Genomic DNA, 72089 nt, shown 5'->3' on the forward strand with positions numbered 1-72089 from the left:
GTATTTGATGAATATGGTATTTCATCTCATCTACGTATGTGGGTTATAAGTCCACACTAGAAACGTAATTTACAAGACCGTTTAGAATAATCAAGTGTTGTCATCTTACTTTGGGAGATGACCAAACATCTAAGCTATCAATTGCGCGCTATAGCGGTGCTATAGCGTTTTGCGGAGATCAAGAACCACTATTTTCTGTTTAGCGGTTTCATTTCGCGGTACCGCTATTAGCGGCGCTATTCACCGCTATTTCAATAACCGCTATAACGGCGCTACGGGCGCTATTCCATTTTTGTTCACATTTTTGGCCAATTGGTTACTTTTTTCAATGAAAAACTAGTCTTAATGATCTCACTACACTTTCATTTTAAAAAGCCCAAACAAATAACATAATTAAAAGCATTCAAAGCAACTATTTCTACCGACAACTCTTTTTCTCATCTCTTTTTGAACTCACGCCAACTTGAGTTGCCATGGTCACACTCCATTAATGCATTTTGTAAATCGACCCACGCCTATGAGGCCACGACTTGGGACTTAACTCCTTAAATCAACCACGACCTACTAATACGATATTGAACCCATGCAATCCAATTAAACTCTATTTGATACTTTTACACTACCTAGTTTCCATATTAATATAATAGAATATTAAGTTATGTTTTTATTTGACTTTTTAGGTTTGATGATATTAATTCTATATAGACTTATAGTATTAATACTCAAATATATAAATTCTATATAAATATAATATAAAATTATAAATTATACGTAATATTAAAAAACCGCTATATCACCACGATAACCGCGATCTCAAATAGCGGCATGTGACCGCTATTGAAATTTTGACCACGATAACTGCATAGCCAGACATATCATTTCAGTTGCTTGATCGGAACCACCATATATGGTTTTCCAAAGAAATACTATATCGTACTCCGGTATGTAATCCGTACATCGACACCTGATAATGTCACATAACAAAGTTCTACTCTCCGTGCCTATCACACACACCCTTAATATGATATTACATAATATCCAAACTTAACTGAACTAAGCATCCTCTATTGGTCTTAGTTTATAACTAAACAAGATTAAAACACTCGTAATCAACTTCCAATTCAATTTCCTACTTATGTAATATCTTTACAATACATGGTATAAATAAATATTCTTTTAATTTAATTTTAACTAAATATCCTTGATAAACCTTAGTTTGTAACTAGACCAATTCAATATTTATAATTAATAAATTATTCATGATATTATCATGATATAGAGTATAACTATACTATTATCTAACTTAATTGTATCTAAACATCATTTATACATATCGTTTTAAAAACTTAGATACGATTACAATCCTTGTAATCAGCTTCCAATACTAAACATGTTTAGACAACACTACTATAATTTGGTGTATATATTTAACGTAGAGAATCTGGTTTTTAATATACTTAATTTAAGTAATAATACTTTTATGAAGATTCTCTTGTAACATATCGTATAAACACTTAACACATATATAACCATATATGGTTCACACGATATATGCTATCAAATATACATTTAATAAATATTCCAGATAATAAGCATTTAATTCACATATAAACGTTTAATAAATGTTTAATACTTTTAAATAAATACTTTATATTAAAATAATATTCATGAAAGTAACTACACACTCACCTGATTTAGGTGGAAGACTCGCGGAAAAGTCAGCTCTTTGACTGACACTTCAAATTTCCCTTTAAAATTACCTAAATACAAATATTACGAAGCCTCAGTATTTCGTTTGTATTTATAAAGGTTATTCGTAATAATGCTATTCTCAAATTTATCAATAATCCCAAATGAATATTGACATGGATGCTTCCAATTGTTGAAGAACTAACAACTATTATTAAACCAAGAACAAAAATGTTGAGAAATAAGGAAACTAAATTTATGTTGGTTTAATGGAAACACTCTTATGGACCAAAACGTAATTGGAAGAAAAGCAATACATGATGAAGCGTTACCTTGATTTGTGGATTATGATACATTTCGAATTCAAAAATTCATAACTCTTAAGGTAATTGACACCAAAAAAATCATTTCTATCCGGCTCGCATAATTACCGTGTCAATGTTTTTTTAAAGATAGTATTGTTGGATTAGGTGTCTAAGTCCATAACTATTTTGGTATGTACGTACTTGACCCGATTATGAGCATGGTCATTTTGGGTTGCCTTCACCTTAGCAACTGATAGGATGAATTATGAAAAAAAAAGGATTAATTATGATTTATTAATTTATTATGTGAATAATATATTAAAAGAGAAATCAAATGGTTTAATTAATATTGATCAAGAATTAATTTAGAACTAATTTTATGGTCAAAAGATGATTAATTATGATTTATTAATATATTATGTGAACACAGTATTGTTCACGAAGTGAATACAGTCTGACAACAGAATTTCGAATTTTTGCTGAAAATTAGAATGGGATTATTACCATAAGTTGTTTCACTTATCAAAATTCGATTTTATGACATGGTAATTGAGATCCTAATCTAATTAAAAGATAATGGTTAAATTTTAAGATAATTATAAGATTCTAAGATAAAATAATTATTTGTAAAATTTGAATTGTGTTTATCTTACTATATAAAGAAGATCAGGTCAAATTTTTGATAGAGATAAAATTATATGATTATTTTATTTTAAATTTGATCTAAAAGTTTTGAAAAGTTTCAAAATTGCCCTCAAGTTTTTGAATTTAAAATTTAATTAAAAGTTTTAATTTTGAAATATTAAATTCTAAAACCCAAGTATTTTAAATAGTTCAAATTACACCCTTATGGTTTTATTAAACTAATTAAGTGTGTAATTAAAAGAAAATTAATAAATCCATAATGTAATGGTTTATATTCAATAAAATTAAAAGTATAATTTATTAAAATTAGACTGTCTAGTATTTTAAAGTGTAAAATACACCCTTATACTATATAAAATTAAAAGTTTAATATATTATATATGTATAAGTAAAAGGTTAGTCTTACCGTTAGTAGGCCTCATTCACGAAACTGGTCTATAAGGGGTGTTTAAGGAAATTGCCTATAAAATGGTGATTGAATGAGTATCCACTCTTACCCACCGCACTCTTGACTAGTGGAGGGTCGTTAGCCGAACGGGTAGGATATGACACAACCTTCCATTATAAGTATACTGAAATATGAAGTAACTGAACACTTTTATAAATTCATAATCTTAGTTACTTTAGGAAAAGTGTGAATTTGGTGCTAACCCATGAAATTGCACATTGCACCTTATTAGTAGTTAGCGAAGCATGTGTGGTTAACCGACACATTAATCTAGGACTAATGAAGGATGGCAATGGGTAGCTCGTTAAATATCATAGATCGATGTAGTGTGTGTGGCTAACCGACACATTGATTAGGTGGTAAATATCGAGAGTACCAAACTAATTTGCATGGTTATTCACACCTTGTTTGTGATCCTCGGTATCCAAGTCACAAACTTGAAGGGCATAATCGAGATTAAACATGCCATTGAAAAGTTCAATAAATCTTAAAAGATTTAAGAGTTTCAATTCATTTAAAACTTAAGCTTCTTTTTCGTTTTCATGGTGGAAATTGGTAAATCGTCATTTACCTACCTTCAAATATTCTGCAACTAGATTATGGCATCCCTCTTCCGAGTTGTAGAATATTGTGTTGGGTCCTAGCATTGATATTTCATTTGGGTGTTATATCAATGTCTCTTATCAACTAACTTGAATTTATCCCGTTTTGTAAATGTCAAATTCTAACAACTATGGTCTTCCTGAATCCTTTGGAAAAAGTTTTCCACATGAAGATGATGTTCCATGATTGGATTGTAGAAATGGAAATCATGCTTCACTTCCTCCACATCCTCCAATAATTCTCCCCGACCCACGTGTTCATCGACTTGAAAAGTTCAAGGTCACTCAAGCCCTATTGGCAAGCAAACACGAAGATGGAAAGTCTATATGTGCTCACGTCTTGGAGATGAAGTTACATATCGACAAGTTGGGAATATTGGGTGGCGATGTCTTAAGGAAGTTGGCTGTTAACTTGGTTCTTCAATCACTTCCTGACTAATATAGTGAGTTCATTAATGATTACTATATGATGGACCACGATGTGACCCTCGTTGATCTTACCTATTTGCTTATTGCTACTGAATCAACAATGATTTGGCGCACTAGTAAAGTAAATTTGACTAGTAGATCAACCTCTCAGACCTCCATGGACATTGGAAATAGCAACATTAGAAGTTCGGAGAAGTCTTCTCTTCCCAATGGAAAGGGATCAGCCATGGTCAAACCGTTTGACCGGATGGTAAAGAGAAAGGCTGAATATGAGATTGTCCCATGTGTTGTTCCAAAAAGTCCATTTGTTTCTATTGCCAAGAGAAGAGGCATTGGATGCGGAGCTGCCACATTTACCTGAAAGATCGCAAAGACGGGAGAGTCAAGATGTATGACTCTGCTTCGCGTAAAATCCATTATCTAACTCTATTAAGTTCCTATTTGTAGATTCTTAATACATGATGTGATAAGATTGCATTTTGATGTTTTGTAGGATCGAAGAAAAGAAAGGAAGCTTAAAGAAAGAGTGAGCTGAGTCAGATCGCGAAGAAATGGATTTTGATCGCATGGTTCGATGATCAGATTTTTGAGTTTCTACTTAGAGAGTTATGATAGATTGCTTAGGAATATGTAATATCATAGTTTTCATTTGAATTGCGTTGTAAAGACAAATATATCCGCTTTTTATAAATAAAATAAAATTTGATTTTGTCTTATATATATATATATATATATATATATATATATATATATATCCTTGCAATGTCATGTGTGAAAAATTGATGTTTGTATATTCCTATTGTTAGCAATATTGTGAATGGTTTTGATTCTTTCGTTTGTGGCAGTGTCTAAAATTTACCAAATAAGGAATGATTCTCATCACCCAAGTCTCAATTGGACAGAAACTTTGAAGCATGTAACTTGCATTGTATGATGAAAGAGAACTTTCATCTTTGGAAAAATTAAGACTAATTCCTTGTTCACATAAGTATGTGAGTCAAGTGAAGGACTAAAGGATCTAGTACACATTGTTGTGCACTGGTCAGGTCCACCACAAAGAACGTTAATACTATTCGTCATAATTTACTAAAAGTTTAGTAAACGTGGTTATGCTTACAAGATTAAGTATAATTCTGAATCATTGGAAAAGTTTCAATGAATAGCAGAACGAATAAAAAGAATCAATTGGGCATAAAGATAAAAGTTTCTTTGATCTGAAAAGAAGGGAGAGTACTTTTGTATCATGTTTTATGATCGTCTTAATGATTATGAAACCTTATCACGATTGATCATCTAAGGACACCTTAGTGCATTAGTATGGTTAAGAAGAGGAATCGAAAATTGTTGAAATAGTTAAATCAAAAGGTGAATCATACTTCGTTCCAAAAACGAGTCTTAGAGTCATACTCTAAGATTGTGACTTGAGTGACAACAACTTAAGAAGGTTTATAACACACTCATCAAATGTAGAGTAGAAAATGTCTTCTTATTCCTGCACATTTGAAGTTGGTAAATTGTGATGTCTTGGATAAGATAAAGACCAACTATGACCAATTGTGTGAAGTGTTTGTCTTGATAAGAATCCGCACTAACTCTTGAATATTTGTTTGTCAAGGAATGTTTCTTGACAAGAGAATCTTATATTTAAAGAGGTCAATGGGAGTCTAAATGATCTTGAAAAGTTTCAATAACTAATCAAGAATAAAACCTATTGTTTCACACTAGCACACGGCTTGAGGTTTGTAACCTATCATGTTGACACATTCTTGTTTATGTTCCATTCCATTTAAAATTGAATATGCATGTGAGTCCTATGAGTTCTCATTTGATTGCACAAGGCAAAGCACCTTGATTAATGAAAGTGCATTGACTGGAATAGGTGAGTTGCTAAACAACTTGGAAGACATGGTAGGCCCTTGTGCTGCTAGATGGCAAGAAATAAAGATTGAACAAGTTCAGTCCATATGAGTTTGGAGTTGTCACAAACATTGTCTTGTGATAATCGTTATGACAAATTCACATGGATAGGAACACATACACCATAAAATCTAAGTGGTAAGGTTTCTCTCCAGTTCATGAATATGATTGTGAGGAAATGCTTTCACTAGGAAGATTTTAAGGAGATAGCGATTGTGATAATTGCATTCTCAAATTTGATTATGATTACGACATCCTTCTTCATAGTTCGAATTGTGAGATTTAGCAATTAGTTTGACATTTAAGACTTATTGTTGTAAGTTCTAAAATGTTAGACACACATATGAACTTTCTAAAAGGTGTATGAGCCTAGATAAAAGCTTATCGAAGCATCACGTATCAGAAATATGAACTTTGGTAAGAAAGTCGATAAGAATTGATTTCTAGAAGTCCAACTATTTTCTGAGTACATGTTAAAGTTAGTGGGAGCATAAGTGTTATCCTGATAAGGATATAATCATCATGTTAGTGGGAGCATGATTATTATGTGTTGCAGGTTAACAATATTAATTATAGAAAACAAAAGTTTCAATTTGCAAAGTTGTAGAGGTTGAAAAGTTGTTTTTGCTATAATTAAGGGAGAGGAACTTATACTTCATTTCAAATCTAAAAGCTTAGATCGAGAAATTTTAATCAAATTTATTCAAAGGACATATATGAATGTTATGTTGAAAAGATTCAACATAAGGAAATTCTATATATGGAAATATTATAGTGAAAGACTGGTAAAATATCATGTCTTTATGTAAGACATTATGTGTCGTATCCCATACGCTTCGGGTATAGGATCGTTTGCATATGCTGTAACATTCAACCGTTCTGTCTATTCCAAATGTATAGAGCGTTAAGAGGAAAAGGGAAAAGAATCGGATATGACTAAAGCAAGTTAAACAACTGTCAAGTACAATCTAAGGTTCGCTAAGGATTGGCCACTTGTGGGAAGTTGGAAGTATAATAATGGATGGACCATATCGACATTATTATGAATGGATAGGATTCTATTTAGAATGTGTTTTAATATGGAAAATATGGAAATGTTTCCATAATGGGAGTTGGATATTAAGAATCTATGTAGATTAGAAACTTTTATGCAGGAAGGATGTTCAAAGGAATGTACTTTGAATGTGAGACTTATTTGTAATATCATTGGCTAAGTCTTTGTGACTTTGGTGTTATGACATTACAAAAGGATCATTGCGTAAAATGTTAGAATCTAACACATTCTAATAGTGGCAAGAATTTTATATTCTTACACTTGTGATAAGGATTGGGAATTGTGAAATTGGCATCATTGGAAATGTGTTCATTTGATCTATTTCACAAAGTAAGGACCATAGGTAAACATAGTGTGCATGCTTGGAGCATAGGAAAACTATTGCTTTTCAATTCAAGTATTAAGATGATTATCTGAAACATTATACAATGAATAATATGTAATCGATATGGTGATTAAATAAAAGGTGTTTTATTTATACTCAAAGTGTTGAGGTCATATTGGATTTGATTATTCTTGTGTTTCACTTCGCATGTTTTAACTTCTCGAATAATAAGATTATTCAAACCATCCACAGTCGATCATATTTTAGAAGTAGGTATTGAGTCAAGACTGTCATGAATCTGACTGTAGATTGTCTAAAGCATTTTAGACATAGCAAAAGTCTGCTGCAGTGTTCGTGAGTGCTCCTGAATAAGATTTGAGTATTGGATTAAACCCACGCTCACTTAAACCACTTCATGGATTTTATCACGAGTGATTAGTGAGACGATAATATCTTATATTCTTGAAATCAAAACGTGTGAGTTGTAGTTTGCAATTCGGTTGCACATTGACATATGTAAACGCACCAGTAACTTGGTGTTATAAAACATATTGTTGTGTGTGATTTGATGAGTAAGTACAAGCGAGCATTTGAGTCGAAGTTTATCCGTTCCTTTTACCTTAAGAGGGATAAAGGCAATATTTGTGGGCCCCTCGATGACTTAGTGATGACACCCCAAAGCGCTTGGCCAAGCCAGGACTGATTTGATTGTTTAATTAGTCAGTCGTCTTAAATCGGAAATCAGAAAACAACACATAGACAGAGAGAGTGATTAAAATCCATGTCTCATGTCTATACGATATCTAGAATCAAGGAATATATGATCCCTTATCTAAAGGATGCGTTACTGATAAGATTAGAGTTGACAGCGGCTTTTGAAAGCTACGATTGCTAATCAGATTTTGAATTCGTACTTGCAAAATAGTTATTAGACTTATCCAAGTGGAAGACTGTTGGATTAGGTGTCTAAGACCATAACTATTTTGGTATGTACTTGACCCGATTATGAGCATGGTCCTTTTGGGTTGCCTTCACCTTAGCAATTGATAGGATGAATTATGGAGAAAGAGGATTAATTATGATTTATTAATATATTATGTGAATAATATATTAAAAGAGAAATCATATGGTTTAATTGATATTGATCAAGAATTAATTTAGAATTAATTTTGTGGTCAAAATAGATTAATTAAATAAAGGGGACTGATACTGTAATTATAATATAGTTACAAAGTTGGGCTTAGGATCCATAAGGAAGCAGTGGACGAATTCTATATGAGAGTCCATATAGAAATCGTCCAAGAGGCCTTTTGGAAGGATCTTTGGGCTGCTTAAGGACTAAGCAACTGGATTAGGGTTTCCAAGTTGATAACCCTAGAAGCCTAATTATAAAAGGAACCCTTTAGGCCACCAAAATCATGGCTAACCTTTTGAGATTACCTTGGACGTCTTTTGGTGCCTTCTCATCTTTCTCTTGTTTATCCTTATTGCTAGTAGTGTTTGTGACTCCATTAGAGGTGCAACACTTGAGGCACTAGGCTTTCAGAAGTCAAGATCAAGAAGGTTTGTGATTGTTAGTGCTACATAGCAATCAAGGTAATATTCCTAACCCCATTATTATGTTAATTTCGAATTATAGACATGTTAGATTAGGGTTTATGCTTTGGAAGATTGTTTGCATGTTTAACTTGAGAAAAACCTAGATCCAAAGCCCATCAAGTATGTTAACGGACCTTGCCAATTCTAGTGCAATTAGACCTCATCATTAATGATGGTTAATTTGATTAGAGCTGTTAATATTCCTTCAAACTCTCGGACAATATATTGAGAAAGATTCTATTCATGTTTTCAGAATAGTCAAAACATTTAGTTCTTAACAACAAGCACGACAGGGCATAATAAATCAATTGTAAAAAGTTTAGTCAATATTTACTCAATGTTGTTCGAAGATTTATGTTTTAGAAGTGAGAATTACTAAAAATACATGTCATAAAGTTTATACATTGATGGTCAATTAGACACCCATCGACAATGATGATTAGTTTGGTCAACACTTCTTTGGTGGTCATAAATAGAGCAATGCTTTAAGCGTGAATTACAACATCCTACTTTATTTTTATGAAGTCCACATTCTTACTCTCAACCTTTTTATTTATAACAACATGCTTTATTATTTTCATATTTTTTTATAGCAATGTACTTTTTTTCATTTTTTATACCAATGTACTTTCGCTTTTTAAATAAAATTTGAACATTATGGTTAACAAATATTAACGGATCAAAACGATCAACCATAACCATTACTAACTATATCTAATGGCTACCAAATGCATTACACCCCTAGGCATGATGTAATTATATAAGTACATGATCAAAACCGTGATGGTCTTGGGTCGTGTGTATGAGCTAATAATATTAGTACGGGATATGACTCGTGACGTAACAAAACGTCTTAGGGAGGACGGAGTTGATGTTGGGTTCGCCGACGGTTTAGGGCGGTACCGCCGAGTCATGGCCCCTTTAATGGTGGGTTCCAACAGTTTAGGGATGTGAGAGCTCTTGTGCGGGTTGTTGAACCCACTTCAAACTTTACTCCTCATGCATCGACGACTTGAAAATGAGATAAGACGTATGTCACAAGCTTTACCTTCATGAATTTTCCCCATCGTTGATTGCTCCGACCTTATGAAAGAGTTCTCCAAATCTCTTTTGAATTTCCGATTGAAAATGACAAAAAAATTAAGATAGCTTTCATCCAAAGTCTTGGATCTTTTGTTTTTTCTAGGCCATTATCTTTAATAGTCTTTTTGTGAAAATAAAGTTATGAGCCCAAATGTTAGGTGCTGTTTGTTTTTTTTAAACAAAAATCCATAAAGTCTGCGAACCACCTCTGCAACCATCTACAGTAGAAGAGGTGAACCAAATGGCTGCAAACTGTAATAAGAAGCGTGTTTGTTTTTTTTAACATCTGCTTGCTGCAGATATTAAAAAATTAAAATAAACTGATTTTATAATCCAAAAATAGTTTTTTAATACCAAAAATTTAATAATGTATGACAGCAAAAATTTATGATATTTCAGCAAAAAATAATGATATTTAACAAAAAAACTAAAGATATTTTAGCATAAAATAATGATATTTTATCAACAAATTATTATTATTCAATATAAAAAAAAATTTCAACAAGAATAAACAAAAAAGAAAACAAAAAAAATATGAAATAAGATTTCAGCAATATATAATCAATATTTTAGCAAGAAAAAAAAGGTTGGAAGAGGCAAAACAAGTGCTGCGCCAGGAAGAACACACACAAAAGTTTTTTAATCCGAAGACTTTTGAAAAACAAACTGCGTGATAAAAAGTGCTGCGTCATGCAACAATAAAAGGTCTGAAGAGGTTTTTTTTTTTTTTTTTTTTTTTTTCTAAAAAACAAACATCACCTTAGTATGCATCGAATAGTTGCAAAATAGTTTTTTGTTTTGTTTTTTGAAATTTCATGAATCACAGAAAAGGTTTTTTGATGTTTAAAATTATTAATTTAAAATAGTTGTTTTTTTTTTTTTTTTTTTTTTTATATAAGTGTTCATAAATTTTTCTGGTATTAACATGCATTTTATGAGAACGTATTTGAATTACAATATTAAAAACATAATAAATTATTTTGTATGTTTTTAATTATTAAAACTAGTGATATGACAGTGGGTTAAATATATTTAAGAGATAAGTACGAGACATAAGCATGGGTTAAATATATTTCACATCTTGTGAGAAAGAAAGTATGAGACATAAGCATGGGTTGAATGGGTGGGTTGGGCTCCTTTTACGACAATTATAAAAATGTCACTCATACTAAATTCAGATTACATTGACAATGATGTTAGAATGTTATAGCGTAGACACACACCCAAAATATGAGTAAAACTATTGTTTCAATTTTGAGGTCATGGCAATGCCACATTATTAGTAATAATCATATAAACAAGTTACAATTACCCAAATTACCTTGATATTACGTAAAACATAAATTAACTTACGTGCAACAAATATAAAACTTTTAAATATTATATTTTAACAAAATAAGAGACATTTTACTAAAAATCGGATTATGCTTTAAGTAACTTAATCCTTTATTTGATTAAAAATTTAAAACATAGATCGTCAAACATGAAACATCGAATATACAGTATATGTTTATTACAAGAAATATTAACCGTATTACTTTCCACGAAAATGGTATTACATTCGCTGCGATATGTACAATACTTAATGCGAAAGGTACAACATGTTATGCACAAGATATGTATCGAATAATTTATTAATAGCAAGCAAATTACTAACAAAGAAAACTTGGACGGAGATCCCATTTTTCTAACCGGGCTGTCAGCGTATTAAAGAACCCCCACGAAATTCAGATCCAGAAGTTGCACAAGTTAGGGCTTAGCCGTACAAAAATCAAACAACTTTCCTGCCAAATTCCATACAAATTCACATTCAAGTCGATCGGCGACCGGTGTCTTCTCCGTCGTGATCTCCGATTAGGTCGGTTTCCTGCATCTCTTTACATCATTACACATCTGTCTCATACGTATTGATGTATACAATATTCGCAATCGTGTACAGCTATATATTTTTGAATTTACATATTGCCAAAACCCTAGCGTATACTCTACTTCAGTAAATGTTGCTAATATGTGTTGGATCATGAGATCGAATCCAAGTTATGGTGACTGGTAAAGCTGTTTTGAAGTATAATTACTCAAATAGCTCGTCATTTTTGAGGACGATAAACTGAATTAGAATTCACATTATGAATTTTGTTATATTAAGTTGGTACCAATAATGCACGGTTCTTAGTAGATCTCTTTGTATGATATGGATATAATTAAGGTGTGATTAAGAATTCGGTTGAAATTTGGAACAAATGGATCTGATCTATGCTGATAATACTACCCAAAATTTCATTAAACTGTTGCTGAAGAAAAATATGTGGAATGTTTGAATTATGTGATCTCAATTTAGTTACTAATCATGAAAGGTTCCTAGGAAATCTCTTTGTATGATCTAACATATAATATGAATGTGTTCACGACAATTCCATTGCTTGCATTTGGATTTGAAATTTGAACCAAATAACACAATTCCAGTTTCAAACCCTAGATCTGTGCTTGATGTACTGCCTAATGAACCTCCATGAAAGCTGAAATAATAACTTGGTTGTTTTAGCTTGCTGATATTTGATAAGACAATCCTAGCTGTAAATGATCAGTATATTTTATTGATTTAAGTTAACATTCCATCTATATGTTTAGAGAGCTATACTGAAGACAATTTACCATTTACATTTCAGATAAATTCTTGGTGAGGCAATGAATTTTTTGGGGCTGCGGTCCCAACAGACTGCAGCTCAAGTGTCACAACCTCTACCACCACAGCCTCTACCACCACAAGCTCAAGTAGAAACAAGCAATAAAAAGCCAACTACAACATTAGAGGATCTTGTGGCTGAAGATCCATTCCCATTTGTATCTTTGTCTGATAAGTTTGATGGAAGAAGTGAAGGAAGTGAAAGTGAAAATGGTGCATTTGGGGGATTAAATACAAAGAATGGAGCACCTGTTGTGGATAAACACATAGATGTTTGTGAAAAAGAAGGATGGATCACCATTCCACGCAGTACTTCCTCACCATTCTCTTACTACATTTTATTTTACATGATGACATAGTTTTTCTTATATGCATGCACATGTATGCATCTTTTAAATGCACCATATACTGATTTATAATTGATTAATCGGTACTCATCACTTTTGCAGAGGAACTTCCTGATAGTTGGAATGAAGAACCAGATATGCTATCTTTTAAAGCTTTTGATCGCCCCTTTGTTTTCCCAGGTACCCATTCTTTATTAAATCTCTTCTTTGATTTAGTTTTAGTCATAGAGCCATATAGTTCAATCTTTTTATCTGTAAAGGGAATTTTTTTCCCTGTAATTTGTCATTTCGATCAATGAGAATTACATTCCCCTGAAAATAACTGCTCTAACTTTCTTATCCATATAAAATACTACATTTTTTTCTTATTTACAGGAGAACAGGTTCATATACTAGCATGCTTATCTGCGTATAAACAAGACACAGAAATCATTACACCCTTCAAGGTTGCTGAAGTAATGAGTAAAAATGGCATAGGCCCAAATGCCAAAAAGCAAAATGGTGAGGTCAATGGGTCCCCTGTTTCTGCAGCTACAAGTCCTGATGCACATGGTACACCTCAAAATGCTAATGACATTTTGGATGAAAAGACTGACCCAAAAAAGGATCTTTCCACTGGTGAATCTCTTCTCAGAATGCAAGATCACAGAAGACAAACCGAAATGATTCTACAGAGGTTTAGGAATTCCCATTTTTTTGCTCGAACTGCTGAGTCAGATGAGCCACTTTGGTCAAAAAGAAAAACACAGGAAACGTTTAGAGAATCAACAGAAATGATTGGAGGGAAGTTTACTACATATGATGTGGATTCCAACAAGGGTTCTGAAAAGAAGGCCCTTTTGAATACTTCAGTTGATAGAGGAAGTCTTGATGGAAGTACTTCTGGTGGAGTTGCAAGAAATGGATTTAAATGTAGCTCGTTGGCTAATGGAGATATAGTGGTATGTTTCTGAAATGAGGTGCATGACTTTTTTATTATAATTATCTCATGGTTTTGTGTTTGGTATGATGGAATCGGAGAAGGAATGGAATGTTTCATTCCATTCCTTTCCTTTTGCTATTCCATTCCATTCATCCAAACAAAGGATGCAATCAGCCAATCATTACTGATTTGCATTCCATTTTCTTGTTTGGAAGGATGCAGGTGCTTTTACAGGTAAACATTGGTGTAGACTGTTTAAAAGATCCAGTTTTAGAAATCATTCAATTTGAAAAATATCAAGAGAGCACTCTAAATCACTCAACTACAGAATCCATAATTCCCTCAAGTCAAGATCCATGTGGAGATTTATTAAAATGGTTACTCCCTTTAGAAAATTCCATCCCCTCTCCATCTCCTTCATTAACTCCCCCTCAAATGAACTCTTCAAGTATTCGTACCTCATCAACAAAAGTCAACCCTTCCGCCACATCAGCATCCCCTATTTTCTCATTTGGACACTTCAGAAGCTATTCCATGTCAGCAATTCCTCCTAGTGCTGTTCCTGTCTCACCCTCTAGCTCTATGTCAAGCATTGACTTAGAAGACCAGGATCAGTTCTCAAGTAGAAAGTCAAAGGATGAGAAAGGTGAAGGTGAAGGACTTTTATCTTTCCGGGGTGTACCCCTGGAGCCTGAAAGGTTTTCTGTTCGTTGTGGATTAGAAGGGATTTATATTCCAGGGAGAAGGTGGAGGAGAAAAGTGGAAATTATACAACCTGTTGAAATCTCTTCTTTTTCTGCTGATTGTAATACAGAAGACCTTCTTTGTGTTCAGATAAAGGTTCAACCTTTCTTCCCTAGTTCTATTGGGCCCCATTTTTTGTAATACTAATGTCTTCATTTTTTTTCTTTTTAGAATGTTTGTCCTGCACATGTGCCAGATATTGTGATATATTTGGATACAATAACAATTATACACGAAGAGGCTTCCAAAGGTGGACCTCCTTTATCTTTACCAATTGCATGTATTGAAGCAGGAAATGATCACAGCTTGCCAGATTTAGCCCTCAGGTCATTAACATAGTTTTAAAAGATATCAAAGTTAGTTTTGCATTCTAAAATACTTGTTTTTCATAACAGGAGAGGAGAAGAACATTCCTTCATTCTAAAACCTGCAACTTCATTATGGAGGAACAGTAAAAGTCAAAGTGATAGGAATCTTCGGTCAACACAATCACATTTTGGACATGCAACATCAAGTGGTCATGTAGAACGTGGTGATAAGTATGCAGTTTTAGTATCATGCCGCTGCAATTATACTGGTATTCATGCTTTATGCCACTATTTCTTGTGTTTTTATATTATTAAAAGAAAAAATTTCATAATTGGTCCCTATGTTTTGCAAAATATCGCACTTTGAGGACCTATATGAAAAACGTCACGCCTATTGTTTCAAAAATTGCATGAATGGTCCTTCTGGTGTTAACTTTAACTTTTGAGTAGTTAGTTTTTTTTTTTCTAAATGGCCAAAATGCCCTTGGACCAAATCTAATAATTGTGTATACATCACGGATCAATTATGAAAATTATATATATATATATATATATATATATATATATATATATATATATAAAATATCAAATTTTCATAATTGATCCTTGAGGTATACACAATTATTAGATTTGGTCCAAGGGCATTTTGGCCATTTAGAAAAAAAAAAACTAACTACTCAAAAGTTAAAGTTAACACCAGAAGGACCATTCATGCAAATTTTGAAACAACAGGGACCAGCGGTGTGACGTTTTTCATATAAGTCCTCAAAGTGCGATATTTTGCAAAACATAGGGACCAATTATGAAATTTTGGGTGTTATTAAAAATCAATAACTGACACGTAGTTTGGATGCAGAATCTAGGTTGTTCTTCAAACAACCAACAAGTTGGCGTCCACGTATGTCAAGGGATCTGTTGATCTCAGTTGCATCTCAAATGTCAAGGCCAAATCTTGGTTCAGATGAACGAGTTCTTCAATTACCTGTTCAGGTTTCAATCTAAAAAAAACATAAAACATAGTTGATGATTATTATATTAATTAATGGCTAATTGTTGTTATATACTACGAAAAGTGATTTATTTATGTTAAATGGTTTTACAGGTTTTGACACTGCAAGCTTCAAACCTGACATCTGAAGATCTGACACTAACAGTGCTTGCTCCAGCCTCATTTACTTCTCTCCCATCTGTTGTCTCGTTAACTTCAGCACCCGCAACACCATTAAGCCCAGAAGAAAAGTCAACAAAAGTCAACGTTGACAGACACAATATTGCCTTGAAGAGACTCAGTTCAGCTTTAATAGAAAATCAAAGACGCAATGATGAAATTGGGCGTCAAACTGGCACTGGAGCTTTCTCTTTCAATGAGCAACCAATTTCCATCACTGATGTGCTTCCCAGAAGTGATTTGGGATGCACACATCTGTGGTTACAAAGTCGAGTTCCATTAGGGTAATAATAATATTAATAATAAATAATACTTGTTTTTTTCCTCCTTGTGATTTTTAGTTTATTATTTATTTATTTATTTTGATTGAAGGTGTGTTCCTTCGAAGTCTACAGCTACTATTAAGCTTGAGCTACTTCCACTCACAGACGGGATTATTACACTAGATTCTTTACAAATTAGTGTTAAGGAGAAAGGTATGTATATATAATATTCCTGCTTATAATTAATCTAAAAGTGAGAAAGTTTGTTAATTTTGGAAAATAAAAATATAGGTGTAACGTATATCCCAGAGCACTCACTCAAGATAAATGCAACTTCCAGCATAAGTGCTGGAATCCTCTAAGTCTCGGACCATAATGCATATATGATGTTATACGCTCTATGAAGATCATTACATGCTACTCTCAATATATATGTATCTGTGATTGAAATGTAGTGTCTTTTTTTGTTTAAGGATGAGTCTATAAAAAGTTGTATGATTTGAGTTTTTTTTTTCTTTTATTTTTTAAAATGTATGTGGTGACCTAAACAGAAAAAAAACGCTCAATTGGTGTGTGAAATCCAAAGAAATACCTGTACATTTGTGTTTCGGAAATTGTTTGTTGGACCAATTTTTATATGATTTTCGTAGAACCAGTACTACTGTGATAAACTTAATAGGTGGGACATTAACTTGTTCTCACTCTTTTATTTTTTTAAAAGATGTTAATGGCCTCGTCTTTTCATGTGTTCATGTTGATAATACAAAAAGTAAACGAAAAATAGCCATATGTTGTCATTCGTCTGTTTTTGCAAGTTGTGATTGGAGATAAAAGGGTCCACACAACCGTTGTGCCATTTGACTTAGGGTGGGAAAGCAGTTTATATGTCAAAAAGTTGAAACTGGCGATGGGTTATCTTGAAGAAGACATCACTCGTTATGTCATACTGGCTTCTTTTTTTTTTTTTTTTTTTTTTTTTTTTTTTTTTATATAAATAAAGAATTAATGTATTGGGTATGATGATGATCATTTTTTAAAATAATAACCTAGTTTTATAATGAAATGATATTGATTATGGTAAGCATTCCAACTTAATTTATTAAATTTTCAACGAGTTTAACATGAAAAAATAGAAAATGCGTTGCCATAAATGGTGAAAATCAGAAATTATGTTGCTATAAAAAAGCAAAAAAAATGAAAGTTCGCTGTTGTTTGTTAAATATGTATCTTTTTTGTTGTGTGCAAGAGATCTGAGAATAAGACCCGATATGTTGCGAGTTTGTGTCCGTATCTTATATTCTCTTCAATTTCAATTCCGTATTTAATTAATGTAATTACCTATTACATATAAATATATAATATTTTTAAATATTTTATATATTCATTACATATAGTGGTTCAGTTTAATTATGTATATGGTGTTTTACAACAAAATCGAAACCTAACCATTGCACTGTGATTAATGGAAATAAATAACCACACTAACGTTTTTAATAATGGTTATCTCATAACAGATATGCTATATGAGTTAATTCGGTTACGGTTTCATTGGTACATTTAGCAAATAGGACCAAAGAAGATAATAGTTATGTTTAGAAAACCTTAGGGTGCGTTTAGTTGCGGAAAAATAGGTCGTTTTCCAGAAAAATTTTCCAAGAAAAATAAGAATTTTGAAAACGCGTTTAGTTCGTCTATTTTTCTAAAATTACAAAGAAGTTGGAAATTTTTGGAAAAATGATAATCATTGTTTTGCATATTTTTCTAATTCCAAATTTTTTCTAAAATATAAACACACAACGACTCCACCCCATCCACCTCTACCTACCCCCACCTTAACACCCCCCATACGCACCCACCCCCGCGCACACACACACACACACACACCAACCCTTAAACACACACACACACACACACACCAACCCATAAACACACACACACACACACCAACCCATAAACACACACACATACATACCCACCCACACACAAACACACACATACATACCCACCAACGCACCCACACACACAAACACACTCACACACATACATACCCACCCATACACAAACACACATACCCACCAACGCACCCACACACATACCTACCCACACCCCTACAAACACACACCCACACACACAAACCCACACTTACCCCCACCCCCACCCTCACAAACACACACACCCACACACACACAAACCTACACCTACACCCACATACACAAACACACACTCGCACCCCACCCACCCAACACCACCACGACAATCACCGACCTACCATCACCACCACCACCACCACTAACCCGTCACTAGCACCACCACTACCGCTGCCGCCACCATCACCACAACTGACACAATTGTCGCCACCACCACCATCGCCTGTCATCACCACCGCCGCCGACCCGCTACCGTCACCACCCCCACCCACACCCTACCACTGGTACCGTTTTTTAAAAATGAAAACCGATAGAAAAATACACATCTAAACAAGTTTTCTAATTTTCTAAAACTGAAAATGAAAAATGAATAAGTTTAACTAAACGCGTTTTCTAAATTTTTCAATGAAAAATGAAAACGGAACACGAAAATCGAAAAGGGAAAGCAAAAAACGAAAAATGAAAACTATTTTTCCGTAACTAAACACAACCTTAGTTTTTTCCCTAAATTTTGAAGAAAAAAAAACGTATGAGAGTTAGTTAGGTTTGTATTTTAAAAAACCCTATATTTTTTTCCCCTAAATCTCTAATTATAATGATCTAGGAGGTTAACCCTTATAATGGGGTTGACTAAAAAGACATCTTATTTTACCATATAGACATCCTAATTAATTTTTGAAATATTTTTATTGGTTAAAATTGCATTGTTTTCTGAAAATGTTAATACTTATAAATGACGTTGGCTAAAAAGACATCTTATTTTACCATAGGGTGTTTTATTAGCATCTCCCCTTATTAATGCTTATTATCGTTAAAAGACAATTATAATTCTCATTTTGGGGAGTGGATATTCATTTAGAATCAATGGAAATTCTAAATTGTCTAGCTTATTTATTTATCTAGGTGTCCTCAGGCAACTTTTATATAGTCAATCACAGCCCAATTTATAAAAAATCCAATCCATAAAATAAAGATTAGAATGCAAAAGCAACATATGATGAATTGGGATACTAGTAATGGTTGATTTCTTAAATAAAATAATGGACAATAATAGAGGTTGAGAATAATTATTTAATTTATATTAAACCAATGATAATATAGATATAAAGCAGGCCATTTTAATACTTATAAATGGGTTAGACTTATTAATTATTAAGTAGGTTTCACTATTTAATCCAAAGGTGTCAGTTCTAGCGTGTATTTGAAGACAACTTTTTTTATTTTTATTTTTATACATTAACACGTATAAAAATTAAGAATTTGACTATTTTTATAGATATTGTAATGCTTGTTTTAACATATAATTTGAAAACAGGGTCACATACATATGACAATACCATAACATGTTTTAGGTTTAACCTTTAAAGTAAATTATTGAAATCGTACTTGTGGTTTGGTTAAAATTGCTCGTTTGGTCCCTAACTTTTTTTTTTACACTTGGATCGTCCTTATGGTTTGATTTTGTTGCGTTTTTCGTCCACGTGGTTTGATTTTGTTGCATTTTCGTCCCTTACATACATAAAGTTAGCGACCAAACATGCAATTTTTACCAAACCATAGGGACAAAAAACACAACAAAATCAAACCACAGGGTCAATCCGAGTGCAAAAAAAAGTTAGGGACCAAACTACAAGGACAATTTCAGTAATTTACTCTAACCTTTACTTTGATTTTTGTCTACTTCATGACTGTTTACTTTCGTTTATGTTAGAACCATATTATTATAGAATTGATTTGTCCATGAAATTTCGACACACTATATAAACACAATAAAAAATTATTATTTGTTGATGATATTATACATTGCTGCTTTGCGCAAATGATATTTTTGTTAAATAGATGAAAATTAAAGTATGTTACTATTTCGTTTTAGATAAGTAAACCATATTATACAAACTGATCTAAAGTATGTTATTGGTTTTCTGAAAGCTGTTGGATAAAATGTAAAAAGTTTTCAACTTGCATCATTAGTACAAAACATGAAACGTTTGTTGCTTTGGTGCCCCACTTAACAACTGTTATATTGTCTTGCTAAGTTTCTCGCATACCCTCCATGTGAGGGCATTTTCATCTTTTCATGTCTTTGTCTCTTTTATCTTATTATTTATTTTTTCCATTTTTGCTTAAGGTCATCTGAATAAATAAGTTTAGCCTCATTTACGGTTAACATCCCTAAAAGGTAGTTGTTTGTTTGTATCCATCGTCACTAATAGAGCTCTCAGAGACACAGAAAATCCTCTTCCAAAACCACGTGTTCTTCTTCTTCTTTTCTACATGTAATTTATTAATAATAATGAAATATGGTCCACCATGCCATCACTCAACGCTTTGATGCAACGATGATATATGGTAAGAAGATATGGTTTTAATGAACTACATTTCATAACTAAAAATCCAACTATAAAATATTAAATTTGATATTTTCTTGTTTGAAGTTGGACATTCCATCATGTTCGGTATTGAACTCCATCCTGATGGTAAGCTCACAAAATTCCCCGAAATAGACTCAATAATGAAAGTATTAAGTTACATTTTACCCACAATCATTTAATACCATTTTTGTTTGTCCAATAGTGACTTGGATTTTGGACCTTGAGCTTGTAGGCAAAAATGATTATGTGTGTAATCTTGCACAATACTTGAAAGACACCAAAATAATATGGTAATACACAAAGCCCCCTGACCTTATTAGTCATGAGAAATCCATATCTCTTTGGATATTGAGATACTGTATCATATTTATGAATGCTTTGCGTTTGTTATGGAGGCTATGTAACTATTCGTAAGATCTCACAATGTTGTTTATCAATGCTTTTCATAAAGTGTTGCATTTTGTGGTTCTTGAATTTTAGCATCTGTTGCTCCTACTTGTTTCCTATAACAAGAGAATTTTCTGTAAAAATTCAGCCCTACGTACAACACTCTGTGCTTGACCGAGGTATAGAAGTAGTATCATATTGTTCCATTTGGGTACTTCAAAACACATATGTTAATCATGGATGCTTTTTTTTAGATGTTACGCGTTTCATGTAAGCTTCCCAACCCTAAACCTTCAAGTAAGATAATGTGGATCAGTGGCGGAAGCGAGAATTCCTACTCTAGTTGCACTTCACACTAGTAGTTGCACATACTTTTTTAGTGGGTGCACCTTAATAGAAAAAAATTACACTATGATGAAAAATCGAGTGGTGGTCCAGGACCCCCGGGAGACACCTAAATCCGCCACTGATGTGGATGCTCATATATGTCATAAATCGTATGGTGTCTTACTTACCTTCTTGGTTGGAAATATATTGAAAATGCATGAAAAAGTCTCTAAGCTATAACCCTGAAACGAATATACTCATAATAGATCAAACCATATCAAGTAAGGTTCAATTCCTCAGCTTATAAACACCATTATATTATGCTGTTGATGGAGTGAATTCTATACAATCTCACAAACTCATTAGATAATCTAGGAGATCTTGACTCCTGTATTTATCACCATGATCAGATTGAATGGTTTTAGTGTTCTTACTAATGGGTTTTGGGAAGCTAAAAACAATATTTTTTTAATAAAACAATTTTAGGCGGCAACGGAAGCAATAAGAAAAATAACTATTATATTTAGACCATTTTAACAAAACCACAAAAGATCCATTACATGATATAAGAAATATTTTGATAACCACAGGATGTTAAGAATACAACATTTGAAGACTTTGACCCCACTTGGTTTTGAGAAGTTGATGAAGATGACAAAAACTCAAGAAAGAGTTTCTCTATAATGTATCCACCAACAAGTATATGCCACTAAGAATGCTAGTTACCAGATTGTATGAAATACTTCTTAAGCCTCGAAGCACTTATCACAAATAAGTACTAAATGAGAAGCACTTCTAAGCACTAAATCTTCGATAGCTTCAAAAGATAAGAAGAAGAGGAGAGGGAGTAAGAATGTAACACCCCAAATTCCAGAAGTTCAATGAAGGGCCAAAAGTGTAAATTTAGGGAAGGGACTCGACGAGTAGGTCTGCTTGCCCGCCGAGTCGGAGCGGGATTCTGTCGCGGTTTAAGTGGCCAACTCGCCGAGTCGGCGGCTTGGACTCGACGAGTTGGTGCTGAAGAGAGAAAATCTTAATCCCGGGGGTTGTGCCCTATATAAAGCACATTATAACCCACCCTCAGCCTCTTTGCTACCCTTTTGAGATCCAGAAACCCTAAATCGTGAGTAAGAGCCCTTGGAAGCAACTTGGAGCCTAAATAAGTGATTTTTGGTGGAAAGGGCCTTGAAGATCAAGAGGCTTGCTGCAAAGGAGTGGTGTAGATCTGGGATCTACTTCAGTTGGAGCTTATATTGGAAGTAATAATATGTTGCTTGGGTTCTTTTGCATCTAGATCTATTATCATTTGAGATTTGGGGTATTTTTGGTATGATTGAGAGCTATTTCGAGGTAGAGGCTTAGATCTGAGGTTGCTACTTCAGATCTAGACTTGTGATGGTCCAAAATGTCATAAAGCTTTTGTATAAGAGTTGTTGGTGAAGCCCCTTTGTCATAAACCCTAGCCCTAGAGTGTTTTGGGCCTATATCTCCTTGGTTTCACGTATAGTTTGCAACGTTATGTAAGGTTTAGACTTAGAAGAGTGGAATCAACGAGTTGTATGAACATGAGCATGGACTCGACGAGTTGGAAGAACAACTCGCCGAGTCTGTTAAAGATTGCCTTGGACTCGGCGAGTCTGTTCTTAGACTTGGCGAGTCTGGTCGCGGAACCCTAACCTCTTCTGGTTAAAGCCTCGAGTCAGTGAGTCGAGGGGTGACTCTGTGAGTTGAGCAGGATGGGACTCGGAGATCGTTGGACTCGACGAATCTTGGGGTGACTCGGCGAGTTGAGTCGTGTACTAAGAGTTTTCAGAGTTTAAGGACTCGACGAGTCAACGAGTTGACTCGGCGAGTAGGGTCAGTCAGGAAGTTTGACTTTGGCCTGGACTTTGACTTTGACCTTCAAGGGTGTTATGGTGATTGGTTATTTATGTCAATGGTCCATTGATGGCAATAAGTGTTGGAGTTTGGAGCAGTGCTTCGGGTGTGTGCTTCCGTGGTTCGGTTCTTCATTTCAAGTGAGTTATCCTCACTATAATCAGGGGTCTAAGGCACCAAGGCCGGCCCATTGAATGTGTTATACTAGCAGTATTGGATGTTGAGTATGAGTCAATGTTGCATGTTAGTGGTTATTCCAGTTAGGTGGATTGGTAGGACTACCTATGATGTTATGTGATTATTGAATGCTCAATAGTTATGTTATATGATACATGTTATGTGGGATGGGTTGAGGTTGTACTGCTCCGTGCGGTAGCCAACAAACCCTAGAGTATTCCAGATATGAGCTGAGGGCCCGGTAGGCATTCCAGACTCATACTGAGGACTCGAGAGCATTCTAGATACGAGTTGAGGGCCCGGTAGGCATTCCAGACTCGTAATGAGGGGGCCTGGGGTATTCCATTCTGAGGGATGATTGGACCCATAGTAGTAGTAGTTACTGTATGTATAGGGAGTGGGGCATTCCAACCCGATGGTTGTGGGCCAGGAGTATTGCATCCCGGTAGGATGATTGGACTCATATTATGTTGACATTCCAACCCGATGGTTGAGGGGCCTGGGGTATTCCATCTTGTGAGATGATTGGACCCATAGTAGTTATTGTTGTACGTAAAGGTGTATGGGCATTCCAACCCGATGGTTGTGGGCCGAGAGTATTCCATCCCGGTAGGATGATTGGGCTTGTATTATGTAGGCATTCCAACCCGATGGTTAAGGGCCCGGGGTATTCCAACCGGAAGGTTGATTGGACCCGTAGTATGTTGTTCTTTGCTGTATGCGTATGTTTATGTGTGTATGGGTACTTTGGGGGAAACTCACTAAGCTTTCGGGCTTACAGTTGTGGGTTATTGTTTCAGGTGCTTCAGGAGATCGTGGCAAGGCGAAGGCGTGATCGTACCGCTCTTCATGTTTTATGATTTATGTGATGTGGTTCTGGGGGATACTCTGATGTTTAAACTATTTTGAAAACAAGATGTATGAACTTAATGGTTTTTTTTTGAATGAAATAAAATGTTTTAAATTGGTTGAAATTTTTGGTCGTTACAAAGAAGCTACAACTACATGCATAGACGAGAGAAAAGAGATGCAATGACTACTTTCATTGAAAGCCCAACTCTCTTTTTACACCAACTTATGAGATCTAGAGCCCATACCCTTACACAAGTCAAAGACATGGAGTAAGAAGTCATGGAGTGTGTAAGAGGGAGGTTGGCAAGCAATCTCTAATCCTTTATTCATGTCTAAGATTTTGAGGCTGGAAGGAAATGTGATGTTTCCAAGTATTATCTCTTTAAATATACAAGTTTATATACTTATAAATGAACTACTAAAAGTCCAAATACTTGTACACAATATATATATATATATATATATATATATATATATATATATATATATATATATGTCTAGTTTTTCACTCTATAAATATTATTTTTATAAAATAATAATTATTATCTAAAATTACACGAGTTGAATTTATTTATTAATAATCAAATTCTTAATAAATAATCAATATGTGACAACTTAATAAAGTGTGATCCTATAAGATCATATGTTATTGACAAACATCATTCTAAAATGATTCTCGAGCATATAGATACAACACCTACCAAGCCGATTCTCTACTTAATTGTGAATAGATTTGAATATTTCAAAAGCTTCATGTTTATGTCTAAACATGTAGACATAACCATATCTATTGAAGTCATTAGTAAATGCAATGAAGTAACTGTATCCATCTTTAACAATTCTAAAAGGTCCATAAATTTACGTATGTATGAACCCTACTAGATCTTTGGCCATTTCTCCGATACCAATAAACAAGGCCTTTGTTATCTTTCTAAATAAAGACAATCGACTTATGGCCTCTTGATTCCAAAATTCCTTCCTACTGGAGTTTGTAATGCGTTTCTTGTTTATATCTCAAAGACGGTAATTTAATAAATATTTTGATTTAAATCATACTTAAATTTTTTAGCATTCAGAGTATATACTAATTTGTTTTTATTTTTTTATTTTGGTTTGAGATATAATTATGCACATCTAGTTCTGTTATTACAAGAAATAACATTAAAATAAAACAAAAATATAAGATATATACTAAAACCACCCTCAAATTTATAAATATTTACATAGATGGAAGACTGTCACGTAAAACAATAATTTTTTTTTGTCATATTCTTATCATACGTGATTTATATTTTTTTACATGCACTAAATTTTAGTTTCTTCAATTTTATTGATTTAGGTTATGTTACATGACTAACTCATAAGTTAGCTTATTTTTCGAGTTTTTTTTAAGTTGTTATGTTTGGAAAATCAAAAAGTAATTCTTATTTTTTTTTTCTTTTTTTAATTTTTTTTTCAAATATATTCTTAATTAATTATAGAAGACATATTTTTCTAAATGATATTTTATATATTTCAGATAACTTATCAACTAGTTTTACCAAATATTATTTTTTTAGCTTTTGATATAACAACTAGTTTTTCAACAATCAATTAACTTTTCAGCTAACAATTAATTTTTCAGCTAGTATCCAGATAAATACATTGTTATTTTGATTACTAATAGCCCAAAATGAAAGAAATAATGATACTAATTTATGTACTTCGCCCTACATTTAACTTACAATTTTAGTTACACGTAGTAATTAAACTTTTAGTTACATCCAAATTATGTTCCATCTTCGGAAAGACCATGTGAAGTATATAGTAACATTTGTAAGGAATAAAGTTGTTTTTACTTTTTTATAATTGAGAATGATACCAAAAACGATTATAAAACGATAAATATGTGGTTATAAAACGATAAATATGTGGCTTTAAAATGGTAGGTTGGACATAAGCCTTGAACAGTTTTCCTAACTTACTTTAAATACTATTTTATTACATGAGTTTTTAAGATTTTGATGCCTAACAGTCTATCTATCTAGTATTAAATTATTAATCATTCGGTTATAAAAGAGCGGGTGAAAATATGATTCATCGAATTTCTGAAAGTAGACGATTATCTTGAAAGTGAACTAGGGAAGAGATTACTTTCTCGATTTCCATCTTTTCTTTATAATTATTTATTATTATCTTTTTCTTACTACTCATTCTTTTGATGTGATTTCAATACCTTTTGGGAATGCTAGGTGGTAGTGGTTGCTTTTAAACTCTAATCACATTTCATACAACTCGAATTCTCTGAGTTCTTCTTTTCAATCGTTTCTAAAGTGTTTCTATCTCTGATCTAAATCTTTTTCTTGACATTTGTATAACAAATTTCCCTTCTTTTTTCAAATTTCTGAATTGGGTCTCTTGAATTTTAACTAAAAAATCCAATCTTGGTGGGGTTTTCTTGAAAGAATCTTGTGTAGTTTTGTACACAAGTCAACATTCAGTCTCTTCTGGGGTTTGCTAATTTCATATTTTTCTTGGTTTTCAATCATACCAAGTTAGATGATTTTTAGGGTTTATTGTGATAAATGAGAAATGTATAAAGTTGGAATCTTTTCACATGGGGTTTGTTAATTTTATCCGTTTCTTGGCTTCCAATCACTAATTTCATCCAAAAGTTTGGCATTTTGGATACAAATTTGGGGGTTTTGATGATACCAAGTGTGAAAGATGAAATCTGTTGATGAAAAATGTATAAAATTGGAATCTGGGCATGTTGTAGAATCGAAGACGAACAACAACACTGGATGTTGGAATCGATGGAGACTAATTGGCAGCTGTGTTTCTTCAAGATCTAAAGTCGAAAACTCCATTAGTGGCATAACCACTCATTGTGGTAAACCAGTCTCCCAATTTTCCCACAAAATTTCACAAATTTCACAAATAATCTGCTTAAATTTATCTGTTTTTATGTAATACAACAGTGGAAAGCAAGCTGAAGATTGATGAACCAGTTGTTCCGATAGTTTCATCGACTACAAGTAATAACGAAAGCAATCCATCGACCCCAAAACCGGAAGACGAACTGAAACTTGATTCGAGGCTTCGGATATTTGGTTTCAATGATCTGAAATTGGCTACGAGGAACTTCCGACCAGAAAGTCTTCTCGGAGAGGGTGGTTTTGGGTGTGTTTTTAAGGGGTGGATTGAAGAAAATGGAACGGCGCCGGTGAAACCAGGCACCGGACTTACTGTCGCCGTGAAAACCCTAAATCACGATGGGCTTCAGGGTCATAAAGAATGGCTGGTTTGTTTACTTTGTTGTTGCTTTATCTTTTATCTTTTTCATTTTGTTTATTTTTTTTTTCTTATGATTTATATTTTATTGTTTGATAGGCGGAAGTAAATTATCTAAGTGACCTTATCCATCCAAATTTAGTTAAATTGATCGGTTATTGTATTGAAGATGATCAACGGCTGTTGGTTTATGAGTTCATGCCTCGAGGAAGCTTAGAGAATCACTTGTTTAGGAGTAAGTTACTATTTTTAATGATTTAGAGGGTATTTATGTCTTTAGCACAAGAGTAAGATCGAGCCTTCATTTTGGATGTAGGGATGAAGAGGGTATTTACGTCTTTTGCACAAATAAGAGATTGAGTCATGTTTCAACTTCTCGATTGAATTTCTCGTATTGACACCGCTCTTTTTCCGTGGACAAAAATTGCAATTTTTGTCTTATTGACGTCATCAGTTTCGGTCAAAGTCAAACACCGAACAACTTGTTTTGTTATACCAACATATATATATATATATATATATATATATATATATATATATATATATATATATATATATATATATATATATATATATATATATATATATATATAACCAATTTGGTATTTGTTGTTTCTAATATAAGTCTATCGTTATTGTAGGATCTTTGCCTCTTCCATGGTCCATTAGGATGAAAATTGCTCTTGGTGCTGCAAAGGGTCTTGCTTTTCTTCACGAGGAAGCGGAAAAACCGGTGATTTATCGCGATTTCAAGACCTCGAATATTTTATTAGATGCGGTATGTGATACAAATACTAATCAAACTATCTTGTTTTCTTGAAGTTTTTAATCTTGGGGTTTTGGTGTTCATAAAGATTTGTTTTGTAGGAATATAATGCCAAACTTTCGGATTTTGGTCTTGCAAAAGATGGCCCCGAGGGTGATAAAACTCATGTATCAACTCGAGTCATGGGAACTTATGGTTATGCAGCCCCCGAGTATGTAATGACAGGTTTGCACTTTAACCCTTTTGTTAGCCATTTTGCTCAAACAAGTAATATTTGACCTAATTATTTTGTGTTTTTGTATATTTCTTTTAGGGCATCTTACTTCAAGGAGTGATGTATATAGCTTTGGTGTTGTTTTGCTCGAAATTTTAACCGGTCGAAGGTCAATGGACAAAAACCGTCCAAACGGTGAACACAACCTCGTAGAATGGGCCCGCCCACATTTAGGAGAGAGAAGACGGTTTTATAAGTTAATAGACCCTCGGCTCGAAGGTCATTTCTCAATAAAAGGAGCCCAAAAAGCCGCACAACTAGCGGCCCGTTGCCTTAACCGTGACTCGAAAGCCCGACCTCTAATGAGTGAAGTTGTTGAATGCCTAAAGCCTCTGCCGGCCCTTAAGGACATGGCAAGCTTATCGTTTTATTTTCAGACCGTTCAACTTCAAGCTGAACGGTCTGGGCTGAGCTCGAGTGCACAAAATGCAGTTCGGGCTCAAGGGTTGTTTTTAAGAAACGGATCGCAACATCCGAGGAGCCTATCCATACCTAATGGTTCTTATGCTTCTCCTTATCACAAGTTGAACTTGAAGTCACCAAAGCCTAATGACAATGAGAAAAAGCACAATAGCACATTGTAAATTATTATCATTTTTTTTTAAAATTTCTGATTTACTTCTAGTTTTCCAAGTAATATAAATATATTTCTTGGTTGTTTGCGGTTTGAAACGCAATTAAGAAACATGGGAAACTGAATTATAGCAAATTTGATTCGTTTGTTGTATATTTTTAGCCTGGGTCATTATCACTTGAAACGGACCTTGATTAGTATGAACTCGCTAATTTACTAGTTAATGTTTTCAAATATGATCAATATTTTAGTTTTTTTTTTAATAAAAATAATCAAACCCAAACTCAAATAGTCTACGACTGTGTTGTTTGTCCTAAAACGAACGAAAAAATAAAATAAGCTACTAAAGACGTGCCCTTTTCCCAATCTGTCAACTACATTTTAGTGACAAATAGTCAACCATTTCATCATGTTTACTTGAGAAACAACTTCACATTTGCTAGTAGTTTATTCTAATTACATGTTTGATTATCACCGAATCACTTGTGTTTTACCTCAAGCAACTCTCCTATTTAACTGATCCATCGATGTGCTCTCAAATATTTTATCAGCATTACCAACTTCAAATCCATCTCGTCTATGAACCTCTTGAACCTAAGTTGCAAAACCAATCAATCATTATGTTAAAACTCAAAAAATACAAATACAAATACAAATACAAAACAAACAAACAAACTTTAAAATGCTAACCTTATCTTCGGGTAAATCTTTATATTCGGGCAACACGATACGCTCAGCAAACTCGATATATGAACACGGGACCAATTCTTTGATTCCATCAGAGAATTCAAACATGATTGAGTCTGCAACCGTTGAACTTTGCAGCAGTAGAGCATCTGGGCTCACTGGTACAAGAAAATCATGTAAGATGTAAATCAGATACACAACAACCTTAAAAAAAGAACTAACCCTTGAGAACGCCCCCTTCCGAGTTCAACTTGAACCCTTTGTCCTCAATAAACTCGTTAAAATTCTTGATGTTTTTCAGGCGAGATTTGAGCCTATGAATTGATATCGTGACATGATTTACCATGTAACCATTGACTAGAGTCCATGCAGCATACTCGCTTTCACTGGAAATCAAACATAACAAAAACAACATTTTAGAAGAGTATTCCTGACTGGACCCACTCTACTACTGGTTTGGAGTAGAGTCCGATCCAAAATAACCGGCGGTTATAGATTACAGATGGTATAACCGCCGGGCAGACTAGACCGGGCCATATCGATATGACCCGGTTTAATCTGAAAAAAGTCAGAAAAGGACAAAAATGCACCTAGCTAATTGTTCAAATTCATAGTGTGATGGTTTGGGCCACGTTAAACAACCAAGGGCACTTGAAAGGACAGTATGTTTGTGTCCAGCACCCGATAGCCCGATGTACTTTCTGATTATTTCCTGTAAGCAAGAACACACGCATCAAGATTCAAGACTATGAACACTATGATTAAATTGGTAAAAGTTACACAACAATATATACTGATTAAAATCATAAAACATTATGAATTTTAAATCAAAACCTGGGCTTGCGGGCTCATTTGATCCACAAGAAGTTCAGAGATGAAGATTCTAGGTAAGGGGCCATGAACACCGCTGCCACCATTAATGGAGGAGACGTTTGGAGGTGAAAACCAGAGAGCTTTCAGCTTCTTTTTTGGAAATCTTAATTCTTCGCGTTGAGTATAACCAAAATCAAGGAAGAATTTTGATATAGAATCGATTCCATAACCATTTACCCCAAATGTCCGATATGCGATATGATCATAGCATATTTGATTAGCATCTGTAGATCCGACAAGCTCCAGGATTGCTTTTGCAGTTGGGTTTCGATTCAAATACACTTGTTCCATACTTGAAAGCACACTTCTGAAGAACGAATCACCACCCTGAATCAACACCAAACACAAATTATATCCCATCAAATATTATGAAAATCACGAAATTAAACTCTTTTTAATTCAAATCTAAACATCGTGTTCCGTTTTAGTTTCTGATTATGTGTATAAATTTGATTCCAAGATTCTAGACTACGCATTCTTGCACAAACGATCATAAATAAAATTATGTAAACAAAAAAATTAACAGTTAAGTACACAGATTACAAAGCAAACACGAGACAAATGCGTACCGAAGATGACGAAAAGTGGGATCCATTAGTGGATTGAGAAGCTGAAACAATCGGAACTTTCAATGAGGTTTTAACGGAATGATTCATGGTTGATGTGAAGACAGTTTTGACGAAAACGGAGCTTCTGGAGCTTGAAGACGATGGATTAATGGAGGACGATCGTAGAGAAGAGAAAATTTTGGACGATGATACTGAAGATTGGGAGCGAATTGTCATCATCTGCTTCACGTATCAAAAACCCTTTTGGTGGAATCCGATGAGGATTAGAATGGATGGGTTTAGTAGCGTGACAGATTGGAAAGAGAGTGTCGTGTACGATGTTGAGATGAGCATGCCTTCCTTGTTCTGTCGTGGCATACATATCACCGTCGGTATTAAACATGGATGGCCCAGAAAGCACCCATAATTCCATATATCTGATAATACCGGAAAGTTACAAAATAGTCCATATGGTTTAGCGAATATCAGAATTTTAATTTAATTTTATGATTTGTATCAATTTCGATCCTATTTTCAGTTTTCTCACTTGATTGTCAATTTTCATTATACAATCTATATAGATCCGATTAATGTTATAATGTTTGGTTGTTCATCATTTGTGATTTTGTGTGTTTAGTTGATTCGATGATTTATTGAACATAAATACTCGTATCATATTTGAATTTGACTATTTGAGAACAATTTGTTAGTTTGATTTTTCAAACTAAATTTATACATGCTAATTGATTTCATTATTCGTTCAGTTGTAGCATGTGGATAATAATCCCTTTGTCTTTCACTCGTTTGAGACCCAATTTTATTAGTTTGATTTCATAAATTGGTAATTTGACGCCCACTTTGGTTTATTTGATTTTAGAAGCTATAGAATAGTTTATCACTAATGAGTTTATTATTTCACTAGTTTATAATCCATGAAACCACAGTTATAAAATTAATTAAATTTTTATAATAAAAATTCAAAATTATTAATCAATTATTTTAAATAAATTATTAATCAATTATTTTAAATAAATTATTAATTAAGAGATATTTTTTAGTTATATAAAATTATAATCATTGATTTAAATAAATACTTGAAATTATATCACTTTATAATCTATATTAATTTTATTTTAATTTTTATTCTGATGATATTAATTTAATATAATTAGAGTGAGCAATTTAAAATTTGAAATAGAGACTTAATAGGTTAACAAGTGACATGACATGACATTAATTAGGAGGTCTAATAAAGTAACACATGACAAAAAAAAAAACTATTCTTTTATTAGAACATGAAGATGAAGATATAAAAGTTTCAAAATTAGGAAAATATTAATTAACCGAAAAGGAAATTCACAAATCATATTCTTTTGTTCAATATACCTTCTCGAAACTTTTCTCACAATGAAAATTAAAAGTTTTGACGAATTTTTTTTCATTACTATATTATGAAGTTATGTAGAAAATGAACATATTTTTATATTATGTTAGAATTTACTAATTTGAAGGGGCTAAATTTAATAAACTATATAGGGCCTTCAAATTGTCAGGCCGCCCTTACTCCTTGTGGTTTCTAAGACTGCACGGTGTAGGTGCGGTTCAAGACCGCACTTTGTGCCACATAGGACGGGAACACCGTCTCTAGACTGCGGTCTGGTGCGGTCCTCCAAAGCCGTGTGTTTTGATTGGTTGAGGAAGGATTGATCTGTTGAGCATTTAAACTTTTTTTTTTTGCTTTTTCTTTCCTATATATATACATACCAACTTAATTTTTTTTTCACAACACAATCTCCTCTCTCACTCAATTTTTTTTTTAAATCACCACTCTCTCAAAATTTTTTTACGTAGTTTGCTTTAGTTATTTTATTTATATTTTTTAAGTTTCTAGGATTATTTAAATGTCATGTGTATGAGTTTTTTTTTTTTTTTTTTTTTTTTTTTTTAATTTTCATGTAATGAAAAATTATGTTTTTTTTTATTAAAATAGAAGTTATATTAAATTAAAATAGTTAAAAAAAGGAAGTTTTATTAAATTAAAATACTTAAAAAAACAAAAAAAATAAAAGAAATGAAAAGTGTGGCAAGAAACCACACTTGAGTGGTAAAAAGTGACATGACGCTTATGTGGCGGGGGAGGGAGTGCGGTTTCGGTGGCACCACTCCCTCCAGCCTAATTCTTTTTCAATGTTAGTCCATCCTACTAACCTTGTCTATAAATTAAACTGTTAAGGGGTCGTACATGTACATGGGAGAGCATTTTCATCTTAAATGATTTCTCTCCTTAGGGTTGTACGTTATCGCTATTAGAGCCTCAATTATGACTTATGTTTGCATTACATGCCCCCCAAAATAACAAAACCCAAGACACCCTTTGACATCTTTCATCAAGTGAAGTGACTCATTAACCATTAAGTTATTACAATTTGTTTTCAAAATAGTTTACACATCAGAGTATCCCCAGAATCAAATCATGAAAATATAAGGAGGTGCACGATCACACCTTCGGCTTCCCACGATCATCAGAAGTACTTGAAACAATAATCGATAAATGTAAGCTCGAAGGCCTAGTGAGTTACCCCCAAAATACCAATGCCATAAAACATATCAATAACATATAAGCAAACAACATGCATAATGAGCCATCAGTCTGACCGGACCGCCTCTCGGTCCTCAGTTTATTTGGACTGCTCTCCGAGCCCTCGGCACGTCTAGACCGCCCTCATCGGGGTCTTCAGCCTATCCAGACCGCTCGTCGAGCCTTCGGCCTCCGAATAATTTTCCCAGCCCGGGCCTGCAGCCTATCCGATCCGCCCTAGGTGTCTTGGCCTACATCATACAGCAGGACTTGCCTCAACCCAATCCCCCAAACCAACAAACATGTGCACATACATAATATCATACGCTAGCATATATAACAGTCAGGGCTGGTCCAGACGATGGTCAACCCGGGCGACCGCCTAGGGCCCACGTCTCTTGGGGGCCCAAAATTTCTTGGCTATGTAGTTAGTATATATATATATATATATATATATATATATATATATATATATATATATATATATATATAATTACCTAAATGATTTTTAGGGCCTAAATTTGGTTCATACTCAAACTAGGTCAAAAGATAAACAATTTGACTTGTTTGTTATTGCTAATTGAACGTATTTATAGTGAAGAATAAATGATCTTTTTTTGAATTTTTATTGTATGGGGTCTTTTTTTCTTTTCGCCCTGGGCCCCATATACGTTTGGACCGGCCCTGATAACAGTTAAACCGATCTAACATATCATCAATCATAACAACATCTTATAACCAGGATACAGACCTAACCGGTCACTAACATAACATCATCCTATATACCAGGGTCCGACTTAACTAGGTTACTAAGCATATCACCATCCTAACTACCAAGATGTAAATCAATAAGCATATCATGCAATAAACCCGAATACAAATCCGATAAGGGTCGGCATGGGTACCTTAGACCCTGTTGATATAGTGAGTATAACTCACTTGACACTGCTGAAGTCCTGCAGATAATGTCACACCCCCGAACCTGACGGCGGAAACGTCTGGGGGATTGAGTGACTTCATTCTTGTAGTATCATCACAATGTATATAAATGAAACAAAACATCATCATCATCACACATGTAATATTACAACTCTCATTGTTTACATCAAGTATTGTATTTCAATATTACATGCCAAAATATCCAAAATATGATGAAAACCAAACATAACTAAATATCCAAGTATTCTTGCTGACCGACCTGCTTAACGATTTCCTGAGAATACAAGTTAATTTAAAAAAAGTCAACATATATAATGTTGGTGAGTTCATAAACATGTTTGAATAAAATGTCTTGTATTACTTTGTAACTGCCAGAAAATCCGATATTTTTCGAAAAACGGTTTAAAATGTTTGTGTCCGATCTTGTATTAATGCATGTGTGTTAATGTTTGTGAGAATATAAAGAGAATGACCCAGACAACCCGATGTTGTCTGTTTATGAAAACGTTGTGATCTCAACACCCGAGGTTGAGTACCAGTGCGTGTAGGTTACCGTGTTATCCACAAAAAATTGTTTCTCGTAAATTTTATAATGGTGTTAATTCCTCTAAGTGAATCGTTATAACCATACTTGATAATGACAACTTCGCTTGTCATGACGTCTTTCAGACGCCGACTTGTTTAAGGTAAGGTTTGTTACCCTAGATTGGCCTAGTCTAAGTGTAGCGAACAACTCAGGTGTGGGGTGTTACCCTCGTATGGATCTATACACAAACTCTCGCTCTCTCTCCAGGAGACTTTGGTTATAACTACATGCTACGTTTGTACACTCAATTGGTGCCAAACGAAATGTCTTACTAGATCCTTAATCGAACTTATGCGAATTAAACATGTAAGGTATATTCCAGACCCAATAAACATGAAAAAGGACCACTGAGGCCCACTAAGCATGTAAATTATATTCCAGACCCAATAAGCATATAAGGTATATTCCAAACCCAATAAACATGAAAGAGGACCAATGAGGCCCACTAAGCATGTAAATTATATTCCAGACCCTAATAAACATATAAAGTATATTTCAGGCCCAATAAACATGAGAGAGGACCACTAAGGCCCACTAAGCATGTAAATTATATTTCAGACACAATAAGCATGTAAGTGACGTAATTGATCTGTTTATTGTTATGTTGGTTGTTAAGTTTAGTTGTTACCAAAATGACATAAAATGCCTATTTTTGTAAAAAGACATTTTTTGTCCTTAAAACCGAAAATTTACAATTAAGGCACATTTTTGGTAAAAATGACACTTTAGGTCCTTTAAGGCCAAAAGTTCCCATTAAGGCTAGTTTTAAGTAAAAGTAACATTTTTAACCCACTTTTGTCAAAAATATCATTTAAGTTTTATGAAAATTTGCATTCTCGGTCCCATTTATAAATAAATTTATCTTTTTGGCCCAAAATTGAATAAATTTACATTTTCAGCCATTTTTATCGAAAATTTACATTTTTTGCTTGACTTTGTTCAAAATGACACTAAAGCCCACAAAAGTCCAAAAATTTATAATTTTGGCCCAAAAGCCGTGAAAGCCCAAATGAGGCCCATTTGTGAAAATTTACACTTTTAGCCCTTTTAAAATATTAAATACTATAAAGATTCATATCTATCATAAATAAATCCTTTTTGGTCCCTTAAAATCGTGAGTCCCATATAATAACCTCATTTTTGATTATTTTGTTATTTTTGGCCCTCTTATGCAATTTTCTTAGTTTTAAACAACTTTGAAGTGTTTTAAACTTGTTCTTTGAATAATAAGTTGTAACAAATGTTATGTTCTACAAATATCATCATATTTTAACATATCTTCAAGTTTATAAAGTTTCTAACACATAATCACACTTATATCATGAAAAACACACAAACTCATGCATATACACATAGATCTACACAAAACAACTTGTATTCTCCCCAAAACATAGTAAAAACCGAAAATAGGGGGTATGACCTCACAATGGGTTGATGATTTCGGTTGTGATGAAGAAAATGGAGACATCTCGGCCCTTAGCAAGCTTTCTTGAGTAGATCTCGAACCTAAGATGGATCTAAGAGCATGGATCACGAAATGATATGTTAAGGAGTGAAGATTATTATAAAATGAAGCTAATCATCATACTTAGAGAGTTGCTTACCAAATGAGTGATGATCTTTGAAGAAGATTTCTTGATCTTTTCTCAAGATACACACGAAATTTAAGAGATAGGAATGTGAGAGCTTTTCTTGAGAGTTATGAGTGAAGTTTAGAACTGAGAGTGTGAGGTTTGGATGGGATGAATGTGGCCGGGAATAAGAAGAAGAGGGGGAGGGAGTGACAAGACATTACTTAGAGGTATGAGTCTTCATGGATATATGAAGGGTATTAAGCATGGATACTCACCATATAATGGTGAGGTGTCTTCCTTTAAAATTTTCCCATAATATTATTATTATTATTATTTACATGTATATATATATATATATACACACACACACACACACATACTCAAATCCGAGAATGAGAGGAGAGAAAGTAAAAGTCTGGGCCATTATTGAGTATTTTCGCAATTATAAGGCTCATGATTGGATTTTTCGGCCCATTGGGCCTATATGGGGGTTTTCGGCTCAAAATGATAAAGGAATTGGGTTTTTGGCCCAATGAAGCCCAAGAAGATAGTTTACGACCCAATAGGGCTTATGAAAATGAAGTGAGACATTTCAGGCCTAATTAAATATGGACTCTTAGATATATATGTATGATGGGCCAAGTTCATTTAGGTTGGGCTAAACTTTCATGGATAGTCCATGGAGTGTTTAACCCATGGATCATATGAAATGAAGGGTCATGGGTTTAACCCTAATCACCACACTATATAAAGATGTCCTTGGTTGGTGAAAGGGCACTAGTGTGTGTACATAAAAGGGCAAGGCTGATTTCACTAGAGAGAACCAAAGTATCCTTATTCTCAAGGTTATTCCAAGTGTTCATGGTGTTGTGTGAACCATTTGAGGTGTCACACTTGGGGCACTAGGTACTCAAGCTTCATGAAGACAAGTTACAACAACAAGGTATGTATTCTAACTTGTTTTATTACCCAAGTATCATAGATTGTATGCTAGATAGGGTAATACCTTGGAATATTCATATTTGCATGTATATTAGATAAAACATATATCCAAGGTATTTAGAGTTGCATGTACACCTTAGGAGTGTTAGAATGCTCAAAACCCAACAGTGGTATCAGAGCCTAGGCTTGTTTTCTTGTTATACTTGCTTAAATTGCTGAAAAATCAAAGATTTGTGTTGGCTAGGCAGGGGACTCGATGAGTCCATGAAGGGACTCGACGAGTCCAAGTGCAAACTCATCCAAATCGCCGAGTTGGACCCCCTGACAGCATATCTTCGAGTTTTAAAGTTGGAATTGGTCTAGAATCATTACCTTAAGCTGTTTTGGACTTATAAAACCTGTTTTTAAAGTGGTAATGATTATAGTAAACAAATTTCAAGGTTAAAATCAAAATTTCAAGTTTTATTTATGTTGATATAATTCTTGAAATTGTTGATATCGATTGTTCATGCTTATGACTTTTGGTAGATCATAGGAATTATTTACAAAAGTGTTTGTTAGTTAATTCTTGATCTAAATGTATATTAATGGAGTCCATAATTTGTCCTCAAGTTATGGATTAACAAAAGTTTTTTTTGTGTTACCTTGTTTTATGAGTTATTTTTAGATTAATGAAAAATATGCGTTAGTTGTTTTCAATCCAAATTAATCTAAAAGTTTTTCATAAAATGTGTTTTTGTAACTTGTCCTCAAGTTATATTAAAAGTCACATTTATGAATCTTAAAACTCATAAAAATTCCTTAGGTTACAAAAAAGTGAAGAGTCTTTTCTTATAAATAGTTTTTATGGCTCCATAACTTGTCCTCAAGTTATGGATGTCCAAGAGTCTCTTCATTAAAAGTTTTAAAGCTTTAATTAAACTCATAAGTTATGAAAATCCAAAAGTTTTGAATAGTTTCAAAACTTGCCCTCAAGTTTTGGAATTTGTAAAGTTTTCCCATGAATACTTTAGTTCCAAGTTAAGCCCTTAGAATTTTAAAAGTTAAAATTCAACCCTTATACTTTATAATATTATAAGATAATAATATATATATATATATATATATATATATATATATATATATATATATGTATAAGAGCAAGTCGTCTTACCATTGGTAGACCTCATTCGTGAAGCCGGTCTATAAGGGGGGGTATAAGGTTACTGCTTATAAAATGGCAGTTTAATGGTTGTCCATTCTCACCCACCGCTTCCTTAACTGGTGGAGGGTCGTTAGCCGAACAGGTAGGACAAGGACTATAATTTTCCCTTCATTAAAAGTATTAATGATAAATATAAATTAACTAAATGTTTTTATAATTCCCAATCTTATCATTAGTAGACCTGATATTTCATATTATGTTCAAGTATTGAGTCAATATGTGCACAAACCTAAGAAATCTCATTTGCAGGTTGCTTTAAGATTATTGAGATATCTGAAACTCCTAGTAAGGGTGTTAGTTATTTGAAGTCTAAATCTGATTATCTTGTTTTAAGAGGGGTTTCAGATGCAAATTTGGCAAAAAGATTGTTCTCTAGAAAGTTTGTTAGTGGTTATGTTGTGTACTTTAGTAATTCTCATGTTTCTTACTTCTCCAAGAAACAAGCTACTATCTCTTGTTCTTCTACATAATCAGAATATATAGCTCTTGGTTCGTTATAATGTGAGTTAATGTGGGTGCTGAAAGTTTTGTTTGATTTGGTCTTTAAAAATTTTGTTCCTCTAAATGATTTTTGTGATAGCAGGTCAGCTATCAAGTTGGCTTTAAATCTGGTTTTCCATGATAAAACAAAGCATTTCGAGATTGATGTTCATTTCATAAGAGAAAGAAAATCTCAAAAGGTGTTATTAAGTTAGTCAAAATTAGTTCTTCTAATCAAGTTGCAGATACTCTTACTAAATCTCTTGTGTCTTCTCAACATGAGAATCTTAGTGAGAAGTTATGCATGTTTGATCATTTTTCTTCAAAATAATTCTTTTACAAAATGTTTGGTTTGAGGGGGTTGTTAAAATAAGTAAGTATTGTTCAAACTAACATTTTGTCATTAATATTGTTTTTGAATATGTTTTGGTTTGTTGTATTTCTTTTGATATGCATGTGATATTCTTTTGTTGTTCGAGGTTCAAAGTGTAACTTGTTCGGGTTTAGATGCGGGTCATCGGGTCATTCTTGACTCAATGTATATAGTCTTCAATTGCTTCGTTTGGTGTCATTATTCGAGTGATTTAGCCGAAACAACTCTGATCTCTCTCTCTCTCTCTCACACACACACACACACATAATACCTTTAGATTAGGGTTTTCTCACTGTTTAGATTAGTATTTCATTATTACTCTTATTTGTTCTTGGTAATCTTTTAGATTAGGTTGAATGATATATCTAAGGAGTAGATTAGGTTATTTGTGGTGAGGTTTATATGTAAGTATATGAAAACCTTTTGATTCTTTGTCTTTAAATAATATAAGAATCGTTGAATTGGGAATGTTTTGTTTCTATGATTTTTACAAAATTGATTAAAAACAACCAAAATAGAAAGATGTTATAAGAAATCTTTAATCTTTTTTCTAACATTTATTATAGTAACTATATGTTTTGTAAATTGAATTTTGTGATTTGGGAAATTGCTTTAGTAATGGTATACGTTACAAAAAAGAAAAAAAAATGAAGAAGAAACTTCAAATACGAAAATTATTTCGTGAAATAAAGTCATAATATATAATGTCATCTTGAAAAGAAAATCAAATTGGAAAGAAATGGTAATTTCATATGTATAAACAAAATATATGATTATTTTATAATAATTGTTTAAAATAAAATATTTTTTGCTTTTTGTTTTTTGTGAGTATGCTATTCTTTTTCCTGTCTTATGGTGATGTTATGTCACCGATAATTGATACGATATTATTAGAAAAAAACAAAAAGTTAAGTTAAGATAATCATTGTGATTTTTTACATTTTTTTTAAACGTTCATAGTCCATACTCTATAGGGTTTCATTAATACGTTCTATTTACAAGGTTTTGTTTCTTTTCCAAAGGCCATGTCATATGAATGTACAGTTAAAGTTAGAGCATCTGTTATTGACTATTTATTGTCATTTCGATTGCCATTCGATTGTATAATTTATTTATTTATTTTTTATTTTTTGTTATAATTTTTATTGATCGTTCAATATATATTGAGTGGTCAATATAATTTAATTTTTTATTTAAATAACCTCTATCTTCTAATTATATTTTATTTTCTCCTTTAATTATATTTTAGTTTTTAATTAATTTATTTATTGACTAGTTAATTAAATCTATCAAATAGTTAATAACATTTTATTTATGAAATACAAATTTATAATAATAATATTTATTAGAATAGTTTGTATCAAAATATGATGTGTGAAAATGACAAATTAAAATTTTAAGGTTTATATAGAATATTTTAAATAGATAAAGATAAATTAGTTAAATTTAAAGAAAAACCTATGGAAGGAGGTTAACTATTAGAGAGACCATTTAAACAGATATTAAAAATAATGAATAATGAAGTGATAATGATAATAAATCATGTAACAAATTAACCATTGAAGATGCTCTTATATTTATGGCATATCATGAAATAATGTCAACCTGAGAGCCTTCAATATTCAATAGACAAAATTACATAAATCGTCCTTGTGGTTGATATAATTGACCAACTTTGGTCCTTATGACAATTTTTGTGCATAGATGGTCCCTATGGTTTCAAAATATTACAAAGACAGTTTTTTTGGTTAATGATTTTAACTTTTTTAGTTAAGTCCTTTATGAAATAACAAATTTCCCCTTTGTACTATAAGGACCATTTATGTATTTTGTTCCCGCCACAGTGACCATTTATGTAACATCATCTATTATTTATTGTTATTTTTATTTAATTCATTATATTAATATGATTTAGATTTTTTTTGATGTTTTGTTCAATATATTATTTAATGTTATATATATATTCCCTTACACTTTTGATATTTTGTTTGTATAACTTTTTCTAATTTTTTGACATTTTTTTCCAATACATTTATTAATATTTCTTTTGACTTTTTGTTTTAATAGTTTCTTCTAATTTTTTTGACTTTTTGTTAGGAAATTTTTTTTTTTTAATGTTTTTTTCTACATTTTGTTTGTTTGTATTTATTAAAGGTTTCATGGTCATTATAATCATAATTCCTAACTTAATTCACTTACAATCATATATATATATATATATATATATATATATATATATATATATATATATATATATATATATATATATATAGTTCTTTTAATATAGATAAGGTTTTATAAGTATTATTTTATAATTCAAATATATAACTATTTATCACATATAAGATTGTATAATTATTATTTTTGTAAATCTTTTTATAAACATTTTTAATAAAAAAAATGTAATTTGTTAAACATGAATATGATTAATATAAATTAGATACACATAGGCTAACCTAAGACTGTCTTGTAGTCTTGACGAAAGCGTCAATGTCATTTCATATTGGACTTAACTTCAATATTTTCGAGTTATTTTATTCTTTTAGACATTTTTTTTCTGATTAGCCTATATGTTCCTATTAGTCTATTTATATTAATGATATTCATATTTAACAAATTTTTTATATGTTTTAAAAAAATGTTTACAAAAAGCTTTACAAAAATAATAATTATACAACCTTATATGTGTTATACAGTTATATATTTGAATTTAAAAGATAATAATTATATAACCTTATACATATTAAAAGAACAAAAAAATAGAAAAATATGATTATAAGTGAATTAAGTTACGAATTATGACTATAGTGACCATGAAATCTTTAACAAATACAAACAAACAAAACGTAAAATAATCATTAAAAAATATATTTGAGCAAAACGTCAAGAAAATAGAAGAAATTATTCTAGCAAAAAGTCAAAAGAAATATTAATAAATGTATTCGAATATAACGTCAAAAAAAATAGAAAAAATTATACGAACAAAATATCAAAAAATGCAAGCAAAATTTAAAAAAAAAACATCAAAAACATATTCGAACATAACGTCAAAAAAATTCTAAATCATAAAAATATAAATAAATTAAATAAAAAAATAATAAATAATACCTTACATAAATGGTCCCTATGCCTGAAACAAGTTACATAAATGGTCATTATGATATGAAGGGCAAATGGGTCATTTTATAAAGTACTTAACTGAAAAAGTTAACACCGTTAGCCAAAATGATTGTCTTTGCAAGATTTTGAAACCATAGGGACCATCTACGCACAAAATTTGCCATAAGGAGCAAAGTTGGTCAATTGTGCCAACCACAAGGACCATTTATGTAATTTTGTCATATCAATACTTTAACTTCATCCCATTAGCCCGAATTTTGGCTTTATCTTATTTATATTCACCAATAATAATTATTTTATTAGTTAGAAGTTTAGTTAGGAGTGTCCTACACGATTCGTTCTTGAAATGTTCTTCAAATTGAATTAAAAATTATGCAAAAGAATCTGTCTATTAAGAGTAAGCTACAATGCTCTCTTCTTGTTCAAGGAGGATGATTGGCTAATGACCATATTTGACATGCTTATGAGTAATTCGTTGATAATGTGATCATGTCTTCGATGTCGCTTAACAACTTCTGTTTTTCATTCATCAAATTCATTCAAATTTGATGAATTGGAACCATTGACGAGTAATGAGTTTTCATTTTGAGACATGTTTCAAAAAGATTAGAAATGAAGAGTTAATGGATATGAAAATACGCCAATATTATACACTATTTATATGAAAAATAACAATTTAGGTATTTTTATATAATTTTAAATATAAACACTTTTAAATTATTTTATCTAAATAGAATTCAAGCATCCAATAAGAAGTTATACATGAGAGCAAAAATAATGTTAGATTTGTTAGATGATAAAGATGAAACTGACAAATAAATGCATATGCAAGAAAGAAAATATAATTGAGTCCTAATAATTTCCAAAAAATTAAAATAAACGATATATTACAAACAATGCATGAATAACAAAACTACTTAATAAAATATCTTACAAACATATGAGATACAAAAATACATAATAAAATATCTTACAAATACGTGAAATACAAAAGTACATAATAAAATATCTTACAAATGCATTAAAAACATATTGAAATAAAACACATAAAATATAATTAATATCATGAAATTTTGATATTTTATAACCGTTTCATGATTTCTTCTTCAAACAACAAAGGCTCAGATTCATAAGTTACATCTTTATTAGCTTCCTTTCTTTCATTTTTACACCATTTTTGATCCAAAGTACATTCTTCTTACATGATTTCAATGTCATTGTTTCTAGTAAGCCTTATTGCATGAAGTTTTGCATCAATTTCATTAGAATACTTTCTTTTTTTTTCTTTTATTTTAGCTGTTCTTTTTACGTATCTCTACTTGTTGGATGTTTAATCATTGAACCACCACTATTTTGACGTTTCTATCTTGGAATGGACAGAAAAAGTCATTTTTTTTTATATTTCTTGATCTTTTCGTGATACCATCTCTTTCTTCTTTACACACTTCACATGCTGGATGGGATCGCGTTGTGTCACGATCTATATGTAAAATCCACTTCAGGTGTTGACACATATCTTCATTAAAATAATAGATTTGTTAAAATTATTCCTACTTTTTTTTGAACTGCAAATCTAATGTACTCACAAACGACTCTTTAAATCTACCTATGTCTACAACAAGACTTGAACCATCGACCTCGAGGAGGAAGAGCAACACCTGATACCGTTGGACTTGAAGTCATTTAGTAAATTTGTTCCCACTTGCCTTATAATTTTTATAACCTTCATCCTCTAACATAGTTATGGATAATTCCACCTTTTCTTTGGTGATATGCTTTCCGATAGGCACCAACCTATTTCTGGCATTTTCTCTAAGTCGTTAATAACGACCTCTCATTAGATCTTCATTCCCGTTACCAATATTTTATATGAATGAGCTACACCATACAGTTCCTTAAGTTGTGCCCAATTTTTTTTGTCACAAGTTTTATCTTCATTGTGTATGTATTGTTGATACACAATGCTGAAATTAAAACAATATCTTCAACATCTCATTTATTACCTTGAGGTTGGTTTTCGGTATTTTGTGAAGATTGAAGATCTTCTAGTGATGTGAACTTGATTTGGATTTGGTAATAAGGAAGAATTTTCATAGCATTGAACGTAATAATCTTCTTGAAAACCATAGGATAAGTTACACTCCTACGATATGCTCTCAACTAAGCTATGGTTTGGTGTTTGGATGAACGTCATGCGAGTTATGAACAAACTGTAGCTTAGGGCTTCGCACCTACAATTTTCGTCTATCAGCTACGGTTGATATATTTTTTGGTGTTGACTTCTATTTTAGATTGGTTTTGACTGCTATATCTACTATTTCATCCTACCAATTACTATTTTGTTCTTGACATGCAAATGATATTTCGTTAAGAATACCGAATCAACCCAAATGATATACCACATAATAAAAGAATGTCACTGTAAATGTTAGAAAAAAAAATATTAACTTTGAAAGTCGTAGATGCAGTATGCCACCTATGTTGTACAAACTGCTAATGCGCATTTTGTGCATCAACAACTTGTACACCATAGGTGTCATACCACATCTACAGTTTTCTTATTATTTTTTTCTTTGTTTTTTTTTTTTTTTTTTTTTTTTTTTTTTTTTTTTTTTGCAAAAAAACTATACCCAATATATTAGATTTCAAGGTAAACGATAGAATTCAAATAAAAAACAAGGTTTAAGAGAAAAATATGATTGTTGTTCGGAGCCACCATCGAAAGAATATTGCTAGCTTCTATCACCTGAAAACGACCCCAAATTGTAGATGGGTTGCAAAACCATAGCTCAAATGCCCAAAACCATATACATCCAAATCGTAGGTTTTTAATATTATCTATTGTTTGGTTGGTTATTTTTGGCTAACGGTTAATTTTTGACTATTAAGTGAAAAATCATTAGTCTTTGGCTAGATTAATAATTTTAGGGCTAATGTCATAAAAACCCTCAAGTTTTCAGGGTTTTGTCGGTTTTGCCTAAAGTTGAATTTTATGTCCGTTTTTATCCTAACATTTTCCAAAAAATGTTCGGTTTTACCCTTTTACCGGTGATAACAGGTTACCATTATATTAACTTCGCAAAAAACCCTTAAATTTACAGGTTTTTTTTTTTTTTTTTTTTTTTTTTTTTTTTTTTACGTTTTTACCCTTAAGTTTATAATTTTTTTTAACACTTTTACCCTATGTATTTTTTTTTTCATATTATACGTATTCAAGCAGAAAAATCATATTTATAAATGAAAAAAATTTAATTAAATATTGTATTTACATTTTTTAATGTTAATTCTTTATATACATATATATATATATATATATATATATATATATATATATATATATATATATATATATATATATATATATATATATATATATGTGTGTGTGTGTGTGTGTGTGTGTGTATGGTTTTTTTTTCTTGGATAAACCATTTAAGATGTAAAAAAACAAATTAATATATTTTTAGAACTACAAATACATATTTTTATGTATTTAAAATTATACATATCACTAAAAAAACTTGTTCATTCATAAACATGTTTATATAAGTATATACATATATTTTAAGAAGTGTAAATATGTATTTTGATATATGTTTTTTAAGTATAAATATATTTTTAGAAGTATAGATATATATTAATATATAAAAATGTAAAAATATGTATTTATACTTCTAAAAACTATATCTATAAAACACATATTCATAATTCTAAAAATATTATAACAATACAAAAACACAAATACACACAAACAAACACACAGACACACACACACACACACACACATATATATATATATATATATATATATATATATATATATATATATAACATTAAAAAAATATAATATAATATTTAATTAAATATTTTTCGTATATAAATATGATTTTTCTGCATGAATATGTATATTATGAAAAAAATATACTAAAAGTGTAAGAAAAATTATAAACTTAAGGGTAAAAACGCAAAAAAATGGTAAACTTAAGGGGTTTTTTTTTTTTTTTTTTTTTTTTTTTTTTTTTTTTTTTTTTTTAATGGTAACCTGGAAAACCTGTTATCACCGGTAAAAGGGTAAAACCGAACATTTTTTCGAAAATGTTTGGGTAAAAACGAACATAAATTTTAATTTTAGACAAAACCGACAAAACCCTAAAAATTTGAAGGTTTTTATGACATTAACCCATAATTTTATTACGTTTGCAGCCCTTAGGTGTAGGTGTTACTATGGAAAGTATTGACCCTTTTTGTCTACGTAAAGGGATGATGAGATGATCTAATCGGTGGAAAACTGCAAATTGGAATTAATTTAATAAATAATAAAAGAATAAAAATTAATAAATTAAAGGCCATTAACTTTTTGATTTTAGAAATCTACAAGCAAACTTTCTCTTGATCACGTTACACGGGTGCACTACAAAAATTAGCGGTTTGCGTACATTTCAGCCCTTTCAGTTAAAAGAATTACAGAAAAGTACTTGCGTTTTCAGTTTTCAAACTTAGAAATTAGAATGACTTCTACAAGATATTACACCGAGAAAGCAATTATTATTTGATTATTTAGTTTTTAAAACAATTAAACAAAAAAATAACAATAGAACAAAATAAAAACAATATATTGTATGACACATGCTTTAATAGAAAGAGTAAAAATAGTATTAATAAAATCCCATATTATAGGATGGTTTTACTTCTCACACGCAAAATTAAAAACTGGAATTTGAAAATTAACCTAAACTTAGTAATGTATATCTACTAAAATTGGGTAGTTGGTAACTAAATAGTGCCTTTAGAATAATAAAACGTATTGCCAAATGATTATTTAATTTTGATTATTCAAATCGTTATAATTTATTTAAATATGTATATTCTTAGAGCACCCATAATAGTATTTTTTTTGAATCTTTTTATGACATTTAAGCACAATCCACTAATTTAAAAACTCAAAATTTCTCTAAAATATGAAAAACTATTTCATAAACTTATATAAGAGGACCTACCAATTTTGTTTATAGAAATTTATTGTTGTTTGTAGAAGTTGTATATTTAAAATTTGGTTGAAATTTCATAGGACCCAACACAATCATAGAAAAAGTTTATTCTAAGAGCCTGCAAATTTACAAAAAGTATTTGGAAAAGCTTTTGGATTGAATAAAGTTCAAGAATATTAGTTTTTGAATAGAATAGAAGTTTTTAAACCATTTTTATTTTGAAAAAAATATGAAAAGCTACGTCAATGTTGTGGCAGTAAAATTTTCAACAAGACATGTAAATTTACAAGCTCTTTATATAAAAAATTTCAATCACTATTGTTGTGGATCCCACAAATATTAATGAACTGTTAAATAGACTATTTATATAAAAAAAGAATAACTTGATATAAATAAAATTAATGGGTCACAGTTAGTTAATGTATTCTAAGCTTTTGGATACATGAGTTTGTGCTTAGTTATCCAAGAAAACTTAACTAGACTATTGTTAGTGATCTTTATTCTTTAGGGAGTCAGGGTGTAAAACCTTAAACGTTAGGGGTGCAGAGTGTAAGTTGTGCAGTGATATTAACAGAACGATTTTAATCATAAAACTACCTGCAACGCAAATCAAACCCCTCTCCTTTCTCTATAGATTTCCTCTCTGATCATGGCGACGGTTCCTCTCGAGCCTATCCTCCATCATCATCACTGGCAGGAAACCTCAAAGTCTCCAATGGAATCTGAAAAGCATAAGCAATCTTCCCTGAATTACACTTGGAAGACAAGGAATTGTTTGATCGGAAATGGCGCCAAACGCTGCAACTTCAGGCCTGCTAGTTCTAGGGTTATGAAAACCACCGTTAGAGCTTCTTCTAATAGCTCAGCTGCTGAGTTATCTCTTTCCAATACATCCGAGTCCGATAATGTCATCTTCCACAAAACATTTCCATTGCAATGTATCGAAAAGGTTAGTGAATTACTCGGTCTATATAAATATATCTTCTTGCTCTTTTGTTGAATCAAAGTTGAGATCCATGAAATTTGCATCGTGTTTTTCGATGCACTGGAAGTAGTTTTATTTTATGTTTCCGAGGTGCATGGAATGAATTGTTGCATAAACTGCAAGTACAGAGAATTTACAATATTATCAAATAAATTGAACCGAATAGAAAACATATAAAAATGATCACCGTTTGTTAGTGTTAAGTGTTCTATATCATATACAGGTCGAAGGAAAGATATTAGTCAGATTAGATTGTGGAAAAGATGAAGAGAATTTGCAGCTTGTTGTTGGATGCAATCTTCCAGGGAAATGGATTCTTCATTGGGGAATTAATTATGCTAACGACATTGGCAGGTTTGCTTCACCATGTAGTGAGGTTCTTTCTTCTTTTTGGCTTTGATTGTGAATTTCATTACTTTCAACATGTTCCCAAATAGAAACTAAGATTAGAATCTCTCTCATTATCAAGATCATGATCATTTTTACAATTCAATGTCTGCAGTGATTGGGATCAGCCTCCTGTTGAGATGAGACCTCTAGGCTCTATTCCCATTAAGGTATTGATGATTTCTTCCATTCATTATCGGTCACATGCTCATATTATATGTTGCACCCAATCTTTTTAGGAATATGCAATTGAGACCCCTTTAGAAAAATCAGTGGAGAAGGAAGCAGGGTTCATATATGAAGTGAAGATCGATTTCAACACCAGAAGTTCAATTTCAGCAATAAATTTTGTATTAAGGGTATTACTTTTAGCTTCTATTTGTTATTAATTTCATTTGTTATATAAATATCTGATTTTGCCATATGGTTGGGAAATGTATAATGATTCAGGATGAAGAAACTGGATCTTGGTATCAACACAAAGGGACAGATTTTAAGGTGCCTCTTACAAATATATCTAATGATGATGGCAATACTGTAGAAACTAAACAAGATTTTGCCATATGGCCAGGTTGTGAAACATTTTTATTCAATGCCAACATTGATCTTAAAGCTGATCTTTTTTCTCATTTTCTTTTATTTCCACATTTGTTACTTCTATTTTAATCAAAGCAGGGACTCTGGGACACTTATCTAACATGTTGCAGAAATCTGATGGTGGCAATTCAAAAGAATCTACACAGAAGAGGAACCTTTCTTATGAGGAATATGACATTGTAAAACAATCATTGGTTGATAACTCCATGAGTGTTTGCATAAAGAGATGTCCCGAATTTGTTAATAATCTTCTGCATATAGAAACTGATATTCCTGGTGATGTTGTTGTTCATTGGGGTGTATGCAAAGATGAGAGTAAAAAATGGGAAATTCCAACTGGACCATATCCAGATAAAACATCAATATTTAAGAACAAGGCTTTGCAGACTCATTTACAGGTATATATATATATATATATATATATATATATATATATATATATATATATATATATATATATATATATATATATATATATATATATATACTCATGTCATTCATACTTGCATTGTTTTCAAATACACAATGCTAATTTCTATATGTTGTTTGCAGAAAAAAGAAGGTGGATGTGGGTGTTCTGGATTATTTCCACTAGATGCAGGAATTGAAGGATTTCTTTTTGTGTTAAAAGTGAACAATAACACATGGGTAAACTGTATGGGAGATGATTTTTACATACCCATGTCAAATGAAAGAAACTTTAAGAAACCAGAACACATAGGAGAAGAGAATGTGTCCACGAGTATGAAATTAGATTCTTCACAAGATGTTTCCACAAATACAGACGAATTAATCAATGAAATAAGACACCTGGTGATTGGCATTTCCTCTGAAAAGAAACGAAAAACAAAAAGCAAAGAAACACAAGAAAACATTCTTCGTGAGATTGAAAAGTTAGCTGCAGAAGCCTACAGCATTTTCAGAAGTTCCATTCCATCTTTCAAAAAGAAACCGGAATCGGAATCGGAATCCAAAGAAGCAGAACCCGATTTGAAAATAAGTTCAGGAACAGGTTCAGGTTTTGAAATTTTATGCCAGGGATTCAATTGGGAATCCCACAAATCTACAAGTTGGTATTCAGAGCTACAAGATAAAGCTGCTGAGCTGTCATCACTAGGGTTTACCATTGTTTGGCTACCTCCACCTACAGAATCTATCTCCCCTCAAGGCTACATGCCCAAGGATCTTTATAATTTGAACTCCAGGTATATATATATACTTTCAAAACATTTTTGTCAAAAAAAGAAGAGGTGTAAATTTAATTACTTTTTAGTCATATAATTTTGATGGATTGATCAGGTATGGAAACATTGAGGAATTAAAGTCTCTTGTGAATAAATTCCATGAAGTTGGTATCAGAGCTTTAGGTGATGCTGTTATAAATCATCGTTGTGCACATTCCCAGAATCAAAATGGTGTTTGGAATATTTTTGGTGGGCGTTTGGATTGGGATGATAGTGCAGTTGTTGGTGATGATCCTCATTTCCAGGTACTATAAAATATAAATACTTTTAGTAGTTTTTGTGTATATCTTTAAATCTTGAAATTTACATTATCTTTTTGTAATAATTTGAACTTATAGGGTCGAGGAAACAAGAGTAGTGGAGATAATTTCCATGCTGCTCCAAACATTGATCATTCACAAGAGTTTGTAAGGAAAGATCTTAAAGAATGGTTATGTTGGCTGAGGTGAGTTTTCTATTTTTTAAAGATTTTTGTTTTTGTAAGTGTTTAATGAATGTTGATATTTATAGGAAGGAAATAGGGTATGATGGATGGAGGCTTGATTTTGTGAGGGGATTTTGGGGAGGTTATGTAAAAGATTACATGGATGCAAGTGAACCTTATTTTGCAGTTGGAGAATATTGGGATTCTTTAAATTATACATATGGTGAAATGGATTATAATCAAGATAGCCATAGACAAAGGATTGTTGACTGGATTAATGCCACTAATGGAACTGCTGGAGCCTTTGATGTCACTACAAAAGGAATTCTCCATTCCGTATGTATTTTCATTTTCATCACTTACTACTATTTATATATAACATATCATATAATATTTATACAAATATAGGCACTTGAAAAACATGAATATTGGAGATTATCCGATTCCAAAGGAAAACCGCCAGGTGTCGTTGGGTGGTGGCCTTCTCGTGCTGTTACCTTCATAGAAAATCATGACACCGGTTCTACACAGGTATCGACTTTAAATAAATTATGGAAAATAAAAATGCAATATGAGTAATAATATATATATGTTGATGTTTTTGTGTAAAAGGGTCATTGGAGATTTCCTGGTGGAAAGGAGATGCAAGGGTATGCATACATCTTGACTCATCCTGGAACACCATCGGTTTTCTATGATCATATTTTCTCTCACTACAACTCCCAAATATCTACACTCATTTCTATCAGGAATCGCAACAAAATTCATTGTCGTAGCATGGTTAGTATCATAATATTTGTGTTTTTTGTTAGATTAGATGTAGGTGTTGTTTGGGATGACTGGAATGGAATGGTTGATTCCATTGGAATGAATTAGTTTTGTTATGCCTGGTGGAATGGAATGAAGATTTGGAGTATAACATCTATTATTTTTTGATGTAGGTTGAAATTAGCAAGGCAGAAGGAGATGTTTATGCAGCAATTATTGATGAAAAAATAGCAATGAAGATTGGACCAGGCCACTTTGAACCACCTCAATCTGGGCCCCACCAATGGTGTTTGGCTGCTGAGGGTAATGATTACAAGGTCTGGGAAGCTTTATAAACTCATGCTTATTAATATGTAAACACATGTTTTTGCTCAAGTATATACGACACATGTGACAAAAAAATAAATAAATAAATAAAGGAGATTTTGGGTATAATACACTAAGGTTATATATTGCAAGAAGGGAGAATATGTATCTATACATTTCTATATACTAATAATTGTAGTTACTTATCTAATGGTCAACACAGGTTCTAGATTTATGGCATGTCCAGTCCATTAAACATTTTAAAGTTAATGAAAAATTAATCATATCAATATCTAAAATATTATTATTTATTTATTTTGTATTTCTGTATCATTTCATAAATATTTAAATACTATGATACCAAATAAATATGATAATTAGTATACTCTCATACTAAAAAATAGATTTTGCCAAAAATAACTAAATGGCACACCCAAGTTGCAAAAAATGACCAAAAAGACAAATTTTTCCAAAAGTGACGGATGAGTCCGCAAATGAGTTTTTGCAGACTTATCTTTTCGTACTACGAACTAATGTCATCTGTCAAAAAGACAAAAGCAAAGATTTTTTTAATAATTTTAAGTATGTTCATAATACATAACATCCGTACACATCACCCTCTATGTGGCAAGTAAGGATCTAAATTTCTGTTGCAATGTTTTAAAGTTTATGGCATAATATAGTTTGTTCAAATTGTTATTTCAAGGATATAACAATTATTGTTGTGCATTTTGATCTTTGAAAATGTATAGTTTCACAATGCATGTTGCTTTTTGTGATTTTTGGTTTCTTTGTTTGTGAGAAATCATATAAATGTTGATGAAAATATATAGTTATTTAAATTATAATTGATAGATCTGAATGTATAAATTCTAACAATTTCGTAGTACAAGCCACTACAAAACTTTTGATAATGTTGATGTGCAAGACACTCCAATACAATTATGATCGGTTTTATGTGATTTTAAATTATAGAAGACCATTCATTGATTTGAAAAACAAAAAATTTTGCATTATGATCCACTTTGTGTATATCCACATAAATAAATTCACAATGTGTAACATCCGAGTTTTCAACATAAAATTTTCATTTTTATTTATTAAAAACAAAATTACAAAAATAGTCACTATGGTTTGTCAAAAGTCACAAAGTCAGTCCTTGTTAATTTTTTTGAACATGATCTCTGTGGTTTCCAAAACTTGCATGAATAACCCTCTTTGCTGACACTGTCACTATTCATCCGTTAGTGTAAGGGTATTTTGGTCTTTTCAAGTAACAACCACAGGGACCATTTATGTAATTTTTTTTTATTTTATATTTTATGTTTATGAGTTTGTGGCTTTTCCACCCCTTTACTTTTTAATATATCACTTTGAACCCTTCACTTTGAACTTTCAAAAATGTTATTTTCACCCCTCAATTTTTGTGTTTAACCCCATATTATATATAATTTGATTTTTATTAATAACTTTCATTCGTTAATCTAAAAAAACTATTTTTACGTGTTCATTTTTATATACTAGTCAGTATAATTCAAGGTACTCAATGTTTCGACTTTAATTTAAAACTTTCTTTTGTTAATTTCTTTTTAAAAAAATTACATGGTATTTTTATAAACTTTTCGGTTTAAATTCGAGTTTGTCAACGTTTCAACGTAATTTTTTTGTGTTTAACTTTATGTGCGTTTCCTATGTATGAGACGAGTCACATATAAAAACTTTCGTTTGTTAATTTTTAAAAATGTATTATATTCGAGTTTGTTTACGTTTCAATGTATTTTTTTTTGTATATTTTTGTGCTTAATTTTATATACATTCCTATGTATCATTCAGGTCACACATAATAACTTTCGTTCATTAGCTTAAAAAATGTATTATATTCGAGTTTGTTTACGTTTCTACGTAACTTTTTTTCACGTTTTTTACGTATCAGTATAAATTCGAGTTCGTCTACATTTTGACACTTTTTTTTTTATTATTCGTGCTTATTCTTATGTACGTGTTTTTTTTACGTCGAAATGTAACTTTTATCAATACAATCATCAAAATTCAGCTTACAAAATTCAATGCTTATAATTACGCAGGAACATATATAAAATAAGCACCAAAATGTACAAAAAAATCGAAACATAAAAAATAAATAAAAAGAAAAACTCAAATTTATATCGACACATGCATAAAATAAGTAAGTAAGATTTTTTATAAGTAAATGAACGAAAGTTTAAATAATAAAAAAACGTATAGTATGTTATCCGAGTCATACGTATGAAACGTACATAAAATTAAACATGAAAACGTAAAAAACTATATCGAAACATAGACAAACTCGAATTTAAATCGACAATTTTATAAAAAAACATGTAACTTTAAAAAAAATAACGAAAGAAAGTTCTAAATTAAAGTCGGAATGTTGATAACCTTAAATTATACCAACAAATATATAAAAATAAGCACATAAAAATAGTTTTTTAGGTTAACAAACGAAAATTATTAATAAAAATCAAATTGTATATAATATGAGATTAAACACGAAAATTTAGAAAATGGAGAGGTCAAAGTAATATTTTTCAAAGTTCAAAGTGAAGGGTTCAAAGTGATATTTTAAAAAGTAAAGGGGTGGAAAAGCCACAAAATCATAAACATAAAATATAGAAAAAGTTACATAAATGGTCCCTATGGTTAACCATAGTCACAAACTTAGTCACTACTACTTGAAAAATACCGAAATACCCATACACTAACGGATGAACAGTAACGACGTCAGCAAAAGGGCCATTCATACAAGTTTTGGAAACCACATGGACCACGTTCGTCAAAAAAATTAGCAGTGACTGACTTTGTGACTTTTGCCAAACCACATGGACCATTTTTGTAAATTTGTCTTTATTAAAATATATCAGAGTATAATTACAATATGTGGAAAACATGATGCGAATGTGCATGTGTACAGTCGAGCCTTGCCCTTTTCACGATCCGAATAAGTACATGAAAACATTTGTAATCAATTGGGTAAGCACGAAGATTAACGAGATCCCCAAAATAACATATACCACAATACATATACATGCATACAAACAATGGCTCATGACCTTTCATCGGTCCACCGATTCACTCATGAGCTTTCGTCGATCCACCAATAATATGTGTATCTAGACTTATGGCCTACCTTCCATTTAGTCGTCAACACTCGGGTCTACAGGCTCCCGACCTATCGTCGTTCCGCCACCAACCCCTAACTTAAGCATATCAACATTTACAAACATGTAGACTATACTTTTGGCGCTACTAATACAGGCACATATAGACTATACTTTCTACTAGCTCTATATCCTAACATATGTGGATACACATTGTAACACATAGTATAATGAGATAACTTACCTGGAAAATTACCCAGACGATTAACAACTATACGAAGGATCCAACTAGCGAGCAGCGTGCCTACCCTATAGTAATATAACTTATTACTTTCTATGGCAATCTGGTAATGAAACTAGGTTGTTCACTAATCCCAATGAATATTGAAATATCTATCAAATAAGGAACAACAAGGTAAGATCATATCAGAGGTAGGGTCTGTTTAGTATACAAAGTATACTATTTGGAAATTCCACTTCAACCACCTTACTGGATCCAGCCTAGACATCATTCCTGTAAGTAGATCAATCAATATTATGACTGGAATTACTGATAAATATTATCTATACATTCATAATAACGACTATGAATATAAATAGAAGTTACACTTAAAGCCTAGTAAGTGCAACTTAACTTACAAGAATTTCTAGCGAAAACCGGGAAGATTGCAGACGGAACTTCTACCCACAAGCTTCTATTTCTCCGGCACTCTGATACCTCCAAATCTCGCTAGAAGGAATTCCCCTGTAATCCCAAAAGTCTCTCGAAAAACCCTCGAAAGTCGTATCTGGGAGAGATAGAGAGATCAGAGATTAGTGTGTGGAAATGAGAGAGGTTTGCAGTCAAATTATAGGCTGATTTTGGGCAGGGTATGCCGCTCCTACCTATCAAGCGTGTCGCGCCTAGGGTAGGTATGAGGGTGGCTCCGGTCTAGCCACGTGTCGCACGCTGACCGGTGATGTGTCGCGCATGCCGGGTAAAATCATGAATCTTAAAAAATTCACATATTTTGCATACGAGCTCCATTTTTAACATTATTTATATCCATGCGTAGCTATAGACAATTAATATAACTTTCATTTAGACTTTGTCGGCTAATTCTCACTCCATTTTAAAGTTAACAGTCTAAGAAGATTACACTGCAAAAGACTGTGTAAAATGTATAAATCTTTCATACAGACTTTGTTCTCGATGTTCTTTATATTGATGGATTGGTATTTACGAGATCTTCAACTCCCGTTTACATTATTTTAGCTAACACTCAACCGATCTTAATTTTAATTTCTATGTCGCATACTGTTGCATCGAAATTTCGAAAAATCACAACTTCTTCATACGAAGTCAAATTTAGATGTTCTTTATATGCATGCTTTCACTTTTATGATTACTACGACTTTTGTTGAGATTACTTAGGCTAATAAGCAACATATCTCCGATTCGCTTTTTACAACACACTGTGTCGTAAAGGGTTGAACGCGAAACTTCGAAGAATCATAACTTTTTCATACGAAGTCGCATTTAAGCGTTCTTTATATCTATGGAAAACATGTCTATGATGATTATTTGAGCTAAAAAGTAATATATTTCGACTTTGAATTTTATAAACAAGCGTTTATATTAAATTCTATTGTAAGGTGAAAACGAGGTGTTACAACTATCCCCCACTTACAAGATTGCACCCTCGAAAGCCTACTCCTAGTGCACCTTAAGATAATTTCTACACATAATCTTATTGGAGTTATCGTGATCAACTTGTGATCTAGCCGACGTTGCTGCATTGATATTTCCCATAAAACTTTGTTTTCTACCTTATATGTACCCCAGACTCCTTGCAAAGTCTTCCAAAACTGGGAATTCGTCGGTCTGTACTTCCATAATTTATACTTCACTATTGACGATCACCTTTAGATGAAAAATATTGATTTGTTCCTTTGACTAGGAACACCGTCGACTTGTTATAAAGTCAATCACTAGAGAAATTTATCTACGACATCATAATAGAATCCAATCATCACTCTTCCTTGGTATCTATTTATCATGACATATCTTTGATACTTAAACTTGTGAGGCTACAATCGATTCAAGACGCTTAACCTATGTAGCATTATTGCGAAAGTCTAGTCGTCGCGCTATACTAACTTATGAATGTTATAGATTTGACTATTAACTCACTCGCTTATCAGCAAAAGGAATAACTAAACCCAACATGTAGTCTATCTCTGAAGCCTAAAATAACACTAACATATTGTATACATACTCACACTTGACAATCTATCTAGTGTGACCCTTAACTGAACGAATGTATCTAGGAAATTAAACTAGTCGCTTATGATCCTTTTGTGTTCTTTATTGACCGAAACCCTGTACCTTGAAGGTTTAGATAGATCTATGATGATACCCTGTCGTTTATTGTAACTCTAAATCTCAGGGGAGATCCTGAGGGCCTCTTATTTCTTTGTACATTGAACTTTTACTAACCCTACTACAACATCACTTGATCTAAAGAGGTGTTTCCCAGAATAATTTTTTAGCAACTGCTACTGCTCATGCAAGTATCAACAAGGAGTCACTCCTATGCTTGATTCTTTTCCAGCTCATGCCAGGGACTCTTAGTTACCTCGGCTGCTACTGAAAGCATCAAGACCAACTAGTCGTTCTTGGATAAACGACTAGGTCCACCAATTCTATGTATACATCTGATACATTGGCAAACCTTAGAAGGTATTTCCTTATCTTTTAATGGGCACAATCCTTTTCTGAATGATATCTTTCTGGGCTTCTCTTATTTTACATATATGCGTCTCAGACGATGACTTAAACAGATCAAACAAAGAAAACGTGCCCTTCTTTTTCATCGCTCCTACCAGCGTCAACCCTTGGCATAGGGTAACTGGATCCTTATTGAGGGTTTAACCAAACTCTCTCAGTTTGGCATATGTATTGAGTGGTTTATCCTTATTATGTATTAAAGCATTCGATGCTTTTATGGCAAAATATGCCTCTTACTGAATTCCTTATCAGGTTCTATGCTGCGAGGATAAATTATACACTCATTGTGGCAACCCGAAAATTTCTAGCTTACATTCTTCATTTCTTATCAAAGTTAAACTCATTTTTGCTATTTTCTAGCACTGTTTGGAGTCAAATAGAGTGTTTAAAGCTTAGTATAAGCAGGGTAGGAGTCGTGGGATAAGTATTGTGGGTGTATCGCCTTGCATTTTAGCCAATCACACCAACACAAGGTGTGTGCAGCCACACACCCATCCCAACCGCACACACCATGTATGGCCGCACACCGAACCGCACACGCCAAGTATGGCTGCACACCTGGCCGCACACACACATATAGTGTGTATTTTGGCCATACACTCCCTTGTAAAGCCATATACCCCCTTCATACAATCATATATGGTTGTAACACTTCAATATAAGTGTTTACTAGTCCCTAAGGTGGTCCCAATTCAATAATTAGTTGTTTTAAACACTAATGATATTGATATATGTATCATTATATGTTAAATAGGATCCACGTGTGTGTTCAAGTCTCAGCTTGACACTTATCAACCTATCCGACACTTTCATCCAAACCACTCACTACAGGTGAGTTCACACCCCTTAATCAATGGTTTAAATGTTTTTAAATGCTTTTATGGGGAGGGAATACAAGTTAAATACTTATAGTTATTCCATCAATCACATGTGATTAATAACTACAAAACCAGTGGTTTTCTTACTGTTCAAACTGTTTACCAAACTGCTATACTTCAAACTGTTTTTACAAACTCTTTTACTTATCAAATACTTTTGCTTAAACTTTTTCATACTTATATATTGTCTATGTATATATAGTTATTGTTGGGTTTTGAGCAATCTAACACTTCCTAAGTGTGCATGCAACCCTAATAAACCTTGGATCTATGTTTGTCTAAATACATGCAAAATAATAATTTTCCAAGGTTCATAACCTATCTAACATGGCATGGGGTACTTTAAACATAAAAGAATTAGATGAGATTACATACCTTTTTGATGATGAGTTTGATTCCTAAGGAGTTTGAGGGCCAAGCACCAATAGTGTGAATGCCTCAAATGGAATCACAAATCACCACAAACTCTTGGAAAACTTTGAGAGAGTGTATACACACTATTAAATCGGCCACACACAAGCACACACACTAGTGACACTAGTGGCTATTTCATGCAACATAAGCATGCTTATATAGTGTACATGATTAGGGTGAAACCCTAATAACCCATGACCTTTCCTTTTCCAAGGATCCATGGGTTAAAAGCTCCATGGATCATCCATGGACTTCCATACAAGCCTAGCCCATTAACAAATGAGTGTTAGCCCACACTATATAAAACCAATAGCCCACAATCTAATTAGTCTTCCTTTTAATCTCTAAATTAATTCATAATTAATTTAAGACTAAGACTAATTAAATAACATGACTTCATATTAATATATTACAACTTATAATATATTAATAATCATATGTGTATAACTCTCATAAAATTATCCATAAATAGTTTGGATGAAATGCAACCCAAATGGACCATGCCGGGTCGGGTCAAGTATATACCAATTAAGTTATGGACTTAGACACCTTATCCAACAGACTCCCACTTGGATAAGTCTAATAACTATATTTGCGTATGTTACTTCAGGAACCAACCAGCAACGTAGCTCTCGAAAACTCTGTTGAACTATGAAGTGCCATTTTAGATAAGTGATCATATAATCCTCTGTTCTCATGATATCAGCCGGACAAATACATGGAACAACATCGTACTTATTGTCTAGCAGTTTGTTTCCTGATTTTCGATTTGTTTGACAAAGAACTTAATCGAACACATCAATTTAGTTCTGACCGGCCGGTACATAGGTCACAACAAAATTATCGAGGGGCCCAGATATCACTTCTATTTCTAGAAGGAACAGATAAACTTTGACTTATATGCTTGTTCTACTACTTGTTGAATTGTACACAAAGGCACGTTTTATAACATCAAGTTACTGTGCCGGTTAACCACACACGCTCCATTGATCTATGACAAACATTAAGTCACCCTTCGTGATCCTTACTAGTCCAAGTTTGTGTGCCGGTTAACCACACACGCTCCACCAACGACTTGGTAAGGTACAAAGTGTGAATTCCATGGGCTAGCACCAAATTCACATTTTTCCTAAAGTAACTAAGATTGGGAATTAAATAAAAAATATTTAGTTACTTTATAATATTCATTATACTTTTAATGAGAATTTAAAGTCATTGTCCTACCCGTTCGGCTAACGACCCTCCACCGATCAAGCAAGCGGTGGGTGAGAGTGGACACCCATTAAGTTGCCATTTTATAGGCAACAACCTTATACCCACCTTATAGACCGGCTTCGTGAATGAGGCCTACTAACGGTAAAACGACTTGTTCTTATACATATATATATATATATATATATATATATATATATATATATATATATATAATTAACCATTAATGTTATAAATAGTATAAGGGTAGAATTTTAACTTTTAAAACTTCTCGGGTATGGAATTAAAGTTTGTGTGAGACTTTACAAATTCCAAAACTTGAGGGCAAGTTTTGAACAATTCAAAAACTTTTGGATATTCATAACTTATGAGTTTTAATTAAGTGTTTAAAACTTTTAATGAAGAGTCTCTTAGAAATCCATAAGTTGAGGACAAGTTATGGAGTCCATAAAACATTTATGGGAAAAACTCTTCAAGAAAATGTAACCTATAACTTCTTAAAAAACATTTAAAAGAAAACCTCTTGGAATTCCATAACTTGAGGACAAATTAAGAATTCCATTAAAACACATTAAGATCAAGAATTAACTAACAAACAATTTGCAAATAATTCCTATGATCTAACAAAACTCATATGAACATGAACATCCACATCAACAATTTCAAGAATCATATAAACACATATAAAATTGAAATTTTGATTATAACTTTGAAATTGGTCCACCATCATCATTACCACATCAAAAACAGGTTTTATGAGTCCAAAACAGTTTAAGGTAATGATTCTAGACCAATTCCAGCACCAAAATTCGAAGATATGCTGTCTGGGGGTCCAACTCGTCGAGTGCATGAACCAACTCGCCTAGTTGGATGAGTTTTGCCTTGGACTCGTCGAGTCCCTTCATGGACTCGGCGAGTCAGCTGTGCAGACAGCATAAAATCTTCGATTTTCAGCAATTTGCATCAAGTATTCAAACAAGCAAGCCTAGGCTCTGATACCACTGTTGGGTTTTGAGCAATCAAACACTTCCTAAGTGTGCATGCAACCCTAATAAACCTTGGATCTATGTTTGTCTAAATACATGCAAAATAATAATTTTCCAAGGTTCATAACCTATCTAACATGGCATGGGGTACTTTAAACATAAAAGAATTACATGATATTACATACCTTTTTGATGATGAGTTTGATTCCTAAGGAGTTTGAGGGCCAAGCACCAATAGTGTGAATGCCTCAAATGGAATCACAAATCACCACAAACTCTTGGAAAACTTTGAGAGAGTGTATACACACTATTAAATCGGCCACACACAAGCACACACACTAGTGACACTAGTGGCTATTTCATGCAACATAAGCATGCTTATATATACATGATATTACATACCTTTTTGATGATGAGTTTGATTCCTAAGGAGTTTGAGGGCCAAGCACCAATAGTGTGAATGCCTCAAATGGAATCACAAATCACCACAAACTCTTGGAAAACTTTGAGAGAGTGTATACACACTATTAAATCGGCCACACACAAGCACACACACTAGTGACACTAGTGGCTATTTCATGCAACATAAGCATGCTTATATAGTGTACATGATTAGGGTGAAACCCTAATAACCCATGACCTTTCCTTTTCCAAGGATCCATGGGTTAAAAGCTCCATGGATCATCCATGGACTTCCATACAAGCCTAGCCCATTAACAAATGAGTGTTAGCCCACACTATATAAAACCTATAGCCCACAATCTAATTAGTCTTCCTTTTAATCTCTAAATTAATTCATAATTAATTTAAGACTAATACTAATTAAATAACATGACTTCATATTAATATATTACAACTTATAATATATTAATAATCATATGTGTATAACTCTCATAAAATTATCCATAAATAGTTTGGATGAAATGCAACCCAAATGGACCATGCCGGGTCGGGTCAAACATGTTAACAATATGACGAGAAACAAACGATAGACACTATGACGAGAAACAAACGATAGACACTATGACGAGAAACAAACATACAGGCTTGACAGAGAAAGAACTCACAATACAGCTAGCACACATATACATTACATATACATTAACACAGTTATGTGAGCCATTAAACAGGGCATGGCACTACCTGCCATGACTGTTTTTATATCAAAATATCCTTAATTGGGGAGCGTATGAGTTTGTGTATAGATCTATACTGGATTGACTATCCTACACCTTGTTGCTCGCTACAGTGGGACTTGCAAGTCTATGGGTGCCAAACGTCATCTCTACGGCATCTTACATTGTCGTTTTACTATTGAGTCAGTAGCAAGATACAGGCCGATCACATGTTACCTTAAAATTTACAATTGCTTAAGGTAGTTAGTACATCAGTAGTTACTTATTACAACACTACAGTACTATAATATTTTTCCCATTACATTCACTTCGTGAACATGCACACTATGTACGGTAATGTAAAAACTATATTTTTGATTAATGATAGTTGGATTTGGGAAAGTACACACCCTTACATGAGACACACACACAGATACTAGATGCCTTGGTAGAAGGCTACTTTTAGTAGAAAACATAGTGTTTTCTAGGAGAGTTCAAACAAATACAAACTTCACAAAACTTATACATTACACCTTACAAACATCTTACAAATGCTTTCATACAAACACAAACACTAATATACTTATGATCTCACCAGCGTTAAAGCTGATACTCGCTATCAAAATAACTTGTATTCTCAGGTCGCTAGTAGACAGGTACATGTGCCAGGTTTTGAAGCGAAGGAGCTAGTTCAAGACTCCTATTTTATTTTGATATATATAATTTTTTGTGTCTATATAACTTGATAGAACACACGTGTATCAAACTATATTATTAATGCAATGGATGATGTTGTTGCTTGTTTACTACTTTGCATTGTTATGATATTGTACATGACGTCCTCCACCCCAGAACGTTTCCGCCGTTCATCGGTTTTGGGGGTGTGATACTCGTGAAGGCACAAACCTAAATGTTCTCTTGGCTATTTGAGTCATAATCAAGAATCTGGTAAAATCCTGGATTCCTCCTAACGTCATGAAAAAAAATCTAACCATTCCTTGAGAGCTATTTCGAGAAACTTACAACCTAAGGGTGTTGTTGCAAAAAACTCTCTTATTCTTCTACTTGCACCGCAGAATGGAAACTAACAACCCTCCTACACTTATGTCATGACTCTCTTGGTCCTTTTCATTGAAATAGAAAGTTAGACTACCCTTCGCACTTTCTCCTTAAGGGCAGATTCTCCCCCACATAGGTTCAACCCATCACATGTTGCTACTCATAACCTGACAAAAGTCCAAGCTGGCTTTGCATATATGATTTGTAGCTTCTTTTGACTTTGAAGAAACTCATGCTTGTCATATCTAATTACCTTGACATTCTTATTGTAGCATTGGTACTTGTGCATACCCCAAGTAGTCTTCTCGCATGGCACGACCAAAACAGGAAGAGGTTATGATAAAAAACGCACTCATGCACACGTATAATTAAATAGTATAAGAGGACATTACTATCTAGCAACAACAATTTTGCTGATGTAGAACATAACTTCAACATTCCATTTTCATTAAATATCCTCGTCATATATTTATTGAGTATAATAAGGAAGTCTGAAAACATTATTTATTCCTTCGACGCAAGAATAGTCATGATGAAGCTTTTCCTCGATCTGAAGAACAACTAGCTATGACGTCAGGCGCCTCCTTGGCTTTCTCTGTCATGAGTTGAAAGGCTTGCCCCTTGGCCCTTAGAGCTTCAGCTCTGCCCTGACGTCTTTCCATACCTCTGCTTGGCGGCGGAAACATCAGGCTGTGAGATGTTAGGATGTCGGGATTTCAGGCTAAAGATATACATTGAGAAATACACATGATGTATTAAACAACATAACCATTTCTTCATTAAATAAAATATGTTACATAATTGTTCAAGGTACAAAGTAGGTTATGAAATCAAAGTACAAGAGTAAAGCACATAGACTCTGGGATGCATCACCAGGGTTATCTCCTCATTCAGATGGGTTCAGAATACATGGGTTTTGAGAGGATAACATAATATTGGTGAGTCCACAGGTTTATGATTTTTCTAAAGCCTGTGTGTTTTAGTTTATCTTGTTTATCCTAAACTTGTTTCCTCAAGTTTTTGTCTACTATCACTACTTTCTTAGGTTGGTTCCTAGTAGTAGTCTATGATAGTTAGTTTTAGTTTAACAAAGTTATGATTAGTTCCTATAATCTAGATATGACTATTGATCCCGAAAATCCACGTCGCTTTATCGGACGTCGCTGTGTTTAGAAAGTTATGTCTGCTTCGACATGATGTCAGGTTGTATCTAACAACCATAGGTGGGAGTGTCAACCCCGTATAGATCTATACATTTCTTTCCCTCTCATTTTAGATTTGACGATTATAGGTCGGGAGTGTGTTGATGAATCGTTTCTCATCTAACTCTTATCGTGGGGGGGCTCCCTTGGTCCACCGTGTTGTTATTTGTGTTGTATTTATATGGTTTTACTTATTATATATATATATATATATATATATATATATATATATATATATCTGAAAATCATCACCTATTCTTGCTGTTGGACCTTTATAAGTATCAAATATCCAAACTTTATTACATTTCATGGGTTAATCTAGGATTTTGTTCACCTTTCTTCATGTTTAGCATGCTTGAGTGAAGTAAATCCATAAAGTTGGCAACTTTATGGATTCTAAGAGTTCCTTGATCATCATATCATTCAGATCTGGAAGTTGGTGAGGTATAAGAGGCATGCATGAAAGTTGGAAGCATATTTCTTTACTTTTGACCTAGAATGGGTTGGATCATGCATGGTGCAACCATGGCCATAAAGGAAGCATTTTTATGGACTATAGGAGTCCCTTTTAACTTCTGGATGAGATGGATTAGAGGACTTAATGGAATAAGGACTTAAAATTGTGACTTGTAGCTTCAGACTATGCTCACGACGTGAGATGTGAATAACTCTCGGTTTTTTGTTAAGTTCCTTGAAGCTCAGGACGTAAGAGTGGGTGCTCACGTCGTGATGTCAGATCAGGTGATTTCCTAGACTGAGTCGGCTAGGTTAGGTCGAGTCGAGTTGGAATCGGACTGAGTGGACTATCACGACGTGACTAAGGTCTGGTCACGACGTGAGTTAGGATAATTGACATTAAGGGTTGTTGACTTTGACTAGGATTTTGACTAAGTTTGACCTAAGGGTATTTTGGGTTGTGTTTGAGAACTGGTCACTTTTGATGGATATGTGACGGGTAGAGCTGGGATTCGGAGCCGAGACCTTATCAACTATTGTTCAGATTGTGAAGTGAGTTTCCTCAATGCTCTTGGGGGTCGAAGGCACCAATGCCTGCCCTTTTTGGTTATATATCCCGATATTTAGGATATTGTTATACAGTAGTAACCTGTAGATTTGCCTGCTAGTCTGTTAACTGGTTATATGATTACTTATGGTTGGATATATGTTATTTATTATATCTGTGTCGACATGGTATGGTGAGGTTGAGACTGTACTGCTTTGTGTTGTAAGTCAACAGACCGTGGCATTCCAACCGAAAGGTTGTGGGTCGGGGCATTCCAACTGTAAGGTTGTGGGTTGGGGTAATCCAACCAGGAGGTTGTGGACCCGTTATGTATTAGGCATTCCAACCGTAAGGTTGTGGGCCGGGGCATTCCAACTGTAAGGTTGTGGGCTAGGAGTAATCCAACCAGGAGGTTGTGGACTCGTTATCTGTTTGTTTGCTTTGGTTATGTAGTAGTACTTTGGGGGGAACTCACTAAGCATTAACTTACAATTTTAGTTTGGTTTCAGGTACTTCAGAGGATCGTGGCAAGGCGAAGGGGTGATCATGCACATTCCTTCGGATTTTTGTTACGTGGATTTTGGGATACTTTGATATTGATAACACTGGTTTTGTAAAAAATGATGACTTTTGGTTGTTTTTGAAAAATTAAAATTTATTGTGATTTTTGGGATGTTACACGGTGCATCTTGTACATTTTGCACAATGACAGGAGGGGTTTTGTTTTTCGCTCATGGTGAGGGGTTTTCGAGATTAAGGAGGTAATTCGATATAGGAGAATAGGAAACAATCCTATAACATGAAAAAGATAACTACACAATAAAATACATGATATAGGAGAATCAATATGAATCAAACTCATATTTATCTTTACATGAAGCTTTCAACATAGTTTGGAGCTTGGCACTGTATAAATTAATCAAAACACCTTTCTTTTAAATTCGGTTAGAATTCATTTAAAAACATATAATATTTTATATAAAAACATATAATATTTTATGCAACCCAAACACCCCTTAGATTAAACCGCATAAATCATTGTTTTTAAGTATGTATGGTAAAAACTTGTTGCAAAATTTGGTGTACCAAATAATAAACTTATAAATCTACGAGGCAAAAACCCTATTAAATCTAACTTAGTTATCTATAACTATACAAAAAGTTGTCGAATGGATGTTTGTACGATACCAATTGAAAATTTTCTAATTCCAAATTCGGTAACATTGAAAATTGGTAATATAATAAGCCAAATGCCACGTCGAATTAATACATTGACAAACTTCTCCATGAAGGTTCTTGTTTATGTTCCGATGCTTGGTTCTTTGTTAGGTTGCAATGGTTCTTTGTTTGGTTGCAACGGTTCATTGCTTGGTCCTTTGTTTGGCTGCAACGGTTCTTTGCTTGGATCTCTTAGTTGCTTTCTGGAAGGTTTTTCACCTTGCAAAGACCTTTACAGTTACAATAATCATCAGTTATAATGTCAAGATGAATATATAATCAATAAAGTATCATGCCATGCATGCAAGATTAACCTACATAAATCATCATGGGTATATTCTCCTAAAATATTGACACTAAGATGAATTAATCTAACCACCCTCCATGTACAAAAATCTTAACCAGGTGTTATTTCTGTTACGAGATATAACATAACTATCAGATTATACGCAAAGCAACTGTGCGAAATAAAAAAGACAGTTTTACCCACTGGGTAACTTCTATGGCGAACGTTTTTGTAACTTCCTCAGGATCTGGCTCATAGGATCTCATGGCCTCGATCACAGCTTTGTTTGCCCGCTCTTTCAAAAAATCGTCAAGTTCTCCAATGCGCATTGGATTTTGATCTTTTCCTGCCAGGATAAATGGGGTAATAATAAAAAAGAACATGATGATCGAAAGAACACAAACACGGGTAAGTGGACTCATTTTGGGCAATCTTTGTTTTGTTTCTTCTTGTTTGTATTTTGGTTTTTTATGAAATCCTCTTACATTGTTATTTTGTGGATCGGTAATTTTCAAGTAACAATGATAATTGGTTTTATATAAACCCCATAAATATATGGAGATAAGGACTTTTAGGCGAGAAGAGTTGGGGAGGTAAGAGGTTTATATTTTTTGATGGAAAGAAGGTAAATTTAAACCAAAAATGGTTTCTTGTGCACCAAATTGACGCACATGTAAATATTGGTTTTTGATGGTGCGACACCTTTGCTTAGTGTTCATGATTTACATTGATTTGGAAGTAGAGAAGGATTTAATTATCTTTGCCTAATTATTATTATTATTCTATTAAATAAAACCTACTATTTTATAGTATAGTAATTTTTTCTTAAAAACTTAATAGTGCATAAAAAGAATAAACTTAAGTACATATAAATTAACCTTGTGGCTCCAAAATCTGTTGCTCACCTTATGTATCTATTTTCTTAGATCTCTAGCTCCTTAGCGGTGGCGGACCTTAGTGGGGGCATTTGGGGTCCCAGGCCACTGCTCAATTTCTGGCATGCAGTGTAATTTTTTTTGTTTTTTCTATTAGGTGCATCCGCTTGAAGTACGAGGGACACCCCTACTAAAACAGTCTGCGTCTGGCACTGCTCCTCAGGTCACAGGGAGTGGGTGTGGGCCGGTAGGAGCTCGACACATCTCCACCTCAACTCGGCACACACCTTGCTACAAACTAGGTATGTCGAGTTCAGTGGCTTAACTCGGTATGTTTCTGCCAAGCTATCTTGTTTCTCACCCATACATCTTTTCCTCCTCTCTTCTTCTTTCTTCCATTCCCTGTGTTTAACATTATGTTCGGTAAAATGAGGTAGAGGTGGAGAAGGGCGTGATGAAGCTCGGTTGGGCCGACACCACTCCCCTCAACCTTATTACAGTTTTTTCTTTTAATAAATTCAAGCATTTTGAATATACATCAAGAATAACATAATAGTGATTGTATGGAATCCACGTAGTGCCTACCCATTTAAATTAAGTGCTACTAAAAAAAAGTTACTTTTGAGCCAAACTTAGGTCATCTCCAATGCATTGAACTCTTAAGAGTTCAATGGATTGCCACATTAGCATTCCACTAACTATACCATTTAACTTAATAAACTCTACTGTAACACCCGAAATCAGAATGGTCAAGAAAAGAAAGGAAAAACCATAAGTTCAAGGGGAACTCGACAAGTCAGTAGCCCGACTCGTCGAGTAGAGACAGGATGAACACGCGTTTGGAGCCCGCTACTCGGCGAGTCCATATGCTTGGACTCGGCGAGTCTGCCAGTTTGGATGAAACCCTAAATCTAAGGGTTTGCACCCTATTTAAACAACTTTTTGTGCACTCATCAGCCTCCCTCATCCACATAAAGCTCCATACTAAAACCCTAGCCATCCCTTATCATTTTTGGTGTGATTTCTCACCTTGTGAAGTTGTTGGTGTATTTAAGGATTAGAAGAAGATAAGAGAAGAGAAGAGGAGGAATCAAGGGGAAGCAAAGAAGATCCGATTTCCTTGTTGTTTCATAGTCTTCATTGAGGTATCAAGCTCAAACCTTTGTCCTTCTTCAATTAGATCTTGTATTTGGCTTGTTTTTTCCATTCTTGGCTTGGTAATGGTATATAGACCATGTGGGAATGAATGGCCATCAGATCTAACCAAGTCTGAGCTCTAGAAGCTTAGATCTACTGCCTTTATGGGACCATTTTCGTGTAAAAGCCCTAGATCTACGACTTTGGTCCATTTAGTGCCTTTAAACCCTTGTTGATGCATGGATACACGTAAAGTTGGAAACTTTACGTGTTAAACAAGCCTTAGGAACCTAGATCTATAAGTTGAAGGCAATGGAATTGATCAGAATCGACTGTATAGTGTTTGCATGCAACCAAATTGGCGAGTTGTTCTTCGGACTCGGCGAGTCGAGTCGTGAGTCCCCGATTTTCCCCTTTTGAGTTAGGCCGAGTGGAACAAGTGAGTTATAGGTAGACTCAGTGAGTCGGAGAACATACTCATTAATGGAAGGACTCGGCGAGTCAATGCCCTGACTCGGCGGGTCCAAGGCAATCTTTTTGCCTTAAGAACAGACTCGACGAGTGTTCATACTACTCGGCGAGTCACAAGCCAGAGTGTTCTTATGATGAAGGAGAATTCGACGAGTTGTTCATACAACTCGGCGAGTCGGATGAAGATTGACTGGGTGTTAGTATCGAGGAGGAACTTGTCGAGTCTATGCCAAACTCGACGAGTAGTAGTGGGCAGGAATGAAAAATGAGAGTAGGGACTCGATGAGTTGGCGGCCCAACTCGACGAGTCGCGTCAACTATATGTTGACTTTGATCAAGAGGTTGACTTTAACCAGGGGTGAAATAGTCATTTTACACCCAGTACAGTTATAAGTATTTGATTAAGTGTGTTATGGGAATTGTGGTCGGGAGAGACCGGAGCAGCAGCAGACAGTTCCCGAGGAGTTTCAGCAGCCAGCTTTCGAGGTGAGTTTCCTCCAGTAGGAATGGGTCTAAGGCCACAATGCCGGCCCGTTTAGTTAGCAGTAGTTTCCGGACTTCGGTCCGATGCCAGCCCGTTTTAGTTTCAGGTACTTAGTTTTCAAAAGAGGAGCTCGGAGAGGTTGCAGTACACACACCATAGCCAGTTAGCATGGGATATTTTACTCTGATAATAAGTTTATGTTTTAGATTAATACTGTGAAATTATGTTATGACTTATGATACAGTTTTTATAATTATGGTTTTAGTAATGTTTTAAACGAAATTTTTAGTCATGATTTTTGGGTCGTTACATCTACACTCCATTAAACTCTTAAGAGTTCAATGGATTTTTACATCATCATTTTAATTTTTTTATAAATAATATTAATAAATAAAACTAGAATATTACATTAATTAGAAATTCAAAGTTACAATTACTAAATATTAATTAAAGACAACAATTTAGAAATTAAAAGTTACAAATAATATACTAAATAAAAAGTACAATATCTAAAATACAAATTTTACTTCATATTGTATTTTATTTTTATCTCGTGACAACGGTTTCTCCAAATTTCACGTTCATCTTCCGACATGGTACTGGGATCCATGAAAATGATTGAAATTTCATCATTCTTTACTTTTTCTTCTTTAATTTTCATCTTTCTTTCTTTCAATGCATTCT

The 72089-nt window shown here is 33.0% G+C and overlaps 4 protein-coding genes across 4 annotated transcripts; 3 read left to right on the forward strand and 1 right to left on the reverse strand.

Annotated features, from left to right (window-relative positions):
- The first annotated feature begins 11765 nt into the window (after positions 1 to 11765).
- LOC111896041 (uncharacterized) lies at positions 11766 to 17128 on the forward strand. Its single transcript, XM_023892063.3, has 11 exons — positions 11766 to 11954; positions 12763 to 13088; positions 13229 to 13306; positions 13502 to 14067; positions 14271 to 14888; positions 14964 to 15118; positions 15188 to 15369; positions 15957 to 16090; positions 16203 to 16552; positions 16641 to 16744; positions 16823 to 17128. The coding sequence occupies exons 2-11, from the start codon at positions 12782 to 12784 to the stop codon at positions 16891 to 16893; spliced, it is 2565 nt and encodes an 854-aa protein (XP_023747831.1). The 5' UTR covers positions 11766 to 11954; positions 12763 to 12781; the 3' UTR covers positions 16894 to 17128.
- A 9576-nt stretch (positions 17129 to 26704) lies between these two features.
- LOC111896050 (serine/threonine-protein kinase PBL35) lies at positions 26705 to 29711 on the forward strand. The gene is made up of 6 exons (XM_023892072.3): positions 26705 to 27543; positions 27632 to 27954; positions 28044 to 28179; positions 28586 to 28722; positions 28812 to 28935; positions 29024 to 29711. The coding sequence occupies exons 1-6, from the start codon at positions 27378 to 27380 to the stop codon at positions 29566 to 29568; spliced, it is 1431 nt and encodes a 476-aa protein (XP_023747840.1). The 5' UTR covers positions 26705 to 27377; the 3' UTR covers positions 29569 to 29711.
- Positions 29712 to 29915: 204 nt separating this feature from the next.
- On the reverse strand, positions 29916 to 32022 carry LOC111896051 (uncharacterized). Its single transcript, XM_023892073.3, has 6 exons — positions 31688 to 32022; positions 31080 to 31445; positions 30836 to 30957; positions 30468 to 30631; positions 30249 to 30403; positions 29916 to 30152 (listed from the first exon to the last, which is right to left on the reverse strand). The coding sequence occupies exons 1-6, from the start codon at positions 31904 to 31906 to the stop codon at positions 30054 to 30056; spliced, it is 1125 nt and encodes a 374-aa protein (XP_023747841.1). The 5' UTR covers positions 31907 to 32022; the 3' UTR covers positions 29916 to 30053.
- Positions 32023 to 49056: 17034 nt separating this feature from the next.
- LOC111896119 (alpha-amylase 3, chloroplastic) lies at positions 49057 to 53423 on the forward strand. The gene is made up of 13 exons (XM_052767058.1): positions 49057 to 49396; positions 49656 to 49786; positions 49935 to 49989; positions 50059 to 50178; positions 50270 to 50390; positions 50495 to 50814; positions 50969 to 51621; positions 51716 to 51905; positions 51999 to 52105; positions 52171 to 52420; positions 52493 to 52615; positions 52697 to 52864; positions 53026 to 53423. The coding sequence occupies exons 1-13, from the start codon at positions 49097 to 49099 to the stop codon at positions 53185 to 53187; spliced, it is 2700 nt and encodes an 899-aa protein (XP_052623018.1). The 5' UTR covers positions 49057 to 49096; the 3' UTR covers positions 53188 to 53423.
- Positions 53424 to 72089: the final 18666 nt, after the last annotated feature.

This window comes from Lactuca sativa, chromosome 8 (assembly GCF_002870075.4).
Source record: "Lactuca sativa cultivar Salinas chromosome 8, Lsat_Salinas_v11, whole genome shotgun sequence".
NCBI classification, from domain to species: domain Eukaryota; kingdom Viridiplantae; phylum Streptophyta; class Magnoliopsida; order Asterales; family Asteraceae; genus Lactuca; species Lactuca sativa.

Excerpts from the sequence above, each read along its gene's own strand:
- LOC111896041 (XM_023892063.3), top strand. The coding sequence starts at position 12,782 with ATGAATTTTTTGGGGCTGCGGTCCCAACAGACTGCAGCTCAAGTGTCA. Across the intron at positions 13,089-13,228 it reads ATGGATCACCATTCCACGCA|AGGAACTTCCTGATAGTTGG; the intron begins GTACTTCCTCAC and ends TCACTTTTGCAG. Across the intron at positions 16,745-16,822 it reads AATTAGTGTTAAGGAGAAAG|GTGTAACGTATATCCCAGAG; the intron begins GTATGTATATAT and ends ATAAAAATATAG.
- LOC111896050 (XM_023892072.3), top strand. The coding sequence starts at position 27,378 with ATGAAATCTGTTGATGAAAAATGTATAAAATTGGAATCTGGGCATGTT. Across the intron at positions 27,544-27,631 it reads TGGCATAACCACTCATTGTG|TGGAAAGCAAGCTGAAGATT; the intron begins GTAAACCAGTCT and ends GTAATACAACAG. Across the intron at positions 28,723-28,811 it reads CGAATATTTTATTAGATGCG|GAATATAATGCCAAACTTTC; the intron begins GTATGTGATACA and ends TTTGTTTTGTAG.
- LOC111896051 (XM_023892073.3), bottom strand. The coding sequence starts at position 31,906 with ATGATGACAATTCGCTCCCAATCTTCAGTATCATCGTCCAAAATTTTC. Across the intron at positions 31,446-31,687 it reads CCCACTTTTCGTCATCTTCG|GGTGGTGATTCGTTCTTCAG; the intron begins GTACGCATTTGT and ends GTGTTGATTCAG. Across the intron at positions 30,632-30,835 it reads GAATTTGAACAATTAGCTAG|TGAAAGCGAGTATGCTGCAT; the intron begins GTGCATTTTTGT and ends TTTGATTTCCAG.
- LOC111896119 (XM_052767058.1), top strand. The coding sequence starts at position 49,097 with ATGGCGACGGTTCCTCTCGAGCCTATCCTCCATCATCATCACTGGCAG. Across the intron at positions 50,391-50,494 it reads AGATTTTGCCATATGGCCAG|GGACTCTGGGACACTTATCT; the intron begins GTTGTGAAACAT and ends TAATCAAAGCAG. Across the intron at positions 51,622-51,715 it reads CTTTATAATTTGAACTCCAG|GTATGGAAACATTGAGGAAT; the intron begins GTATATATATAT and ends TGGATTGATCAG.